This window comes from Ostrea edulis, chromosome 1, assembly GCF_947568905.1.
Source record: "Ostrea edulis chromosome 1, xbOstEdul1.1, whole genome shotgun sequence".
Classification (NCBI taxonomy): Eukaryota; Metazoa; Mollusca; class Bivalvia; order Ostreida; family Ostreidae; genus Ostrea; species Ostrea edulis.
In genome coordinates, this window is record NC_079164.1 from 104,147,350 (window position 1) to 104,219,438 (window position 72,089).

A 72,089-nucleotide genomic window follows, 5' to 3' on the forward strand; every position below is an offset into this window, starting at 1 on the left:
CACCTCAACCCCCTGTATACATGCCTAAAACAACATATCAATTCGTGTTGAAAGAAAGGTGCATATCTGCATTTCATTAAATTCGAAAGGAGCTCGAATTTATGTGTTCTCCTATTAATTATTTTTTATGCAAGATTCGTTCCCGAATTTAGAATCATGCTTTCAGTCAGAGCAGAAATGAATTCATTTTGAAGTACGTCTAGTTTGAATGCAAATGTGGGGTTCCTTCTTTTAATTTCATCAGACTCAATAGAACCCCCCCCCTCCAACCCCCTCCCCCCCAAAAAAAAAACCCCAACTATGCAGCTTTGTTTTTATTGATATCTAAATCGGTATATGAATCCGGATATAAATTATATAATGATTTTCCGTGATCATATAGATATTGATACTAATAATGAAAAAAGAAAAGGTTTATACTTTTGCCTTTTGTAAATCCTACTTATGCATTATAATATATTGACATTGTATCGTATCAAATAAAACCTCAACACGAATTTTACTGATTTATGAATACTAACATCTTATCGCATACATTTGAATTTGAAATTTCGACGTACAGCGGTATGTCTATTTTCAATATATATCCATTGCGCCAGATCTTCGAAATGAAAATATTTATGAATAAATTACAATGAAGCCTGAAAGTAATCATTATGGCACGTTAAAACGTTAAAACACACATGTGCTATAGTCCTGCAATGCATGCATGCGATCTTTCTGAATACATGTATTTATGTATTCATGAATGAAGTTCCTACGCTTGAAAATATCTTGGTCTTTATGCATTTTGTTTTGTGGTTTTGGTTTACCATTCCTTACACTGTGTAAATGAAGGAAAACTTGGTAAAGGGTGCAATTCTACACCATACAATTAGTATACATGCATGTGTTACAAAGCAAAATGTACACGTAATAACCAGACATGTATCGTCATTTTTCATTGGGGGGGGGGGTACAACAGGAAGAAAAAAATGGAACATTGGATTCTTCAAAATTTCTTGCCATTCAAAATAATAATTAAAAAAGATGAACGAAAACAGGAATAAAATAAAACAAAAAACCCAAACAAATCAAGATGTTTTGTCCGATGTTCAAAGTCCTAATGTGGGGGTGAAGGGTTAAAGAGTCTTTTACTTCGATTGCCTCAATAATCCCCCCCCCTTACACTTCATTTTCTTCAATCGTTGGGGGTGGGATGGGGTGGTTAGAGTCCTCTACTATGAGCGCCTCATAATATCTTCATTTTCTTAATTGGTGGTGGTTTGTGTCTTCTACTATTATATCAGAACTTTCAAGCTGGGGTCAATTGGGGGGGGGGGGTGTCACCCAAAATATCTTTTATTTGCATTACAAAAAAAGAAATGGATATTGTTATTATAGGTGGGGGACAGACACTCTTGTCCCCTCCCCTTGACTATATGTGCTTGATAACGACGCATAATATGATGAACTCAATTACATTTTGCATTAGTACAATTTGCGTCGAGTTCAACGCAGAATGTAATAACGCAAAATGGCATAGATATATAAGATCTATTGAGCGTCAAAGTAGCATAAAATGAAGTAATTGAAAATAACATTATTTAAAGATATGTTTAAGTTTCAATTATTGTGTGCTTTAAATGAATCAAATAAATCTGTATTATCAATTAATGAGAGCAATATTGAGTTGCTGTTCTCTTTTATTGAATTAACGATATCATTTGTCTTAATAAGAGCGCGATTATTACAAAATCATCGGTTGAATCTCTCTCTCTCTCTCCCTCTCTCTCTCTCTCTCTCTCTCTCTCTCTCTCTCTCTCTCATCCCATACACTCGTACAGTGTTGTAAATGTATATGCAAATTATATATGCATAAACAATTTACGTACCTAAATGATTTCCTGATTTATAAATCTGCAAAACTCTGACCAGTAAATCATACGGTATAAGGATTCATGTAAAATACAGGGTAAATATCATACTCTGATACTTCCCCTGATTGAAGATATCTGATCGGCACGGGCTACATGTAGGTGTGTCGCAGTCTGTACAATGGACAATGGTATTTACTGTTGGAATACAAGTAGAGTTTATCGTTTTGTTTCATGGATTATTCAAATAAAGGGAGTTTTACTACTACTTAAAGTATTTTCAACAGGTGTACACGTACATCTGCGGTCCTTTATAGATATTACGAGTAGACCCAGGTAAATAGTCGTCCGCATTCGATGCTTTTTCATGGCGAGCATACATGGCCATGTCATGTTTATAAGTACAGTAGCAATTATGTATTTGCATTTTGCTTGAAGTAAGTGTGAATGGTATAGATTTTATACCCTTTGCTTATTCCATTTTATCAATAGATAATAGATGAAATATCTCTGCGCGTTTTTTGTATAGTTTTGACATATTTACTGCAAATGTACGCACATTCACGTAAAGAAAAGGCATTCTACATTTATTTATCCAAAGCTTTTATAATGATTTACTTCTGTGCGATATTTTTATTGTAATTTTGAGCAAAACGTGATTTCATTTCATCTTGATGTCCTATAAATTAGTATCGGAGATGTACGTGTTACCTGTCGAAGCTACCCGCACAGGTAAATCGAAGACACTGATGTGAAGTGAAGCGTAGCAAAACTCGTCCCCTTATATACCATGCAAACCCTGATACATATAACAATAGAATATCCAACTAATATGGCGGATTAGCAAAGAAATATGGCGGACATATAGAATTATACCATATTTATTAATTCATGTTAGCTTTAAGGTAAGGTCAATATTGAACGCTCATACTCGGAATGTTTCGAGCGCACACAATTTACGCAATGTAAAGTTAGCGTTCAATAAATTCTCAGGATATTGAACGCTAACATTCTCTAGATTTTACGTGGATTTTATAATAGACTATTTATTAGGTATATAATAAATATATTTGATTAATTGTTTGATTGCCTTTGTTAGTAAATTCTGCTGCAGGATCATCAATGATCCCTAACAAAAAATACATTATTGCTGCTTTCGATAGGATTTCTCAGCGACGTGCAGATGTTTTTTTTCTCTTTTAGAATGTCACCGGCTGAATTGCACACCTTGTTAATCTATTATGATCGGTGGTATGACATTTTAAAAACGATTTCTATGCAAAATTTGTGTATTCCATTTAAATAAAAACACTCTGAAATTTAATGTTTTACATGTATCAAAAATACACATGAAAAACCATTCAAAAATACACATGAAATACCATTCAAAAATACACATGAAATACCATTCAAAAATACACATGAAAAACTATTCAAAAATACACATGAAAAACCATTCAAAAATACACATGAAATACCATTCAAAAATACACATGAAATACCATTCAAAAATACATGGTGGGAGAAGGGGACCTGAAGTCCTGTACACAAGCACCTGTGCGTCTAATTGATCAAGATATAAGGTTCACGGCGGGTGTGACCGGTCAACAGGGGATACTTACTCCTCCTAGACGCCTTCTCCCACCTCTGATATGTACAGGACTCCGTGTTTGTCCACCTCTTAATTTTGTATTCCTTTTAGGAGTTATAAGATCGATCAGTGTTCGTTATCTTTACCTTTTCACAGGTGCAAAATTAAGACCATATGGCTATTTTTGTAGATTGAATAAATTGTAGATATTTTATTGTCAATTGTTGATGCCTGCGAAGTTACGTACGTGGAGATTTTCCTAGATAATTTGCATAGAGTTCTAGGAAATAAATTTCAAATTTTAAGTAAGATTATAGACAATATAAAGGGTAAGTAAATGTCTGAGGTTTAAGTACATGTTCTTGCACTTTAGGCAATGAGGAAATGTTTAGTTGTGAAAGTCATGCCAATCCTTCCCACCATTTTGTTTAAAGGAGTTTTAAAAATTCAAAAAATCAGCATAAACCCAAGAATAATGTGTGGAGTTTTTCATATTCTACAAACACTAGCAAGTAAATCTAATGCGGCTGAGACAACCAATCCCGAGTGTGCGGAAGAGAATTAGAATGTCTTCACACAATCTTGCCATTGAACGACATATGTTAATGTAGCAAAAAAAACAAAACAACAAAAAAAACCCGCTATTGTAAATTGTGTCACTTAGATATTGAGGATGAATTTCATTTTGTTTCGAAATGTCCTTACTTCAGCGAATTTAGATATATCAAGGTGTATTACTGGGAAAACATACAGTAGTATGGTTTTAAACTTATACAATTGTTAAGTGTAAAACAAATTCAAATTGTTGTTTAATTTGGGAAAATATCTTCACCGTGTCTTTACTTTACGTAAATCTATTCTTATATAGCATTCTCTGTCTATATAATCACCAATGTTATTTTGTTTACCTGTACTTTAATTGTATACATGTATGCTAGAAGACGTAATTGAGCAATAACAGATAATATCAGGTTTATTTTATTTCACAGGGATGGGAGGTCTATTTTTATTTCACGTGGGAAGGGGGATGGGGCATACGATCTAATATGCTATCCACATTGTATCTTTACGGTAATTCTCATCTTATTAAATACTCCAACACATCTAGCGAACTACCTTGGTCAAATATGTTAAACATTTTATGAAGATCAGCAGGCATGTTCACGAAACTTACCTAAGATATGTTGTAAGATATGTCCCAAGATACAACTTAGGAAAACAATTTAGGAACATCCTAAGATCAACTTGGGACACACCTTAGGATGTGTTTTGACGATATCTTAAATTAGGACGTCCTAACTACTTAGAAACATTCTTATTCCCTTACCTGTATTAATACACATGATATTCGTGACATATTTCCACGTAAACAATTAAAATCTAGACACATAGAGCTGAAGAGAAGAACGACATTATTCATCTATATAATTATTCTTGATATATATATCGTATATTTAATATAATTATGTTATAAACTAAGAAATTATAAGATTATTTACTACATTAAATAAAATAGAATAATGATAAACAAACGGATATTGTTATACACGAACCCATGCATGTGTGTTTCATACACTAGTATATTCATTTGCTACTTCGTAATAAAATACTGCAGTTACATACAGTTGAGACGCTTCTCAGATTGGAACGATGACACCAATTCCTAAATGGACGGTTGTTTGGGAAATATACGTAACGGTCCCCGTTAAAATTAACACTAGTTCTGATTGGATACTGCTTAAACGTCTAAAATATCTTGCTTTTTATTGAATTAGTTTGAAAAATGATACTGTGGATATGTATTGAGACCATTCACGGATTGGAATGGTCAAAATTACTGACCAGCAAGTGCATGGCTTTCAGTTGATTTTGATTGGATGATGTTTTAACTAATATAACTTTCTTATGACGTAAGAAAATAACTTTGTGAAAGTTATACCGTTCTTGATTAAAGTGAATATTGAAAGATTCATTGAACAGAACTTAAAATGGCATTCTTATAGAACTAACTTTTTAAAAAAAAATAATCACTTGATTGAACATAGTTATCAATAGTTTATAGAAATTAGGTCCATGCACTATACAATAACTATAAATTTATACAGAACACTCTTTTCAAATGTACATGACATACTTGCCAGGTCAGCGGTTAACTTTAAAGACATTCGCAAAACACCACACAAATAAGAAATACAAAACTGAGGGTTTTTTTTTATATAAAGTTCCAAAACGTATAAAGATATTAAGTTATGTCTATTCTTTAAAACAAGAACAATTCAAAGAACTAAAGGCAAAGGAAGAAGGAAAAAATGACAAAAAATTTAACCTTTTGTACTACCTTCAAGAAATGGTAGAATCAGACCAAACACATAATAATAATAATAATAAAAATAAATAAAAAAAAACCAAAAACACCATAAATTTGGTTTCAGAGAAGACTTCCAACCCTTCCCTGTATTTTTTAAATGTTAAATTAATTAAGTACTAAGTGTATATTTCTCACAAAATATTCAAATAGCTATTGATTTACCTCCCTTGAGCTCGCTGAAAGATCTTTCAGCTCAAGTGAGCTATCAAAGCTTATCATATGTTGTCCAGCATCACTCTGTAAACTTTTTTTCTACGCATTTTCATCCCCAGAACCACTGCAACAATTTCAATCAAACTTGGCAATCCTCGTTTAAAGAGGATACCGGTTTGTTCAAAGACATGTGATGTCCCTTCAAAGGGGAGATAACCAAGCAAATGCATAAATAGGGTGGCGTCATTTAAAAATCTTATCAAGAACCACTGGGTCAGAAAAGTGAAAATTCTCTAGAGCAGCATGTCATGTTAGTCATATGGGATTGAGGCTTACCATGTTGTGTGAATTCACGTTCGGTTATGTCATGACCTTTTAGGGCTACGTTGGGGCCACAATGGGGTCAATTCTTTATGGGAATAAACATTGAAAAAACCTGTCTATTATTTGTGCTTTAATGGCAAAATTTTAAAGACATCTTCCAACATAATCCTATGTACAAAAAACAAAACCAAAAACAAAATTGTTTTCTTGTTTCCACTTTTATGTTTGCAATGCCTGAAGAGCCTGGATATGGTCATGCTCACGCGAGAGTTGACACATCGTGCAATGGTAACACCAACTGGCCTTAGAGGAATCGTCCATAATGTCCCCCTGCAATGAACAGTCAACAGTTACTCTACAGTCAAGAAACAACGTATTCACAAAAAAGTTTGAATTAAGGAATTAAAAATTATCAAATGCCACAGGAAAGTCATATCCGTAAATCAAAATGCCTGCTTAAGATAGCTAAAATTAATTCATAGATAAAATTTACCATAATATTATGCTCAGTTCGTAGTTTGACCCGAAGAGCTATAAGCCAGGTACTTCCACATACACAAATCGGCAGGCAGCAGGACTCTCCGAGTTTGTTAGACAAATAGCAGGGGTAACCAATCGTTCCACACCAGAATCCGAGGCAACCTGTAATGTTACATACAACTTTATATAAATACAAGTAGTCTGGCGAGAAGACACTGCTTGCAAGATGGTGAGATTTGTGTTCATGCAGAAAAACCAAAGCACAAAGTTCATATATATCCTACTGCTGAGAAAAATCTAGGCATTTGATTGGACGACAAGCTGGGCATATGTGGCCATGCACCCTGCCAAGAAGAAATGGGATACAAAATAGCTTTGATAGATCTATATACTTAATACAATAAACATTATTTGATCGCTCTGCAGTAGGACGTATTCGTTATATGGACTCGCATTCCCTGTCCAAGTTTATAGTCTCCCGTGCCATTAATTCATGTACATATCTAGCCTTAAAGTATGCAAGACGTATTACACACTTTTATGCTAGTAGACTGAACGTATTCAACATGGTTTTAAAACAATGTGTTTCATTTCCCCAATTGCAGCAGAAAATATTCTACAACTACTGGCGTGCTTGTCATTTCAATTATAGAAAGTTGTGTTTTGGTTTTTTAGTTAGATGTCAGTCATTTTTATGTCGACTTGTCAGATAATGAACTTAATGACGTAGAAATTATAGGCACTTTCATATTTCTGCATGTATTTATGTCCCATCGAGAATTTTTCACTCACACTGGGACGTCATCAATTGCAGTTGCAGTACCGTAACTTTAAACCTATGCTGAACGCTTACGAGGGTTCTTTAACGACCAACGCCTGTTGAGACACGGGACCTCCGTTTTAAGGCCATATTTGAAAGACCTGTGATTCTCACTTACAAAAGCCCAGCGGTTGGCGAAGGAGCAATCACTACCTACATCTGTATGTTCACATCTTAGGTTTGACGGCAAATACAGATACATGTATACGAACAAGTGTCATCTTCTTGTCTATCTATCTATCTATTTATCTATCTGTTTCTAGACGTACCGTCCCATAATCAATCCGTCCCTTAGTCGATTCGTCCTATTACCGATCCGTCCCTAGACTATCCGTCCCCTAGTTAATACGTCCCCTAGTCGATCCGGCCCAAAAAAAAAAAAAAAAAAAAACAATTTCAAGTGCTATTTAGAGTACTGAATTGGTTTAATTCATCTGCGAGTAGTATAACCCCTCCCGATAGGGGGTTCAACTGAGTGCACTTTTTATGCAAATGAGGTCAAGCAAGGGCGTCTTTTGATTGGTCAAGCGGTGTTGGGGTCAACGGAGTGCACTAGGACGGGGTCAACCCCAGCAGGGGTTGTAGGCCGGGTGTCCAGTGAATAGGCTGGCCTATTGCCGCTGGTCTAATTTTAGCATGCGGTACTTTCGCTTTGAGTTCCTGGAAAAGGAACCTGGAGGTATTTTTCTGAAAATCGGTATAAAATCCTGTGAAATCCTGTGTATTAAATCTAAAAGAATAACACAAGGTTTTAAGTTGACATGTTTATTAAAGAACAATGGTGGAAGCATAGAACAATGCAAAACAGTTCAATAAGCATAAAAACAGTTCAATAAGCATAACAGTTCAAGCACAGTCCATTACTTTCTGCTGAGTTTCTTCTTCTTTTTTGGCCGTTCTTCAGTAGGTGCGGGGGGATTCCACATCTCTAACGGTGTGTATTCTCTCTTCACAGGGGATTTTGAGCCAGGTACGGGCCCAATCATCGCATCTATTTCCAGTTGTTCTTCTGGACACTCACTAATCCAGTGTCCTATTTTTCCGCATTTGTAGCAAGGATCCTTTTGTTTGGTTTTCTTGCTGGTCTGTTGAGAATCTGCTGACCTCGATTTCTTACTGGTCTGCGGATAATCTGTTTTCTGTGGGCAATTCGGTGACCAATGTCCTGTTTCTCCACACGTGTAGCACGGGTTAGCAGTGTAATCTGGAGTGTATTCCTTCCTAGGTTTTTTAGAAGTCAGCTCTTCCAGCTTCTTCAGTAGGACTGTGGTATGATTTCCAATCTCATTACTCAGCACATTAATGCGGTTAACGATCCCGTCTAGTGTCGTGGTAATGATCGCAAAGTCTTCTTTGTTCATGGTCGGAGGGTCATTCTGAGCGTTGTAGAGGCCCAGTTCCAGTCCCGTAGCGTCCTGTGAATCGGGAAAATAGAAGCCTAATCCCGGGTCTGTCGGATTCTGGCTAGGGAGGTAATCCGAGGTCTGGGCCATCTTCTCTTGTCGAGCAACGTAGTCTGGAGACGTGAGCAACAAGTTCGAGGTCTTTCCCAGTTCAATCTTCTGATCGTCAGTCTTAGCTTTCTTCAGTTCAATGTAGTCTTTCTGTGGTCCCATCTGCTTCTGTACCAGCTGATCTATTTTCTTCTGAGCTTTGTCCACAAATTCTAGTTGTTTCTGAGCCATGTCTTCTGGAAGGTGATTGAAGATCGAATGAGGACTGACAGTGGGGCTCCGCTTTTATAGCCAGCAAAATGTCTAGACTATTCTGTCTCGTGGGGGGCACGTGGGGAGCACGTGGTTGCATCATCTTTTTCTGGAAAAACCGGTTTCAGCTAGAACATCGCGCGACCAGCGCGTGCTAGTGCACTAATTGAACTTGAAAAGCCGGTTTCTCGCGACCAGCGCGTGCTAGTGCACATTGGTACACATTGACTTTTAGTGGAATGGAACTTATATTGGTGTTTAAAGTAGCCCTAAAAAGGGCTGTGCATGAAGTTTTTATTTTTAAAAATGGCCGGCTTCATACGCAGGTTCTTCTATATACACGTGTAAGTCATGATCTTCGGATATAATGTGTTGTACTAATTGTCGAGCTCTTCTCCCCGGGAAACGTATCTCTTCGACGGTTTCCCACATCCAGTGTGCATCCCAAAACAATACCCATACACTTCTTCGGTGACGTGGTTTCTCCAGTCGAATAAATCCCGATACTTTTTGAGTGCCGTTCAATAACGTGTAAAACTGGTAAATCATGTACTGTATGAGGGGGGAATTTTTCAGGTACATGTCACTTAATCGTAGGCAAATATCCTCCACTGTTTCATGTGACCGCAATACATAGTCAAAACACCAATTTTTAGATCGGCCCCAGCGTAATCGATGGCGACATCTCTGTACTAAATTGTCCCAGATCTCCATCTCGTCTACATAATCTTCCACTATGGTTAAATTCTCCACTGGTTGTATTCCCTGGCGGCGGCGTCTCGCTCTTAAAATTCTCCGTGTATCCATGACTGAAGGTCAGACAAGAATGACTGTAGAAAAACCAGCTGACGTACAGGTGTTTGATCACGTGGTGCAGGTGTTTGATCACGTGATGCATAACCTTTACCTATAAATACAGGTGTTTTCTGAACGTTCGTTATTTACTATGGGCGGCAGTGCTACTACGAGAATAAATGGATATAGGTATGTACTACAATGTATGAACGTGGCCTTACATGACCCTGTCATTCAAAATGCTCGTCAATTTGTACAACAGATGTCACCGGAGGTCAGAAATGTACATAGTTTTCAACGGATTGCTGATTCATTAGCGGAGAATACCAATACGGGCCGTTTACTCATGATTTATTTGTATGCTGAGGAATTGAAACAGAATCTTCCAGACCAGATGAGTGACATTGATCGGATCTTACGCGATTGTTTACAAAAAGGATTCGTGGAACTGATTCGTATGAAAGGAATGGCTGCCCTGTTATAAAACAAGAACGTTTTGGAATTTTTTCATTTTGATCATCATGGCTGAATTGACCAACAACGTTCTTACCGCTGTATTACAGCATTTCAAGGACTACAAAGAATCGGTGAACAACGCTCGTAGCGCTGCATTACAGTGTATCAAGGACTGGAAAGAAAAACAGCCGTTGAGATATAAATTTGCCATGAAGTTGTTGATCTTTTGGGAATTTCCTATGACCTTATATGAATATTCCGGCGTTTGCAAGCATATAGCCGACAACCTGAACAGAGAGTCTGGATTGATCATGATTTATACCATGGAGCAAGAATTTAGACGACGGGAACCTGAGAAGACTGGGGCGATTGTAGCGATTACCGATCACTGGTTGGAAAAGGTGTATAAAAAAACCTAACCGTTTTTCTTTTCCTTTATTCCTGGAGGATGGCCAGCAGTGACAACATCGCAGAAAAAGCGCATAACCATGCATTAGAATGGGTCGAGAAAATGCAAGACGATACGGTGTTTCAATTCGTTAAAAATTTTCTGATAGCGGGGGTGTTTCCAATGACTCTGGACGAATATACAGATCTACGGAACCATGTGTACATCAATCTCTATAACGATGCGGGATTGATGTTAATTTATGTCCTGGGGGAGGAATTCAAGAAACGCATGCCTGAAAAAACCGCCGAGATTGAAAGTATCACCAAGGACTGGCTTCGAGAAGTATACATAAAGTGTGAAGAACTTAATTCATTTCATTTATTCCCGGAGGATGGCCAGCAGTGACCACATCACAGAGAAAGCGATAACTTATGTATTGGATTATCTCACAGACATTCATTCTTGGCAGATTGAATTTGTGTTACACTATATGCGAGAAGAATTATTTCCCATCAGCTTAAAGGACTATCCATGTCTCTGTCAGTATTTGATCGAGAACCGGATCACCCCGCAAGCCTTAGTACTGATTCATTTAATGGGCCAGGAATTGAAACGAATTCGACCCACAGACAGAGCAGAAATCGAGAAAATCAGACTACGATGTCTTCGAGAGTTGTACGTCAAGTTAAACGTGTGACTTTTAATCTGGACAATAATGAAGTGTATCTGTTACCCGAAGAAGACCGGACAAGTATCTGGATGACTGTAGCCGCTGATCGATATCGATTTCAACGCAGGATTCGAGAAATGGAAAAAATGTTGGACCCTATTTTAAAAAGACATGTGCATTGGTGTTGTGTGTGGGAGTTATGTATTTGAAATATGTGACATGAATAAAATTGTTTACACGAAAGCTGTGTTTGGTTGAGTCTCTCAGAGAAGGGTTTATTTGTTGAGGAATCCAGAAAATCCTAAAGGTAGAGTGAAAATCGAATCAAATAAGGTGTTTTCTATCGAATAGACCTTATGAGATGTTTTTAGGGCTGTACATGGTCGAGAAATAAATTTTTAAAGAGGTGGTGAAGAAACATTGAATCTCGACTCGACCTCTTTAACCGCTGTTTCTTTGAAAACTATGCGACGTAGCAAAATAAAAATAAGTTTAACGCATTCGCCGTCTCAGAATCTATCAGATTAAATCTACCATACACAGATATCGAATGTCTAGAAAAAGACAATGAGAAAAAACTCTCTACTCGAAAGCACAAATCCGCCATTTTGACGGCCGCCATCTTGGCTTCGTCTCCGAAGCGAGGGATGTTTTCGAGGAGGTCCGCGCTTTCCTGATATATACCGGCGCACTCGCCAGTTTGCTTCACTGGTGATCCAGCACAGTTGTAGAAGATTTTTGAAGGATTTTAAAGAAGAAAGAAGAATGGCTGCAAGAAGAGACCCGCTCTACAATTTCCAGACCTTGCCTGGATTCCGGTACCGGCTGGTAGTGGTGGCTGAGGAACGGGTAGGGGAGAATTGGGTCGTGCGTTCTGAGAACGACCTGAGCACCTTCTCCCCTTTCGACCAGAGTGGGGTCCGTGAGATCATCTGCCGGGTGCGGGCCGAGTATGAAGGGAGGGCACCCCGCCGCCGCACCGCTCGAATCTCCACGGCCACGAGACCGCGCCGACGGGCCCCACAGCCACCCTCACCACCACCACCTTACTCCCCGGCGACGCCTACAACACCACCACCAGCGATCCCATCGGCACCGGAGGAATACAGCCCGGTGCCGATGAGCGACTCACCAGCGTCACCGGTGGAGTATTCACCGAGGTCACCGTCCCCCGCACCACCTCCCAGTCCAGCCCAGAGTCCGTCGCTGTTGGTGGCAGACACGTCATCACCACCGAGACCGGCAGCCCCTGCAAGACCCCCACCACCTACCATCCGGTTTGCAGGGAGGACTCCACCACCGAGACCAACCCACGCACCGGTGGCAACTCATCCCCCGAGGAACCACCCTATGACTGTCCCTGGCTGGGCAGATAGGGCGGTTCCCATTTGGTTTAAGTGCCCTGTCTGCTGGCAAGACAGGGTACACTCTGGTATCACGTGCAGGGGATGTGGGCAGCGCCCAGCTTGCTGCTCGTGCGTGGAAGAGTTACAGGAGCGGCGACACACCCGGGGACGGTGCCCGTTATGCCGGTTTACCGGAGCCAGGGAATGAAAGTCGGTCCTTAGGACCAAACGGCCCTTTTCAGGGCCACCAACTTTTTTGAAAAGACACTTTTTATGGCAAAAATCAAGAAACACACAAGTTTGTTTTAAAAAAGTTTTATTAACACAAGTAATAGTTAGAATAAAGCTATAATAAAGTTACATTTTCTTGACAATGTACACATGTTTATGATACTGATAAGCAAAGTCACAAATCCATTGTCTATAATGAGTCCAATTGCCTCCGGCTAATCCACAGCCAATACGATAAGGAAACGCTAAAGTCTGGTAAGACAAAGTGCCTAATTCCTGTAAACATTGTTGAAACCAAAGTTCACGTTGTTCGGGGGTATCGGCATACAGGGGTAAGCGTTGAGTGCCTCTCCCGTAATCCCATTGCGCTAACAAACAGATCACATCAGGATGAGTAGAATGAGGCATAATACACACAGTACCCGGTATTCCTCGATCCGGTGCTATAGCTAAATTTCTCCGTCCTAAAGGTTGTCGGGTCGCATACAGATTAGCCCAAGGAAATCGGTCGGCAATACGTTGACTTAATCCATGAGGTTTCACCGTTAAACAGTTACATTGTTGTACAATACCATCCACCCAAGGTAGAGATAATACATCTCCTCGTAGATCCGTCACCGACATGCTGGTTGACAGGTCTCACAGGTACACGTTGACCGGGGTTCTTGACTGTAAGGACAATGTTGAAACAGGTGGGGCTTAAACTTTCTCTGAGTCCAGCGCTCTCTAAACTCCTGACAGATCTCACAGGTACAGTCCTTATGTGCTATTTCATCTTCAGGGGTGATGGTACAATGCTGTGGACACTTACACGCTAGCCAGGGTTCTCTAGTGTGACCACAACATTTATAGACAAAGGGACAATAATTCAGCTCTGCCATATACTCTATCCACTTATGTTTGGCCAGGATGTTTTCTTTTTTATAATGAAAACAGCCACAAGTTCTCCAAGGTCCTCGGCAATACCCACACACTAGTACATCTTTCTCATCTTGCACGTACCGTTCAAACGACATGATTGAGAAAAAATGGTAACAAGTGACCTATTTATTTAGTGTTTTTTGATGAGTCATCAACATGACGTCAGCCATCTGAGGTAGGGGATGTTTTCGAGGACGTCCGCGCTCTCGCCTTTTTAAACCGAGCGCAACGTCAAAATCAGGCATTCCGATTTTTTAAAGGAACCAGAACCATGAGTCGCAGAGTAGGACCAGACCCTACAGTGAATGATTATTTTTACAAATGCGAGGAGGATTGGGACGAAGAGATTGCCCCGCCGGCCTCACGGGAGCCTCTTCCCCCACCACCCATGAGCCAGGATCTGCCCCCGCCAGAAGAAAACTGGGACGCAGAGTTAGAAGTGGTGCAGCGGCCTCCGGGGAGAATGTTTTTTAAACACGGGTGGTTGCCTGTGTTTGTGTTTGACCACGAGCAACCCCCGGAGGAGCAGAAAAAGAAGAGAAGAAAGAAGAAGAAGAAGAACAGACAGTGAGAGGGGGACGGAGAAGAAGAGAAGAGAAGAGAGAAGAAGAAGAGAAAAGACCAAGAACAGAGAGAGAAAGAAAACAGCCCTTTTCAGGGCTACCCATTCTTTTTTTTTGAAAAGACATGGTTGATTACAATGACAAGAAAAACAAATTTTTTTTTTTCCCAACGTTTTATTAAACTCCAACTATGAACAATAACAATAACATAGTTTACAATACATTCAGTCTTTGACATTGACAAGTTTGTCCTTGATGGGTTCTCGGTTTTCGGAAGGTCTCTTTAAACCAATCAGCCACAAAACGATCGCGTTGTAAGGCCGTGCCTTTCCAGGGAAGTAACCATTCTTGTACGGTGCTTCTATGTCGATGGCGTTGATGTAAAAAATACACACAGTATTGTCCACAGACATCCGTATTCAAATCTTGATAACAATGGGTGTTATGAATCCAAGTCTCTCCGTGGCGTTGAATAAAGTCTTGGATGTCTTTATGGCTGGGAGGTAATCCGTAAGAATCAAAATATTCGACGGTAGGGCTACTCAAATACAAACAGACCCAATGCGCTCCAGGGCGATCGTGAGGGTCTGTATTCACCACGATGGCTTTGTGATGAGGTAACAGCTCAGGTATGACATCTCGAGGATACACACCTGCAAACGCCGGTCCTAAATCTCGTTGTAAAACATCTCTCAATTGCTGAGTATCCATCTCTCTCTCTTAGTAATCGATACTGACTTCTCGTTGTTTGTTGATTTCTAGCAGATTGTCGAACACGGCATACACCACACAGTTTAAGGTCCTGGCCACGTTGGCAGCAAATTGCACTTCCACTCTCAAGTTCCCCGTCTGTATGAGATGAAATTTATCCGTCTGGGCTTCTTGATCTTTCGTGAAATCCACACACCAGAGGGTGTAACCGTTTTTATACTCTTCCAGGGTAATGTCCGGAGCCCAGTCCTGGCCTAATTTTCCCAAGCCTTTGTACAGACTCAAATACGATCTCAGGTACTGATCGTCGGTGAAATTAGGTTCCAAAGGGCGGGTTTCCATCATTTCTCCATTGATACTGATTTCTAATTTCTTGACTCTCTCATTTTGGAAATGAAAGGGGTTTCGGGTATTATCCCCATTAAAAGCCGCATTGTCCACAAAGCCCAACACGATCAGTTTAGGCATCTGTCCTTGAAACAGATGATCGGTGATTTTAGATTGGGTGCCACTAGGAATGGTGAAGGTTTTCACTTCCACACGTCTCAATGGATATTTCGCCGTTTGAGTACTCAGTTGCTGATTGATGAGATTAATGATACTCGGCACAGGTTTGACTTTTCTCACCCACAAGATCATACTTTGAATGACCACTTTCCCACTACTCCCGGCATCGGTCATCATGTAGAACTGGGGTCGAGCGCGATTGAATCTGAGACGGACATCCACGCCATTAGGGAGACATTTCTCTTGCTCAAACAAATCCAGATGTAATCGATCCATCAACACGATCTCCTTACTGTCTGTAATCTTCTCGTGACGTTTTCTCAACCCTACATTCTTGGAATCATCCGGATACTCGGGAGTCGGGATGACGGCCGCGATGTTGACTTTGTTATTCACTACTGCAAATTCGATAGGAGTTTGAGCCAGAGCTTCTAATTTGACCTCATCCATATGTCCTGCCGTATCTTTTTCCCACAAGCTACAGGCTCTCATCTGGGTTTCCAGAGTCTTGGGTGCATAAGACAACAATTTCTCCAGATACGCTTTGTAGGGATAAGTATCCGTCCCCGGGGTAATGACTTTTCCATTGAGACTGACATCGATTTCACTGAACAAGGAATGGAGAATGTTATTCACAGAGGTCGAGGTCGAATGGCCTCCTGTGAGATTCGTTCCATTGGCTTTCGTGAATTTACAGACCATCTGGAGATACGATTGAGATAAATCCAGATATTCATCTCCTTGTCCTTTGATTTCAAATTCAATCGGAGCCGTATCCGAGTTGAGGGTACTGGAAATGGGGTAATATTCCATCCATTTCGAATCTTCTAAAGTGACGTTGGTCGGGGGCACTTTAAACAGTTCTAAACTATCGGTGCCACAAGCGCAAGATTCTCGGTGCATCATATTGGAACGATGTGTTACTCAGCGTGAACTGGGATCAAATGTGTTCTGGTCTCCTTCTCACTCCCTTTTTATAGGGTTCTCAGTCGAAAATATCCAGAGAGCGTTTTGGCTTACCCCTTTTCACTAGCTTCCTACCTCCCTTCCTAGATCGCTTCCTAGGTTGCTTCCTAGGTCTCTTATGAGGCCCTCCCCGAGCTAAGATACGTTGTTTTCTTTTAACAAATCCTTTTCCTTCCTGTATTCCCAACTGTTTTCCCACCTGTTTTCTTTTGAGGGTCGTGGTTCCAGGCTTCCTGAGTATTCCTGTGCGTGCTTTTCTTCCTCGTTTGGATGGGTTTTTTCGAGATCTTCGCCTACGGGCATACCCGGCTGTCTCTTTCAGGGCTTGGGCACCGTGTGTCTTGAGAGCGTCTTTGAGGGATCGTTTATTATCTAACACATCCATCCCTGTTTTAGCAGCAGCCTTTAAGGCACTTTTAGCCCCCGATTTGAGTAAATCGGTGAAAAATCCTTTTCCCTTCTGCTTTTCAGATTCTGGATCATATTCTTCTGTTGGATGGCTTCTACGTCGTCTCCTCTGATAAGAGCGATAAGGGCGATAAGGGCGGTCGTAATCATAATATCTCTCTTGATAGACAGGACGCTGTTGTTGTTGTTGTGCGGGGGCTCCACCTAATAATCCGCTGATCAGGGGACCCGCCACTTTGCTAGCTATTCCCAACAGGGCTCCAAGCCCGTGACCCTGCTGCCGTATTAAACCTTTATGGTAGTGCATCTTGATGTAAATGAACTTCGTTAGGGGTTACACCCGCTTTTTATACTTTTTACGCCGTCTCTTTCTCTTCTTTCCTTGACCCGCTTGACCCACAATGGCATTGGCAATCCATGGAATGAGAAACCAGATTCCGTGTCCTTTCTGGCGTCTGACTCCTCGATGGTACTTCATCTTTCAATACACTTTGCGGAAATGAAGTTTGACTAAGGAGCGCCCATTTAAAAAGCCCATAGGACGCCCTAAAGAATTCATGATGTGTACCTCAATGGTATCGAAATATTTCTTACTCAGTTTCAAATATTCGGCTCGAATCGGTTCCCAACGGGCTTGTTGTCGATCGTCGTATTGACCCGTACAGGGGACGACTCTCAATAATTTCAATTTGTTGGTGCCCACCACTTGAGGATCCACAATGTCACAATACACATACATGGCTTTCAGATTGTCGTAGACATCCATGGTCGTGTTCCCCAAGTAATTCACGTTGATCCATTTCGTCATGGTTTCATCGCCCAGGATCATTTTGTCACTATCCAGACCTAGCTTGTACGCTAAGGGCGTAGGGAAACGAATGCACATGGGGGTGGATCTCAGTGCTTTCCCATTAAACTGATACTCGACACGATCGTACTCGGGGTGATACACTAAGAGCTGGTTGTTCCCCTCGTCGTTAGGATTCCCTAACTCCCTCCATACTTTCCACAGGGTTCTCCTTAAGGCTGCGTTGATTTCATTGATTAACGCCAAAGGTTGTGTATAAGCTCCGGGTCGGAAGTGAATGCGAATGATATCGAAGGGAAATAAACTATCCCCTCCCGCAAAGAGATGGGACCATGGCGTCAGATCCCAGGGGACCACCACCTTACACCCGGCCATCGTGACTTTGCCCATATTCTCTGTCTTAAATCTTTCCCATTTATAAGTGTTGGGATCTTGGACATATTGCGTATACGGATCTGGAATGAGAACGTCCACATAAGCCTCGCTATCCGATACGTTTTGTAAGTTGGCCGAGTACATCATTTCGGTCAATCCGACTTCCCATTCTCCATCCGTTAAGTCCATGGTGTGTGGCAATAACGTTTTAAATTGAGCCGTCGTATTCGTCGGAAACGATTCCATCGACCCATCACTCAACAGAGTCATGTAAAACCCTTCTCCTCCAGCCATGATGTCTCAAATGAGACCCTGTCTCTGTTTCCTTCTCTATTTATACTCATAACACAATGAACATTTTCATATTTTATTGAACATACAACATAATGTTAATACACAATTTTACATGTCATTCTTCTTGATCGCGACCACCACCGCAAGTCAACGATTGTAGAAAAGAGTCTTCCAACTCTAGTGTTCGTCTCGGGACTAAGCGTCGTCGCATCACCAGATAGTGTCGGGTTCCCCAGCAATCGGCTACATCATAACCTTCATTGATCATGTCTTTAAAATGTCGGAGACAGTCCTCGGAATTGTCAAACCAAGGACTATCATTTAAGGTCCAATCGGATTCGTCTTGTCGTCCCATCAATCCCCAGAAGGCTTTCACTTTCCAACGAAACTCTTGATATTTAGTCTTCATGATAAAGGCTGACCATCCGTGAGGTATCAGTATACGTTTGTACAAGTACACCGGTTGATCTAACACTTTGTGTTGTTTACAATGCATCAAACACATCTGCTTATCCGCAAACCATGCCGTTTTCTTTCCCTCTTGTTTCCATGCGTACTGTGTGTTAGCCATGGTGAACTGATCTCTCAGGTGAAGGGGACTCCTGTTTTATACTCGGGCTCGCTAACGTCATTTGTGGACTAGGCATGACGTAGCCTACGAGAGAACTTAAGGTGACCATCCAAAAATCGCGATTGGGATCGCCTAAGGCTAACATGACGACCGAGGTGATAATGATGGTTAAACACAGGAATAATTGTGCAAAATACACAATTTCTGCTCGGGGGACTTTTTCACCCAAGAAAGTCCACTGGTTGGTCATGGCCGAATGAGATCCGCTTGCGGAATCCATGAATCAAAACTGGGAGGATATCCTTTCCAACGCACTTTGACTTCTGAAATGACTTTTTTTCCCACACGCCGCTTTTTATACCCTAAGATTTCCTCCACTTCATAGACATCATCGTCTTTAATCACTTGTTGTAATTCCTTCTCGTAAAAGGTTCCTTCTAATTCTTCCCCGTGATCATCTTGAATGCGATAGACGTTGCGTCCTGGCACTTTTCTAGAGATGGTAAACAGTTCTTTGGTCCAATTCGGTAAATATCCTTTTTCAAACGTACGTTTGGCTTTACTAATGCGTACACGATCCCCCACTTGCAAGCGACTCGTGGTATCGGCACTCTGTTTTCCATACAAGGTTTTCCATACGGTCAAGACATTCTTGGCATTGACTTGAGCAGGAGCTCGCTGGATACTGCGATGATAGGTATGATTGTAACCATACACCAGATCGGCCAAGACATCCACATACCGTCGTGTTTTATGACGTGTAAAATACCGCCACATACGTGCTTTCAGCGTGCGTTGAAAACGTTCCACAATACTGGCTTTGGTTTCAGCATTACGGGTCGTAAAGAAATGAATGGATTTGAAGGCTTGACGAAATTCTTTATTGGTAAATTCTTTTCCTTGATCGGACTGAATGCGCACGGGGCGACGTCCCTCTCGAAAAATCCGTCGTAAGCCTCGTATCATTTCTTTCCCCGTTTTCTGTTTTAAAGGCACGACCCAGGAATATTTAGACAGCACGTCAATGGCACATAATAAAAACGTATACCCATTATTGTCTTGTTTCAAGCTGGAGACATCGGCTAAATCTAATTGCCATTGTTCATCCATATCCGTCACTCGTGTTTGTCGTCGCTTGAATTTCCGCCGTATCGGTTTATGCAAGGTATAGGTATCTTGAGCTTTCACCCATTCTCGAATTTGAGACAGAGTAATCTTGTGTCCTAACTGACGCACTTGACGATACAACGCCTGGACTCCCCCATAACCTGTCTTGGGATCGTAATACAGTCGCTGTAAGATCTGTTCTGGTTTCATGGTAGATTTAACCATTTTCCAATTTCACGTGATGTCTTTTTACCAGCCTCCCTGATATTTTTAGGGGTCATCATTCGTCTGGGAGTTTCATAGAAAGATTGGTCAAAACCCGAGATTTCTTGAAATCCGCTCTCATCTTCTTCTTCTATAGGTTTAGGAGTACTGATTTTTCCGGGCTTGTCCATGGCTTTTATAACATCACGATTGGTCAAATATCCTTTGGGAGCATGAGTCTCTTTTAACGCTTGAGCAAATTCCTCTAATCCCGCGGGGGGATCACGATGTCTTAAGGGTCTTTGTCGCTGGGTTTCGGTCATTAAATCCACAATATTGGAATCGGGAACCCTGCGTCCTCTATAGCTGATTTCTCCTTCTTTATTCCAAGTCACCACTTTGGATTTCTTGAGATGATCGAGTAATAAACCTGCTTTCTTTTGACCCGGTTTATTGACGCTTTTGATAATCTGTTCCTCCAAGTCATCGGCTGCTGAGTCGGTTGTGGGTGGTGAGGCGGCACTGGCTGCACTGGTTGGGGAGGGCAGACTCGCTGGGGTGGGGTGTCGAGCTTGTTGTAAATATTGACGATAGCGATGAAGTTGATGCCCGTACAACCCCACTTTTTCTTTCTCGGTTAAATCATCTCGATGTTCAATCTCATCCAAATCACTGCGTAAACCAATAGTCGAGGTAAATTCGGGAGGTTTAGGTAATTTGCCTTTTAATTCGTTGAGCATCGCTTCCGGTACCAACACCATTTTTCGACTCATGATTTCTTACAAATCTTGCCACACACAAACGAACCCAATCCTTTTTGGTGAATGAGTATACCTCGTCGTTTTTTCACGGGTTGAGGCTGGACTAAGCGTCTTAAGATGTGTTTCTTTCGACCCAGTTGTCGCTTCTGAGTAGGGGTGAGAGGAATCACCCCTTTTAATAGATTGTACACAATCTCACAAATCTTTAAAATGCAGTCATTGGAACAATGTTTCAACACCTCTGTCTTTAATTTGCTGGAATAGTGAGGAGCCGCTAACGTCTGCAAGAGCGGTAAATGAGGTCGTAATCGACATTCACACTTCTTCGTATGAGCCATGGTAATGAAGGGTGGGGCACCTTCCCCCTCCTTTTTATACCTAGTCCAGGACAATGGCACTCGGATGTTTAGGATCAAAACGCTTGTGATGGACGGTCTCTTCGTGACGATTGCGGTTCTCTCTCGCATTGAAGATCAGAGGGCAAAATTTACATTTATATTTCTTTTGCACCTGAACCGGTGTTGAGGTGGTTAAGGGTTGAAATTTCATGCTTCCAAAGGTATGAGCAAAACTCGGTAGAGCAGTATCACTGGTTCTGGAACTTCCTATAGGCCCATGCATGGGTCGTTCCATTTTCTTTTGAGCTAATCCGGCTTTCAGATTGGCTAACGTTTTAGTGACCTTGGGGGGAGTGGCCTTGGGAAACGGCATCTTCACAATGAGAGGGGTTTTCTTTGGAGCCCAATTGGGAAACGGATTCTTCATCCTGAGAGGTGTCTTCTTAGGTGTCTTCTTAGGGGACTTCTTAGGGGACTTCTTAGGTGTCTTCTTAGGTAAGCGAATAATGAGTTTAGGAATTCTCTGAGGTGATTTTTTAGCTTTCTTAGCTCGTGGTTTCTTGGTTTTCTTGGGTTGTCCCCCACGGGGCTTACGGCCTGTTTCCCATTTGAATAAATGACGGATAATGGTCCCTCCTAAGAATCCGGCGCCTCCTCGTTTCAAAATGGCTTTTTTACGCTCTTCTTCATTGGACTTCTTATCGGCAATGACACTCAAGTCTTGGCGATGGGATTGAATGAACCGCTGAGTGATTTTATTGCCTGGTAAGACGCCTCGCAATAAATTTCGAGCGCCCATCGCAAACCAGTTGAGTAAGGCTCTACGTCCTAATTCAATGAGATGGCTCCGTTGAACGGGATCCCGTTCCCGTTGTAAACGGCGTAACGTTTTGACTAATTTACTCTTCGCGGAAGGTCTACCCATGGTGAAGACTGTCTTTCAAATGATACACCTGCCCATGATGTGACATTATTTATACTCTCGGGGGCATGTGCACAGCCAAGTTGGTAAAGAGTTGACTTCTTAATCTTAAATCGTCCGACGTCTGAGGACTCAAGTCCACTAGTAAATACCCGTGAGGTACACGGGTGGCGTCCTCATAGGCTGGAAGTAAATGCGGCATTTGTAATTGCCGACTTAACACCCCAATCTGAGATTTATCTCGAGGATTTTTAAACAGCACAAGATAGTGAGCATTCAGACTGATGGTACGATGTTGTACTGCTCGATCAAACAGATTTTGTGTGATATAAATGACACTGGTATTTCGATGATGCGCTTTGCGCGTAAACCAGTCGACAATCGATTCGATGGCTTTACCTCCCATCATATCATCAAAAATGAGTAGATGGCGCGTACTGAGATCCGCCACTATCTGCTCATCGTCTTGAGGTATATTGCGGATAAAAGTGACCTTGTCCTGTAAGGATTCGTACGCGGACTGCCATTCTCGATAACACCATACTATCTTTTCGGGAGGCGGTGCAATCCACTGCGTATTTTGTACCAGCTGTTTGACAAATTCTGTTTTACCCGATTTAGAGGGTCCGGCCACCACCATGGTAAATTCATGTTTCAACTGAAAAGGCTCAAGTGTCTCGTAGGTATACATCTTGATAAATGACACAAGTTCATGGGATCATACATATTTATTAACAAATAAAAATACGTACAGCTTGCTCAACACCATGTCTACAAATAGGACATTGTTTCAGTCCCGTAGCACATATAGCACAAGTACATAAATGACCACAAGGTAAAAAAGCTATTCTCAAGTCTCTTTCTAAACACAGATGACATTTCTCCGTCGTCGTAGCCGGATTCTCCACACTGTCTACAGACAAGTCTCCCCAAGCCTTCCCCGTGTCTCGCATTCGGCTAACGGCGTTGAACATTTGGCGTACCCATTGTTTACCCTTATTACACTTCAGGTAAGGACAGTGAGGATACCAATAAGCATGTTGTATCCAAGGATTGTCGACAGCTCCCCAATGGTGAAGTCCAAAGTTGCAATAAAAACAGCACGTGTTATCCCCGTACCCTTTGTAAAAGTATCCCGCTTCTGCAATGGTAGGTAATAGCTTCTGCAAGTGTTCGGGAGCATTTTCAAACGACGCTACTCGATCTGACAGTAGAGCATAACGTGGTGTACCCGGGTTATGTAGTGATTCGTAGTCCGTCATTTTGCCGACTGATGGTTTTCTCTAGCATATCCTTTTTAATACCCGTAAGGCAGCGTGTCATAGTCATGAATACGTTGACGTTTATCATACACCATGCGGTATTTCTTCACCAGAGGAATGGTTCGCACATCATGTTGGCGGGTTCGTTGAATAAAGTGCGGATAGCGGACATGGACTTCTTCTTCTTCTCCTTTCAACATTTTTTCCAACGTATCGAGAGACACGACTCTAGAGGCACGATAATTGAGTGTCAATCCTTTGACTTTGCAGACAGATTTTCCATTCTGGGTCTCGTATGCATAATTTTTGGGCCCGCCCGACATGTACTTGATGATACGATCTCCACCCAATTCATCGGTCCAGCCGCCTAAACTGTTGATAATGGTCGGGTTGAACTGGCTCTCGTCGTGCTGATAGATGATACTATCCGTGTCAAAGTATAAGACACGCTCTCCCAAAGGCTGTAACGTCTCGTACAAATGTAAACGAGCATGAGCTGTTGTAAAACACGCCAGCACCACGTTTCCAAAGGGACAGTCTTCTAAAAATTCTTCTTTCTCCTGATAATTGATCAGTATCATATCACATTCGGGGCGTTCACGATTTTCTAAGAGTTCGATGCCTTTGACTTCTAAAGTGGCATCTTGTAATTTCTGTTGTAATTCTTCTTCTTCCGTGAGATACAGGGATTTGGGTAATTGTAATCGTTGAGCAAATTTTCCCCACAAGCAATTTAAAAAGAGTTTGGCAATGGTTCTTCGGACAGGATTTTTCTGGATGTCTGCCGGGTTCATGGCAATGCCTTCTCGTTGCTGAATTTCCTCAATGTAATGTTGCTGCTGTTGGGCTGTTTGACAATCCTCGGGGAATCCGGAAGCTTCTTGTTTAATTTTCAAAAAGGTGTTGATATACGATCGAAATAAGTGGTCACTGGTTTTCTCAAAATGCCAAACTTCGTAAATGCGGTCGAGACGACAGCCTAGATCTAATGCTTTGTGAAGTTCGGTGGTCACCCAGGTGCCAGTGAGACTGCGTTCAGAATCGGTGTGCTGGCACCGCTCGTCGGGTCCTAAGTTGCGCTGTTCCGCACAGGTGCGGCATAAGGGAAAGAGTAATTTGCCCCCGGTCTTGTAAGGTAATACGGGGTGATACAGCTCTCGGGGTGGGAGGACACGACAACGAATGAGCCCGAAATAGTCTCTGACATCGGTGAAATGGCTGGTGATGACTTGGGGATGTTGGACGGGAAATGGCTTGTATTTCAACACGTACGGGTACAGGGAACAGACATCCACGTATCGCATATCCCCTTCCTCACAATACAGTCGTGTAGCATTGGTCCGCCCTCCGTACAAAGCGTCACGGGGATTCAAAGGATCTTGTATATCGACTCCTTGTAAAAATTCCTGTAAGTCGGGATTGGTCTGGGTCTGACGATCAAACTCGTGTTCCCATATGCTCACGACTGTATAGCCTTGGTCTTCTAAAGCACTGGCTCGTTTTAAGGTGTCCAGGTAGAGGTCTTGATACGTATGCTGAACACGATGAGGATGCATGTCAGTCAACAGATTCGGGTAACAGGTGGGACAGCCGTGCCAGTAACAGCCATAGAATTCGTACACGATACGGGATTCCTCGTCATACCCATCTACTGTATAGGGTCCAAGCGTGACTTCGCCCCCATTTCTAGCATGTCGTATGCAGTGATGTTGATGTTCTAGCCAGGCGAGCCATCGACAAGCTTTAGCTGAATATCGTCGTGCTGGCCGGTAGCCCATATTAGGAATGATGGCGATGGTATTTTCAACCATGAATCCTCGTCGGTAGGCTAAATTAGCCGTGCTGGCAAACGTGATGGATTCTTGAAAGGGGTCTACTTCCACCAGATCAAACAGGGTGGACTTGAAATGGGCACAACACCGGCGTAAAATATCCACGTCCGAGATGCAGTAAGCTAAGAATTCTTTCTGGAAATCAAAGACTTTCCCCTCTTGTTGATGGTACCAAGTATAGAAGGCTTCACGATTGGCGGTGGACATATCGTCAGGATTGTAGAAATGAGCGGCCGGGTAAGGACCCACATACTGCTGGTTCTCTGTCGTGTTGAAAAAGTGCGGGAAATATCCTTTCTTCAATTCCGTTAATCCGAAAGCAGAGGGCATCTTGGCAAGAGCAAAGGGTAAAAAGTTGTAAGAATCGATGAATCTCAACCCCAAGACTTGCATGGATAAGATTTTACTGCCGTTCAGGATGACGGTGGGTTTGATACACGCCGTGTGAACCAGGTAATTCAAAATAAACTGCCCATCGTATCCTTTGAAATTGTGGGCAATGATGGTGGCTTCATCGTGTTTGAGTTCCACATGGCCTTGCTCATCGGTCTCGCTCTGTAAGAGCCATTCCATAAACTGTTTTAACGTGTCGGGTCCTTGAAATAGGAAGCGGCGTTGTGATCCGAATCCTTCACAATGAGAACAGGCCTTGTCGATATCCACACTGTCGCAATGTTGACACACACGTTCTGCCACGCATAAATTGGGTATGTGAATACCGTTTTCCTGACTGCATTCGAAATCGTAATAAATGTACATTTTCAACTCCTCTTCTTCTTCTTTTTCTTTCTTAGGTTTGGGTTTCGTCTGTACAAAGCAGTGATGAGGCATGGTGACGACTTTGTGACAGATGCGGCATTCGGTTTTTCCCCCGCACGCGTGGCGTTTTAATAAATGCTTGGACATCCATTTCTGACACTGGTTACAGCGCCCCATTAAACTGCAGACCGTGGTCTTTGTATTACTGCTGTAAGGTTTCAAGTGGGTCTGGTAACAAGCTGCATTTCTGAAAAATCCCTTACAATGAGGGCAATTCGTCTGAGTCCCGTCCGGGATACAGGGGGTATCGGCTAAACAAAATGAGCATCGATGAGGACAGACGGTCCGATGTTCTTCAATGTGACTGTAGCCAACATCGCAATAATCGCAATAGTATTTGTTTTCCGTCACTCCAGGCATAGACACAATGGCATCGTAATGCTCGTTATCCAGCAGGATATTCAAACAAGTCCCGTGCCCCGGTCCTTTGTAAATAGGTTCCAGTCGTAAACGAGTTGTATTCGTTTTGAATTGAAATATTTTCAATCGATACTGCGGGGCGAGCGCGTGCTGTAATTGCTCCCATTCACGTGGCCCACACGGCTGGTTCATAACACACCCAGCTTGTTCCATCAAGGCTTTCGCTTCTCGTTTCTGATCGAGAGAATCTTTATCCCCTTTTCTCATGCGTAACCATTTCGTTTCCCATGCCGGGTCGTTTGATTTCTGGCTGTGTAGACGTGCTACCACAATAGCCCGGGACAAGCAGAGAGAATCCTCAGGATTTTGAATGCGAACGATCGCTCTCTTGGAGGTTTTGAATTTCTCCTTATCCACGTGTAGATGTTTTTTCTTAGTGCACCCGCTGCCTTGTGGATATTTGACATGGAAAAAATCCATCTGCACTGCCCCGTCGGTGATTAGGAATTCCTTTTTAGATTGCTGCACGGATTCTATTTTGTTCAGAATTTTGTCCTCGTTGAGCTGATTGGACTGCGTAAATTCGTACCAAATAGCTGAATCCAGAGACGGGTGCCGAATATTTAAACGTAGATAATCATTAGGATTGCACTGCATTTCCTGTTTCACATTTTTTAACATATCCCGGAAGAGCCTACGAATGAAGGTTGTATTTTCTTTCTCTGGAATAGGTTTGAAGGCAACATTGTAGACATTTTCCTTGACTTTAAATTTCCGTGATTGACGTCCTCGTTCCAGTTGAATTTTGTAATAATCCGAAATGAGTTTCTTTTTCCCTCCTCCCCGCTGTAAATACTGTAATCGCCGTTGATTCTCTCTGCGGAGATGTAATTCACGCTGCCGTTGTCTGTTCAGCTGATCATTCAAAAATCTCAATCGCTGTTCAATATAACTCCGTGGAAGTCCACTAGGTAACTTGTCTGACATGATGTCGAAAGTGATAACGCGAATTGTGTATTGCGTTTATATACTTATTGTGACGTCATAGAAAAGCAGGTTTTTTCACAACGTCAATAACACTCTAAATTAATTAAATTGTTCTTTAATAAACATGTCAACTTAAAACCTTGTGTTATTCATTAGATTTAATACACAGGATTTAATACACAGGAATACATAGAAATACACAGGATTTCACTGGATTTTCAGAAAAATAGCTTTTCCAGGAACTCAAAGCGAAAGTACCGCATGCTAAAATTAGACCAGCGGCCATAGCCCAACCTATTCACCGGACACCCGGCCTACAACCCCTGCTAGGGTTGACCCCGTCCTAGTGCACTCCGTTGACCCCAACACCGCTTGACCAATCAAAAGACGCCCTTGCTTGACCTCATTTGCATAAAAAGTGCACTCAGTTGAACCCCCTATCGGGAGGGGTTATACTACTTCTGCGTATTTCATCTTCATGGTGTGTGCGCCGCTGATATCTTCTGTCATCAGGTAGTCATCCTTTAATATGCTCTATGGTATTCATGGTTTGATTGCAGACTAATTATCACGCGTAATGTATATTAATCTTCTTGAGACTGTTTATTGTAACAAATGTCTCTTATTTTAAAAGCAAGAAAAACATACTTTGCCAAAGCATTTAAGGTATTTGTTCCTCCATATTGAAATAAGCTTTCAGTATTTCCCAAAAAGAAGAGATGTTTTGATATTCGACAGCTTTTTATGCACATCACAATATTCGATAAAGTGGACTTCATTTTCCATACAAAGAATACCTTTTGTTTATAGACAAAATTTACATACTCTGTCATTTCTTGGAATATTTCTATATCTGCCACATTCTATTTCCAAATCATGAGCAATGCTTTGAACTTCTGGAGTTTAAAAAAAAAACCACCACTTCTAATAGTTAGGCTACTGTAAGCTCGTAATTAATGATCAAAGGTTTGCAAAACAATGCAGCTATAAAAACTGTTTTCACTAGGGTATTTTCACAATGATCAGTGGACATGGGGCATACATTTACATTGATTGCTATACATAGTCGAATAACGATGTTTTTACAATAATTAATGAGCACACATTTTCATAACCATCGCACTTCAAACAAAACTATAAATCCTAGTTAAGGGTTGAATAAACAATTTTATTTACACGTCTAACTTCAGCAGTAATCTAATTTTGATAACTATAATTGCAATATATGTGCAAAAACTTCCCTTTTTCCTAAGTAATAAGCATTTATTATATCTTTAATAAAAAAAAAAATGGAGGGGCCGGATCGACTAAGCAAAATGAGTATTCTAAATTTTGTGATGGTGTCGATTGTATATTGATGGAGCACCCTACAACTATTGATAATGACATTTGGAAAAGAATGACTCGCACGAAAGCTTATAACAGGCTTCTACAGAAGAAACATCCCTTTTCAAAGTATTTATTAGAGGTTTAATACAAAGAGAGCCTGCAGATATACCACTTAAGTCATCAACACAGTTATTGTCAATTTACAGTTAGTGTGAACGACTCAATATTTAATTTCAATACAAATCTATCAATGATGAAAGAAAAGAACAATCACTGCGATTGGACCAATATTTAAAGGGGCGGGAATAAAATATGCTGATGAACACGTGCGTGTCGTAACATAATCTGTTAGCACGATGGAAGAAAGTCAACAAGGAAGACTACGCAAAGGGAAACCGATATCAACTGAAAAAGAGGACGTTGATTCTAAAATTACACGCCGAGGGATTATCTTATGGTAAAATCAGTAAGAAGAAATATTTGTACCCTGACAATGTACTATCAGTGTCTTTAATTTGTAGAGCTGCGGGAATTTTTTCAATGATTTTCGAGAAACTACAAAAATATCCGGGAAGCAATTTTTGCTACTTCGCGATTTCGGTCGAGTCAGTTACATTTTTTAACGAAGCGATTGTCATTTGTACACACAACCAACTCAAATGCAGGGGGAAATGAAAAAAAAACCTGAAACAGTGTCAACTGTCTCAAGTCTTGTGGAATATAATTATTTGAAAAGATTAATACGAGAGGTTTATTATGTTTATCGTTCTCAATTTTCTTTAACATCAAAGGAAACTTATCTCCATGAGCTCTTTTTAAACATTGTTTATTTTTCTGTGACTAAAGGGCTATGAAATCCTTGTTACCAATATACCCAGGACTTACAAATGCTACAAAGAGACATATATAGTAACTGGGCTTAATATATTCTATTTGGTAAGTGAGTTACATAAATTGGCTGCACCCTAGAGTAAGACTTCTACAGATACTTCAGATTATTTAATTTCTACTGGCAATTGAAATAAAATAGCCACGAAATCAAAATTCAACTGATATAAGCATACTCCTAAGAAACATGTTATATTTAATATATAGTCAAAGTTTTGCCTAAATTTTATTCATTTACACAACGCCAAAAAGAAACCCACCGTGTCAACGAAATAAAACACATTGATGAATAGAGACCTATACCAACAATTTGACCGACCATTCGAAAGCGCTTTTATGAAATCCTTCGGGAACGTTCCTATGAACTGTTTTGAGCAATAGGATTCGTTCACACTGCCTGTAACTCGACAGCAACCATATCTAAGGAGAGGTGATCGTCTTTACACGTGTACCCGGTAATATATGTCTCGGTTCCAATGATACGGATTGACAGGACTACATTTGGCAAGGATAAGGGATATATCTTCATTTGTTCTTGTGTGTGTATCTGGAAGTGCTGACGTAAAAGGGTGATATTTCTCCATATCCAAGCGTAATGAACTATTTCTGTGTTTTACTATGGGTGGTGAAGAACAAATAGGATTTGGGAAGTCCATCTTGCACTTTTTATAGGATTTTATTTCGAAGAACTCATACAGCAGTCGGAGCAGCGATGAGAATTCCAAAAGATTTTCTTGAGTAAGACTGACAGACATTTATGTAAAGGGTCATTTTCTATTGGAGGAGAGGGACCAGAACCTTCTTGTGGGAGCCATAATGTTCGTTTTGGATTACCTAACTCATCTTTACCAACAGGGCAAGAAGCTGGAAGACCCAAGTTCTGGGCAGCTCAAACGAGAGCAGATTCACTCCTTCATTACTCTTAAACTGCATTAGAGCCTTTCCCATCAAGCATTCCCAGACATAATCAGACAACATAGTTAGATTTCCATTAAAATCCACTGATATCAACAGTTCCATGTCCGAGAGACTGTAACATTGAAAAAGCAATGAAAAGATCTAAGACGGATACATCAACGTTTAGTGCCAGTGCTGACCCTGACATCGCCGGACTTGTGTAATTCTGGACAATGCAGTTGCAAGGGAAAATGCTCTACTGAAAGTTACTAATGCTATTGTTAATAATGTAGCTGTATGAAACACCATTTCCAAAACTCTTATCCCTGAATTCAATCTACGTATTATTATTATTTTTTTTACTTCATACATATTATCATATTCGTTGTAATCGCTCAGTTTATCATTATGTGGACATTGCACGTACCTTTAAAGGAACCGATTCACGATTTTCCACAAAATTTTCTTTTTCACTGTAAATGATCAACATCTACTGTCTAATGTGTTCAAAAGATTTCACTTAAAAATTATGGTTATACATCATTTTAGAGGGTTTATTATTTGTTTTGTAAACAAAGATTGCGGTTTGTTATTGTTTACGAAATTTTCAAAGAAATGGATATCGATCTAAGTTTATCATCATCTTTCACATTTCAAGCATTTTTGGGGTAAAATATGCCATCTAAAAATTAATATTTGTGACTATGCAAAATTAAGATGCTTTATATTACAAAATCAATATTTCACTTGTTTGTATACATAAAAAGACTCGAGTGTTAAAATATTGCTTTTATTCTTGCATTCAGAAGGTCAACATTTTGGCTGTCAACATTAAATGAGTTATATTTTTAATGTTTAACATCGAAAATGAAAATTCTTTTTATCAAAAATCGTGAACCAGTCCCTTTGCAGAAGGCTTATATAGGGTCTGCCTGCTGCCTAATCCTAATATGTTATAGATAATATAATACTGTTTTAAAAAATCATGCTATGGAAATAAGTTAGGGGTGATTGTTTTTCAAGCTCGATGTTGTCATTAAAATACGTCCAGTTTATTAGTATGTAACCGAATGTTTTACCAAATATTTTCTAAACCAGTTAATTACTACTTACAGTATAAACACACCTCTTATAGCAGAAATGATACTTTGCAATCCTGACTGTGCTACTCTGTGCTTGCAAGCAGGCTGATAAGATGTGTTAGGCCTATTATACTTTCATGTAAAATACTCGAATCTGATTGGTCGAGAAGCATTTGAAAAAAACATATTGTTACCCTCTGAGAATAGAAAGCACGCGCTCTAGGGTGATAGTATCAAGCAACGGGTAACATTACTTGACAACGGGTGATATGAAAAAAAAAAATCACTTGCGTCATATTTATGTACGTACGGTTTGCCGTAACTTGTTAAACGACGTCGTTTGAGCGTTTGTAATAAACCCGAATACCCGCATTAAATTGATATACAAAACATCGCATGATAGTGATTTATCAAATGTCAACAGACGTAAGATTTTCTGCTTTGTTGTTTATAACACTCAGTATGATAAAACAAATATTTCGACAGTTGACTCGTTTACAGGACTACGCTCTATATGTACAACATGTATTCATTGTGTACGGCTTATAGTTCGCAAATGTTTTATTTGTATCATCCGTTGTAAGATGATAATCTGTGCGGCTCAAGGCAATAAAGAAATTAAACTTAACCAGGATTGCGAGAAAGGACGTGCGTCAAATAATCACGTTGCCTTGTCAGATGCCATGCCGACTTGTCCGATAATTGTGTCAACAAGGCAGATGTCGACTTTTTAGAAAATTATGTGAACAAGTTGATGAAAATTGATAGCATTAAGAACTTTTTGATGAGATATTAAGTTGCTGGTTATCAAGATTATCATTTGACAATCTGACATAGAAATCTGATATACCAACGTAATGATCTGTCACGATATTAAAGCTTCAAGAACCACAGGCAGATTACTTGTCGTAAACTTCGGATAAGACCGCAAAAACCGAGGCCTTGTGTCATAGCAGGTGGGTCACGATAAAGACCCCTCTCTTTACCGGCAATGGTAACGTACCCATATGAGTGAAAAATACAACCAAAATATTAACTCATACATGTATCTATCTATATACTTTTCTACTTGTCTTTCCATTTATCTATCCACCCACCTATCTACTAGTATATGTCTGTATACATGCGTGCAAATGAATATAAATATATAACATGATAACGTACAGGACGGCATGTCTTCGAAACAACCAAAGATTCCAGTGCTCCATTCACGTAGTGGGGGTCGCGAGTACACAGGTGGTTGAGTCACCACCACAGGAGCGCTCAGTTGGAGTACTTGCTGAAAAAAAAAAGTATCTTGTTTAATTTCATCACTAGCTAGACCTGATTAGTGGTAGTGTATTGTATTATTATGTATAAACGATACCCATCCTATGTCTGTCAGTACTTTATAGAACATTCTAACTCGGTTATTGAAAAGGTTAAAGAAAGGTCACGGTAATTATTCTGCGATATACATTCATACGTACTAACCGATTATGAGAAAATTGATACACATCTCGCTTGCACTAAAAATGTGTGTGTGCATTGACGTGTTTGTTTAATGTGTATCGATTTCGGAATGCAGACGATTGATTTATAATGTTCTTCGGTCATTTATAAATTTGTTTTGCAGAATATATCGATTTAGTTTTATCATTATAAAATTGAATTCTTTTTACGTTGTAAACTTTTGTCGAAGTGACAATAAAGTTATTCAACAAAAGCAGATTACCTCTACATTTGCAACAATATACAAAATACTTTAAATGATAATTAATTGAATTTATAATTTCCTTTTCTGAACAACCCAACTAAAACTTTTTTATCAACAATATTTACTAAAAAAAAAAAAAAAAGATAACACCCGTAAACCAGAACTGTTCATTGTTGAAAAATGATTTCATCTTTAAACTTTGATCATGATATGAACTGTCCATTCTTTGAAGAGAAAAAATGCTTAAGGACCATCAAATATATGTAAATTCATATAGAATTGATTAATAACATTGTCCAAAATTTATAACAATGAAAAATATCATATATGACTGCATTTAAATGAACCAAATCAAATTTAATTTCAAACAGCAGAAGGTGTAACCTTTCCTGAAAAATCCTTGGATACTACCTATGGCAGTATCTCCTGCCAATTACTAAAATCACCTTCTCATATAATTTTTTTTTTATATATATATAGTTAACTTACCCCTTGACCAGCGTTCATCGTTGTTATGTCTTTATGACCTGGCTTTTGATTGAAATTTATACTGCAAATAAGAGCATATTTAATTCTGCTTTTAATCCGTAATTTGATTGGCTGACATGAGCACACCGGAAAAAAATTACTTATTCTGGTTGGCTTTGCGTGCCAAATATAGTCACAAAAATATATCTAAAGTTCGTACGAACGTGCTTTAATTTGCCGGAAGTAAAATATCATCAGTTTTTCTCCCACGTCCTGTCTTGCTAAAAATGGCTGACAAAGTTCTGCACAGGAAGAGATTAGTTTTGAAGAATTTATAACAGAAATTACAAAGAGATACTTTTTAAAAAAATTATCTACGCAAAATACTAGTCGACTACCTTTGATTGACGATTAACTCTTGCCCACAGCGTATAAAAGTTTCAAAATAATGAAAAACAAAGACGCGTTTTACAAAAGAATTCACGACTAACGACCAATTTTACACCCTGGAATATTCTCGTTTATTGTAAGATTATTAACTCCAATGCAAAATAGTAAACAACAAGAGTACGGCAAACGGTACATAATACGCCCGTGAATTGCTTACATAGGGTGTTTTTCTTGTGCTATAATTTGAATAACTTTGCTTCAGGTATTATCAGCCATCATGAGGCTGTGACAAACTTTCATATGAACAAAGGGTCTTAGCTTAAAAATCTAGATTTCCTCAAAATAGACCAAGTTCAACAACCTGTAATTTTTTCAAAAATGGAAGAAAATCAAAATCCTTCTCCAGATGCACATCTTCAATACCCATACAAACACCCCACAAAATAAGATGGTCCTCGCTTGAAAACTGAGAGGAGTTTGGCGGACAAATTATGTACCCTGCATAGAATATTAATTTCAAAATAGACCAAGTTCAACAACCTGTAATTTTCTAAAAAATTGTAGAAAATCAAAATCCATCCTAAATGCACATCTTCAGTACCTATACAAACACTCCACAAAATAAGAAAGTCCCTGAAGCCTTCTGAATTGCATGTAATACCACATAACCTGCCAGTGCCACCCCTGAGAAATAACAACACTTTATTTAAGCGGAGGAGACGTGGTTAGCGTTTATTATTATTCGTGTTCTATACAACTGTCTGACCTCAACCTTTGTAGGCCAAAATAACAAAAGAAGATAATGTAGAAATAAATAATTCTCTCATTCTGGTATAAGACAAAGACATTCTGAACAAATTCAGTTCAGAATACTGAATATTAATGTTGGCATAAGAAAATAATTTGTCTAAATTCATAACTGGGATAAGTTTGGATCCAGTTCGTGATATAACTGAAAAGTCCCCATCGCGGTGAATATCTGTTTGACTCTTTTCAATGAAAATTGACCAAGATGATTCAAGAAAAAATATGCCGCAAATATCATGGCTTAGTAACACGGATACCACGAGAAATCCTGAAAGAAGGCTATATATAACGTTAAACTATATATATATACACACCACAGCGCCAATTATTGACCTCTTATTGATTTCATATTGTTAAAGAAAATATAATCCGTCGAGAGAATCGGAATGGGGCGGGGGGGGGGTCCATAAAATTTTCAAAGCATGGGTGGGGGTTGCGACCTAAGTTTGTATCCTTTTCGCTCCTAAATAGGGGGAGGGCTGAAGGTTTCAGGCATAAAATGATATGTTTTTGTTAAAAATGCCCAACGGAGGTGTGTGTGTGTGTTAAAACCCTCACAAATCCTTCTAAATTCGCCATTGAGAATAAATCAAGGGGAGAAAATGGAAAGGAGGGATACATCTCGCTCACGTGGCCCCAATAAAATAAAATTTTGGTTATGTGAAGAAAAAAAAACCATAATCGAGTTTGTGCATTATGTGCGAATTCCAAATCATTCAAATAGCGTGTAGTCTCTTCGAGTTTGGCCAAAGTAATTTATTACACACTACTGAGGAGTACGAGTAATACACGACACTGTCATTACGTAAGATCCACTGACACCCCATATCATAGCAGGGAATTCTATGTGGAAGAATCATTAATACTATCAAAATGCTTTGAAAAGATTCCTATTTTTTTTTTTTTTTTTTTTTTTAAGAATTAGCGAAGTTTATTCATACTTCAAAGTGCCCTTACAATGTTCAAGACATTCGGGCGCATGTCTTGATAACAAGAAAACATTGATATATATATATACATGTATATATAATCGCATCACAATATATTACAAATTTTTTCAAACATATCATTGAAATCTATATGTAGCTTTTTGTATACATGAGAGTACATCTTTAAAGAAGCTTTAACATGCATGTATATATTTTCGGTACTTTCTTCAATTTCTTTGATTCTTCAGTACATCTTGTATTTGTAAATAACAGTTGCTATATTAGAAATTACGTTATTCAAAATGACAATTCTGTGGTTGTTTTCAAAATAAAATCCAATAAGAATGTGTTTCCATTTGATGTCAAATTTGATAACCTTTGACGTTATTTCCCATATATGCTTTACATTTTCACAAAAATAAATCAAGTGTTCATTGGCTTCAACATTTTCTTTACAAAATTCACACATGTTTGACTCGGTTTTCTTTATTTTCATGAGAAAAGATTTGTTACATAGAAGATTATTGAGAAGTTTAAAATTAAATTCTGCTACCTTTTTTTCATACATATATACGATTTTGTTTTTGTAAATGAGACTCCAGGAGGGTTTATTAATATTTAAAGTATTAATAAACCTGTTTTATTTTTTAATATGCCAGTAATAAGCTCGCTCAAAGTTCTTTTTTGTTTAAATCCACCATACTGCGAAAACCTTTAACTGATAATTGGGGAATGTCGAGTATATGCACGGAAGGAAATAAAGTCCGAGATAAACACTATTTTGGTTACATAATAAAGATAATTTTGTAAAGAAAATTATCTACAGGATACCAGCTAGCGCCCATACAGTCGTTGATTTATATTTGCTCGGAACTAGCCATTGAAGCATCGTTGGGACAAGGAGGATACAAATTGTAAATTTCAGAACTCCAGCACCCTTGGGGCCTTAGGGGCGGGGCAAAAACTGTCCAAAATTGACCAGTTTTCAAAAATCTTCTTCTCAAGAACCGCACGCGTGTAAGAAAAACTAAATGCATGGTGATAGCAGGAAGACCTCTACCAAAATTGAAAATTTTATGATCCCCAGGGTAGGGGTTCTGACCCCAGGGCTGGCCAAACTTACTATATAGTGTTTTTGTGTAAAACATTTAAATACCATCTTCTTTAGTACTATTGATACTAAATTGAAAGTAAACAGATATTTAGAAAGAACAGGTAGTCCTTTACCAAAATTGTAAATTTGATGATCTCAGGGGTAGGGGTTTTGGTATCAAGGTGGGGCTAAAATAGTAAGTTATTAAATGTGTGAACAATGCACATTTTTAACTTCTTCTTGATCACTGCTATACCAATTCTTTTCAAATTTGGAACAAGGGGGACATAAATTGTAAATTTCAGGATCCCTGCACCCCTGGAACCTTAGAGACGGGGCAAAAACTGCCCAAAATTGACCAATTTTCAAAAGTCGTCTAAAAAAATCGCACATGTTTAAGAAAAACTAAATGCATAAAGATGTAAAGCAGGAAGACTTCTACCAAATTTGTAAATTTCATGATCCCCGGGGTAGGAGTTCTGACCCCAGGGTTGGACCAAACTTAGTATATAATGTTTATGTGTAAGGTTGCTGATACTGTATCAAATCTAAATGCATACTAAGGAATAGCAGTAAAAGATGTACAGGAAATGGTGAATTTCACAACCCAGGGTTTTGTTTTGTTTTATACTTTTGCTGAATGTTAAACTTTAGCTTAAATATTTAGAACAGAAATTTTTTTTTCAATGATCAATCTCATAACCCCCATAAGCAATACAAAATAGATAGTTGGGCAAACACGGACCCCTGGACACACCAGAGGTGCGATCAGGTGCCTAGGAGGAGTAAACATCCCCTGGCGACCGGTCACACCTGCCGTGAGCCCTATATCCTGATCCGGTTAAAGGAGTTATCAATAGTCGAAATCAGTGTGCCAAGAACGGTCTAACAATCGGTATGAAATACGTCAGATAGCATTTGACTATCTAACGTATGAGAGGTCTGCTCAGCTGACATTAGATACTCACCAGTGAAAATGGTTCAGGCCATGCATTGCCCTGTCAGAAATCTATTTATTCCCCGAACTAGCCTGAGGAGAGAGCTAGGAATACCCTCAAGACCCAAAGAAAAGAAAAAGTTTTTCATTATCTATATCACCTCAGTATTGGGAACAGAATCATTGAATTGAACAGAAGGTCACCAAGCACATGGCTATCCTTGAAAAAAAAAAGGTGGAGGAACTAGATCCAACCAAACTCGCAGCATCGAAAAATAACAACCTCTGGTACATCTGTAGTGAAATGGAGCATTGATCGTTAGATTTCCCCATGTACCCTGTTACAAATGCGGACAGTTAGGACCCTGGATAAGTGACTGACAGCCACTAAAAATCGAAGTAATGACTTTTGCAACGAGGTGAACGAGCCATCAAAACCCTGGAACCCCTAAAAAGAAGAGAGAACTTGTGCGATTGCGTTCAAACTGTATGACTTGTGTCCATGTGTTCTTATAATGGTTTTAAAAATTGCATGTTCAATAAAATGTAAAATATACAAATTGGTTTATCTTTGACTAATTCCGAGAAATTGTTTCTCATTGAATTCAGGCGTCCCCATACAAAAATAATGCATAGCAGTTGCCACCACTCATATTTACTTTAACATGGATCCGTGTTTACCCTACTCTCATTTGTGTAATCATTATAAGATTGTTAATTATCTTCACTTTTTCATGAACAATTGTGAGACTTCCTATAGTTGATATAGTAAAAACCCAGATCTATAGAGAGACCAAGTGCTCCGATAAAGGGAAATTTAAAATGCATCTAATGCAGGATACTCTTTTTTTATTTTCAAGAGTATGCCAGACATAATCAAATGCGGAAAGGGGGGTTTCTTTATGTGTCAGAAGTGTGTCCTAACTTTTCCTTTGGTAACAGGAATATAAATATATATACACTTTATACACCACCATACACCGTATATTGTCACTCCTTTACACACTGCTCGCAATCATTATGTAAATTAGATTTTCTTACATAACGTAGTGATGATCGGGATCGGGAGAAAATAGAGGGGCGATTTCAAGGTCACAATGTGAATAATGACCTTCGCACAAATATAAAAATGTTGAGTGATTTTATACGAAATTGAAATAATATATTATTTGACAAGAATTTTTTTCACGTGTACGGCTTATCACTTGATAACGCCTATCAATAGAACGACACCATATAGACATGAATTGTAAGATGTACGTCGTGACGTACTTTTTCGTTGTGATCTCATAGGGTGCGAAGTGCACAGATAGCTGTTTTTATATACTATAAAACTGTTCTGCTATATCCATACTAGAGTTTAGGTCCAAAGTACTTTTAGAGTAAAATGAATTATTTTTAAATATACTGCGTAAAACTATATGGGATCCGGGTTAGAATAAGTCCTCACTTCCCCTTGCTTGTCATCAGATGCGACTATATGGGGCGGTCTTTCGGATGAGATCGCAAAAACCGAGGTCTCGTGTCACGGCAGGTGTGGCACGATAAAGATCCCTCCCTGCTCAAAGGCCGTAAGCGCCGAGCATAGGCCTAAATTTTGCACTCCTTCACGGGCAGTAATGACGTCTCCTGCAGAAAGATCTGACTCAAACCACACAATATAGTGAACATATGATGAAACTCTTTGCATGTTAACCGAATTCAGTTTTATAGAACTACTGAATGACTGAGCTCATTGTTTACAAAACAAAGTCATAGCGATTTTCAGAAATAGCCGCGTTTCTGAGAAATGAAAACGAAACCTCTCGCCTATCTATTTTTCTAGACATGATGCAATACTACGGACCAGTAAATTATCTGTGTGTAAATTGTTCATTGAATAAATGTGTAAACTTTCAACCATTGTTCTTAGTAAATTATCTGCGTGTAAATTGTTCATTGAATAAATGTGTAAACTTTCAACCATTGTTCTTTAATTCTTTTTATTTGAAAATTTAACATAAAGGAATACACCAGGAATACAAAACGCTCACACGCTATCCCCCCACACCTCGCCTGCTACACATCCCCACCTCCCCAGCTTGACCGCGCCAACCCCGCTTGACCGCGCCAGGTGGCCCCGGCCATCTGGCCAACTGCTTGACCCGTCTATAAAACCCCGCACTCTAAACTACACTCAAAACTGCACTCAGTTGAACTCCCTATCGGCCCGCACTCAAAACTGCACTCTGTTGAACTCCCTATCTAGCTGCGTTATACTACTTTTTCAAATCAATAATCAGGGTGATGCGTGACGTAACTCGACAGTCCATCAGCGCGAAACATTTTGACAGACCTAATCAGAATATGAATCCACAACTGCACTTTTTTTTTTTTTTTTTTTAGAGGCGCATTGATATTGTTATTAATTGAGCAGTTATTTAATGACGAGTGTGTGAAGAAAAATTCCAAGTGGTTTTTGTTGGTGAATATGGGCATGGCTAGACTTTCGTTTTTCACGCGTGCAAGGACTCGAGTCTCATGGACATTGAAGGCACTTATTTCACCTGAGACACGGACAGTAGACGTTGACAGAGTGAATGTGGAGGTAGGCCTAGAAGTAATAGACCGTGTGGGCTGGGTTTCTGTGAACTGGCATAATGCACCGGATGACATAGCGTAGGCGTATGAGGAATTTGTGACTGTTGTTGAGTGTGACATTCACACCTGATGGCGAGCATTGGAAACGTCAGTATCTAAAAGACCCGTGTTTTTCACTTCTAGTTGCGGAGCATTTTCGTCTTAGATTTGACGCGGACATGACACGCGCTGGGCTCGAACTCACGACCACTCGGTTACAAAGTGAACGTTCTATCACTGGAATTAAACGGCTGATTTATGACAACTTATTCTTGCGCATGAAAGGTGAAGATAACAGTGATCAATCTCATAACTTCTATAAGCAATATAAATTAGAAAGTTGGGCAAATACGGACCCCTGGACACACCAGAGGTGGGATCAAGTGTCTTGGAGAAGTAAGCATTCCCTGTCGACCGGTCACACCAGCCGTGAGCCTCTTGATCAGGAAAACAGAGTTATCCATAGTCAAAATCATTGTGCCAAGAACGGCTTAACAATCGGTATGAAACAAGTCACCAATGATAAGTTGTATTGGCAAACTAGATCGTTATAACAACCATAGAATTTGCGAAAGCTGATTTTAGACGAGACTGTTGAAATCCCTGCACCATCAACTTGTTTGTCAGTAGCCTGTCTCGATTTAAAAACTGACCATACGCAGAACAAGCTCTTGCGTATCGAATCAGTTGAGAGATATAAACACCTTAATATGCAAGTGCTAATGGAATATTGCTTAGTTTAGTGCACGGAAAATTTCGCAGAGAAAAACTGGGGGAGGATCATGTCACGCACCCATGTCGTCAGTCTGCGAAAAAATTGTAGACCTTTACAAAGACTCGCCAACTTTTAACGGGATCATAGGTGGAGTTGAGACCCAAGCACCTGGTAGATTATATCTCTTGAGTTTTAAAATAAAAATATTACCTGTAAATGAGTATTACGTAACGAATAATGATATACTTATAGCAGTGACGGTATATGGGTCGAAATAGGTCTAATAGAAACAATATAAAGGAATCAATAATGAGTTTAACTACTTAATTTGTACTTTTTAAAATACTCTTGGTCTTATCTTGAGGGGGTAGCAATTATCTCCCTTTGGTCGATTCACAGTCAATTCCCATGTCGATATAAATACAGTAAGCTCGTCAATGATCAGTACTTTTTAGCTTGTAAAGTTATTGTATGTTAACTAAAATTCATGAAACTGGCGTCCTTCCTACAGTACATTCATCAATTATAACTAGCTCAGCCGTGTTAAACTCATTCGTCTGTATTGAATGAACACATGACGTCACTTTTCGTATGAAGTAAACAGCGGCAGATAGTAAGGAACGTTTTGAGCTATACAACAATATATATCTTAAGTTATGTCAGAGAAACGTACGATGTTGATGAATTTTACATTCCACTCGGATTACACGTCAATTCTTATAACAGGGTTGAATTTACTTGTGATAGATAAACTAAAAGTTATTTTAATGGAGAGTTCACTTGACTATGCCAGTCATTGATATTTTAATTGAACAGATGAAAATAATATCCAGTTAATTGGGTTACCTCAGACGGTTTCAATACTGTCTGATTTATTGTTTAAAAAAAAAAAACCCACAAGAGATGTTTGTAAAACATATTTACCCCTATGGTGCAAAATTGAAAAGGGTTATACACATGCTCATTTAATTGATAGTAGTATCACCAATTCAAAATATTGAGCAGACAATATCTTCCTATGTCAAGAGTGGATTGACCATGTGACCTAAAATCAATAGGGGTCATCTACTCCTTATATATGCTGTACCAGTGTACCAAGTTTGGTGCCAATCAAACAATTCTTAAAATATAGGAAACAATATACTACTATGTCCAGTTTGACCATGTGACCCCAAAATAAATAGGGGTCATATTCTCATGAAAGTGTACCAAGTTTGATATCCGTCAAGCAAAGGGTTCTCAAGCTATTTTAAAAATATACAGCATATTCCAATGTCCAGTGTGACCTTTGACCATGTGATCTCAAAATCAAGAGGGGTCATCTTCTGAAGATGTACCAGTGTACCAAGTTTGATGTCTGTCAAGCAAAGGGTTCTGAAAATATTGAATGGACAGTATATTCCTATGTCCAGTTTAACCTTTGACCATTTCACCTCAAAATCAATAGGAGTCATCTTCTCCTAAAGATGTACCAGTGTACCAATTTTAATGTCTGTCAAGCAAAGGGTTCTCAAGATATTGAGCGGACAATATATTCCTATGTGTAGTTTGACCTTTGACAATGTGACCTCAAAATCAATAGGGTCATCTTCTCCTAAAGATGTACCAGTGTACCAAGTTTGATGTCTGTCAAGGAAGGGGTTCTCAAGATATTGGTATATCCCTATGTCCAGTTTGACCTTTGGCCATGTGATCTCAAAATCAATAGAGGGTTTTCAAGATATTGAGCGGACAATGTCTTCCTTTGTCCAGAATAGATTGACCATTGACCTGAAAAACAATAGGGGTTCTCTTCTACTTATAACCGGCAATGGTGACGTCTCCATATGAGTGAAATATTCTGGAGTGCCAGTGGGACGTTAAGCAATATAAAATCTACTCATAACCAACTCGCATATGAAATATTACCATCAAGTGAATTGTTCTAAAGATATTGAACGGACAACATGAGGTCTACCGACAGACAGGACTGTGAAAAGCATTATGCCCCACTTCTTTGGAGAAGGACATAAAAAGGAAGAGGTTCAACTGGAGGAGGTTTCAAATATTGACGAAATTACAATTGATTCATCAGCGGCAACATACGTCCCAGAAGTTCAGTCCTCCAACTCAAAAAGTTTGGAAGAAACAGCAACCACAAGCCAGTAATAAAACTTAAATATACATTTTATCAAACATTACATCGGTAATTTATATACACTGTAATAATTGGTTCACGAATTATTCATTTATAACTGTTACAGTGTCAAGCAAACTTATGAGAATATAATATGTGCACATTTTGTAACGATTGTACATCATTATCATATAGGGCTCGCGGCGGGTGTGACCGGTCGACAGGGGATGCTTACTCCTCCTAGGCCTCTGATCCCACCTCTGGTATATCCAGGAGTCCGTGTTTGTCCAACTCTCTGTTTTGTGTTGCTTAAAGGAGTATGCAATACGAAGTGCTGATCGAGCAAAAGAACAAACTATCTATTACCAATTAATGACCAAAAACCTAAGAATAGAATTGAACATGACACAACTTTGAGCCAAGTTTTCCTCAGTTTTGATGGAATACCCCCCCCCCCCTAACTATCATGATTAAAAAGAAAAATATGTTACAATGAATTATTGCAGAGAGATATCTTATTCATAATAAGGATTTTTTTATTTTAAAAAAAGACTTATATTAAGAATAAGTGCTCTCAAATTAAACTTCGTGTTAGAATTGGCGTATCTTTGCAATGGATTATATAGAATTAATATGAAATTATTAGATAATCAGATCAGTAGTTTGTGAAGTGGCTTGTATTTTTAGATATTCAGTATTTCATTACTTCGCGTCCACATATTTCTAAGAGAGCGGCAGACAATATAATTAAATGTGAGAATATGTAATTACACCCAGTAGTATTCTACTATACTACAAAAAATCGAGTTGTTTTACGAATTATCATGAAGGAAAAATAATTGAATCGATCAACTATAGAGCAAGTTTGTAAAATATATATTTATAAGCGAAATATTTGCAATATTGTTCGATAAATCAAAGTTTTTAGAAATCCTATTTTGGTTTTTCAAACACACATATCAGCCTGATTTATCATTCAATCTACTATTCTGAACACGTGTGTCGCCTTTTACGTTTAAAATGGATGCCCTTCTTACAATTCATGCACACGGTACGACTTCGCTTTCGTATTCCCTGGAAACGATTTGAGCCCACAACACAATCTTTTTCTAAATGACCTGTAACAAACATTCAAATACATAAGACTTGAATGGTAGCAAAAACTTTGAAATGAAATATAATTTCTATTCAAAGACAGAAAAGGGCGCATCCAGATTTTGTTTTTTTAAGTGGCGGAGTTACTATCTGAGATTAACAAAGAAAACATCAAGTTAGATTGCAATCAACAATGGACAGGTATACAATTTTACCCCTTATGTATACGTATATTATGTCGTGTAAAAAGTTGTGGAATTGAAATTACCTGGAAGGTTTACAAGATTCATTCGTTGGGATTTACTTCCAAATTACTACCAGGTACATGTAAGACTGCAAAGTGTCTGGAGGCCAGATCCTCAATAACTGCCTGACAAAATTGCAATCAGTTTTTCATTTTCTCTGAAGTATTTTGAGCACACAGCATATATGCATTTTTAAAGCATCCTTTGTATGATATGAAACACTATTTTCCCCTACACCTTTACGCTTTTCCGGTTGTTGCTATAGTACGATATAAACATGTCTGCTCCATCTACACCACCCATATTGTTGTTTTATTTCTTCACGATTTCTGGGACATCCCTGCAAGTATCATCTGAAATGGCTGTAGATATCAATCTTCCCGGACACCTGCTTCTCTCACCTCTAGAGGCAGTCAATAACACGTAACGGTTGCCGTTCCAGGATCCACTGTGGCGTTTTTGATGGTCTGTGGAAGGCGTCGGTTGGAACGAATGGTTCCCATGAAATACGTGCCCTTGTTGATGAGTTTCGTTGGTAGATCAATCGACGAAAAGAGGTTATCACAGTATACGTGGTAGCCATTGTTGAGAAGCGAACTTTCACGTAACAAATTCATCACGACAGTGGTACCAGCTGCCACAGGTTGGAATTTCTTACCAGGGTAACATGATATTCTAACAATATATCCGTTGGCACTTTCTGCCAGTACCCAGAACTTAACTCCGAATTTCGGGTGCTTTGAAGGAATATACTGGAGCATAGACGCCCTCCCCCTGGTTATCACAAGTGTTTCATCCACACAGACGTCTTGTTTCGGACGGTAAGTACAAACGAGGTTTGAACTGGCTGTCTGGTCTATAAAGAAAACACCATTTTCTATGAGGAATTGGAAGACTGCTAATTCACAAGTATCGCTGTACTTTGCAGACAATACAGAAAAGATTTTATTAGGAAGCACTCCAATATAAAACTTTGATCCCCTATTGTGTCCCCACCGTTCCCCGGGTGTCATGATTTGAACAAACTTGAATCTACAATATATCAGGAAGCTTTCATGTAACTTACAACTTTTTTTGGCCCATGTAGTGGTGTCTGGATTTTTGAATTACTCCACCTTATTTTTTGCATTTTCATGATTGTCTCCCCTTTGATGGGAGTATTGCACTTCCTTTGATCAAACCTCAATCTCCTTTACTCAAGGATTGATTGATTGGTTGGGGTTTTACGCCGTTTTTGGCAATATTTCAGCCATTTTACGGCGGTTAACTAATTCAATTGTGTTTGGTTGTGAGTGTTTGAGTTTCCCTGACGGTCCCCTGTGAGCCTACTCTTTTTCGAACATCAGGGAAACGATCTTTTGCTTGCCAAGGGGGTTGTGATCCTTGACACGGGACACCCTTTAACGTCCCATCCGACGGACATAAAAGTTAAAAATACATATATATAAACAGGTTAAAAAACAAAATATAATTCATGTATATAAAAGTTGCATTATAAAAGTTTTCAAATTTTTCTGTAAACGTCGCATTCTTGTAAATATTGTATAATATAATGATGATTTGTGTCAAGTTTGATTGAAATTGGTCCAGTGGTTCTGGAGAAGTCGAAAATGTTAAACGTTAAACGGATGGACGGACGGACGTTTCGAATCAAACCCATGTTCAGCAATAGGGAGATAAACCCCATTATCACTGTTATGGTTACAGGTTTCCATTTCTTTAGCCGGGAATTACGTGATGGAATATTTCTCAAAAATTGTTTTGCATACCTTTACATGAAAAGGTGAAGGTAACAAATAGTGATCAATTTCTTAACTCCTAGATAAATTTTATTATCATTGCTCAAGTTTTTTTTTATATTTATCATATAGTACGAGTTTTCTACTGTATCTCTAATACACCAAGAAACAAGTATTCTAAATGAGTGTTCTAATATATAGAGCACTCTCAAGGAGCCGCATCGATGTCATGCAAGGTGACAGAAAGGGCGCAAATTTACCATAGATTGATTTCGGTAATTATCCCAATCTTTTCACAGGGGGGGGGGGGGGGGGGGGGGGGGGGAGTAGTTGAGCACTAAAACCCTATCCTCGATGTTTATTCACTAAGAATAATATATGAGTAAAACTTGAAGGGGCAAATCTCCAATTTTCACGGTGGTGGTAGTTTATAATTTTTTTTATACATATACTATATGTAAATTTAATTATAGAATGTAATTCGATTTTGAAATCGAATAGTTATCTGCAAACTGCCGATGGTGAAGGTGTTCGACAACCAGCTTCTAAAACAAGCTGACGCAGATTGATACATTGATTTATTGGTATTTGTTCATTTTCTTCAGGATAAATTTCAAATCAGCGTAACAAAACGTTAGAAACATACCCCGGTATGAAAGGTGAAAATAATGAACAGTACGCAATCTTTGAACTTCTATAAGAATTATCTCGTGGGGGTCCGGGTTAGAACAGGTCCTCAGTACCCCTTGCTTCAAGTTGCTTGTCGTAAGAGGCGAATAAATGGGGGCGGCCTTTCGGATAAGACCGCAAAAATCGAGGTCCCGTGTCGCAGCAGGTGTGGCACGATAAAGACCCCTCCCTGCTCAATGGCCGTAAGCGCCGAGCATAGGCCGAAATTTTGCAACCCTTCACCGGCAGTGGTGACGTCTCCATATGAGTGAAATATTCTCGAGAGGGACGTTAAATCAATCTATAAGGAATGTTAAATAAAGATTGGGCAAAGACGGACCCCTGGACATAGGTGGGATTAGGTGCCTATGAGGAGTAAGCATCCCCTTTCGATGCTGTGGGGATCCGGGTTAGAATAGGTCCTCAGTACCCCTTGTTTATCGTAGAAGGCGACTAAATGGGGCTGTCCTTCGGACGAGACAGCAAAAACCGAGGTCCCGTGTCACAACAGGTGTGGCACGATAAAGATCCCTCCTTGTTCAAAGGCCGTAAGCCCCGAGCATAGGCCAAAATTTTACAGACCTTCACCGGCAGTGGTGACGTCTCCATATAAGTGAAATATTCTCGAGAGGGAAGTTAAACAATATTCAATCAATCGACCAGTCATTGCTCATTTTCAGACCTGAGGGAAATTCTTATTAATTACCACACATTTTTTAGATTTATATCTATATACATGTGTGTACCAGACCGAAGCAAATTTTACCAGATTTGTCTGGTGACATCATTTCCCACATTAAAATAAGTAAACACTGTCTAAGGGCCTCCGTGGCCAGAGCATCGCACTCAAAACCACACGGCCTCTCACCTCTGTCGGCGCGGATTCGAATCCCGCTCGCGCCAGAAAGTTAGAAAGTTTCCCCAGTTTACTTTCGGAAGGTCGGTGGTCTCTTCCCAGGTATATTTTATCCGGGTTCTCTCTTCCACCAATAAAAACTGGACGCCACCATATAACTGAACAAGATCTGTTTGTGAAACACAAATGCCCCCGATAATGGCCAATTCCGAAGATGGCCAAGGTCAAATATCTTGGTACCAGTAGAAAGATCTTGTCACAAGAAATGCTCATGTACAATATGAAAGCTCTAATATTTACCATTTAGAAGTTATGACCTATGTAAAAATAAAAGTAGGTCAAATGTCAAGGTCAAAAGGTTTAGTACCCACGGAAAAGTCTTGTCACAAGAAATTTTCATGTGAAATATCAAAGCTCTATCTCTTACTGTTCAAAAGTTATTAGCAAGGTTAAAGTTTATGACAGACAGGACAAAAACATTATGCCCTTCGATCTCGGGGGCATAAAAATTGTTGAGTGTGGCGGAAAACATCAATCAATACACTTGGTTTAAGATATAACCAAATTATGAATTTGTCTCTTTTCCCGGTCTAGTCTCTTCTTGAATAGTAGTTGATTTCCAACCATTCCTATCCTGGTTCCACAATTTACCTACATAATAAACTTTGAATATTGTTGTGGTACAGTAATTTTTGCAATCGGTAGGGGACTATGTACTTGTATTATCATGCAATACTCTAAGAATACTTGTTTTCTTTGATTTTGGACAGCGATATCTTTTGAAATGTTTTAGAGGTTCAGAAACCTCTTCCTTCCAATGTGTGATGGTTGCTGTCTATGTACCACAGAAAATCTCAATGTTTTTACTAACGATTTGCCTAAGGTGTCAACATTCACACTTAAAGCTGTATGACCTGATGTTCATGTATTATTTTTGTACATAATTACTTTAAAGCAGATTAATTACTTTATAAAGTTATTAACTTTCCCTTAATTATATGCTTGAAAACATCTGCATGTAAAAGAAAACAGTGCAAATATTATTTAGAAAGTAAATATAGTGGCTACATATATAAATCATCCCATAATAGACGTCTATAAATAGACCCACGCGCGTCAGGGGAGTCCCAACATGATGTATTAACTCATACGCAACTGTCTAGTTTTAAGGCTGAAAGAGCGTAAAACAAAAAAATTACTAAGAGGTATTTGATATTTTTATTTCTATTAAACTTATGGTATGGCACTGTTATAACAAAATACACAGCTTTACACAGATAAGACCACCGATGATCTGAAAGTTTGAACTGGTCACGTGACTGTCACTTGTGACGCAGTTATTTGTAAACATCGATTTAAAATAAAATTATTTGGGTTAAAAGAGGTGAAATAATTTATGATATGCCGTACAGTCTCATAACTACATACGTGCAATGATTTAATAGCGTTTTTACGAGATGGAATTTTTTTTTGTAATTTGGACCATGCAGCTTTAAGAAACCAATGTTTTGCTCTTTCACCCAGTCAATAACGTCATTTTGCAGTTTAAACTTGTCAGTTGGTGGGTTGTCATGCTTTGGAGGCAGATGACTCGCTTTTTGGTACTGCCGACATCAGAATACTGAATGTATCATTGATAGGACTCGAGTAGACAACACAATTAAATGTAATGTCCTAAAAAAACAAGTAATGTCACCAACCGTACACTGGGTCACAGGATACGAAATTTCCATCCTTTCATTTTCCTGCTGCTACCGTATTTATTTGTACCGATATGCTATTGTTATTGTCATCAATCGGAAACGAGTTATCAATTTTTCCAGAATTAAAGTCATTGTGCAGTTCTAATAGGGTGTATGTATCTCTAACTACACAGCCATACCAGTCCTTCACGAATCATGGCTCTTTATGCACAAAACTAAATACCATTCTGTATGTGTTGCGTCCACTTCGAAGATCACGTTGACAGAAAATAACAATCGCGGGAACAAAACCGGAAGTTGAATACCGATCCCGATTATATTGGGGCCGTAGTGTAGTTTTAAACCAAAGAACTGCAAAATATCCGATTTTTTCCCCGTATTTTTTTTAATCGGGGCGGGCAGATATGAGAATCTAGGATATTTTTTAAGATGGCCTTATTTTTTCAATTAGTACTTGGGCTATTGTTTTGTCCTTTTCATTCTTGATAGGAAAAACTGCCATCCATTTAATGAAATAGTCACCCACTACGAAGATATAATTATTTTCCTTTTTGAAGGGAAGTGGTCCCATGATATATAAAGCCATTCTTCCCATGGGTGCTCCTACTATATTTTTTTTTTAAAAGAGGGCATTGAGTAATTTGTTGGATGGTTTTCTCGACTCACAAATGTCACATTGCTTACATAATGTTTTCTCTACATCTTCTGACATGTGATGTCTCTGAGTTTGGATAGAGTCTTTCGGATACCTAGATGACCAACAGCTACATGTATGCTGTCATGGAGTTGGGAGAAAACTATTGGCTTAAGGAAATTGGGAAGGAGTATTTGAAGTTTTGATTGGGCGTCTTCCCATTTGTGTGGAGGATAATGTACATTATCCGTAGAGAATCATCGGATCCAACAGTATTTATGGGCTTCACTGAAACTGGAAATTTGTTCTCATTTAGGTCTTTTTTCTCGGACTGATATTTGGTCTCCACTTGCTGAAATAAGCGCGACTGAAACGGATAATTTAGGCAATTGTTGATATGAGAATAAACATTAACGGAAAACTAACAACTCAACTTTATGACAAACGGGATGATTCCAGCTTCTTCAACTTCCCGTAATGATGAAGTAATATTCCATTATTACCCATGGTGTTTATATCTCTCAACAGATTCGATACGAAAGGGCTTGTTCTGTGTATGATCAGTTTTTAAATCGATTGATTGATTGTATCTTGCTTAACGTCTCGCTCGAGAATTTTTCACTCATATGGAGACGTCACCAAGACCGGTGAAGGGCTTCAAATTTCGGCCTATGCTCGGCGCTTACGGCCATTGAGCAGTGAGGGTTCTGTAGCGTGCCACATCTACTGTGACACGGGACATCCGTTTTTAAGGTTATCTCCGAGGACCCGTGACATCCACACCTGATGCCGAGCGTTTGGCGATGGAACTGTCACCACTTAGGTCTGTCGCGGCCGGGATTCGAACCGCGGCCTTCCACATGCGGGGCGAACGCTCTAACTTCTCGGCCACCGCGAGACAGGCTACTGAAGAACAAGTTGATGTTGCAGGAGTTTCAACAGTCTTGTTTATTAAAGTCAGCATTTTGCAAGTTCTATGGTCGTTAAGACGATCTAGTTTGTCAATGGGTCAACTGCTGTCTGACGTGTTTCCTGCTGATTGTAAGCGGATTCCTGGCACACTGATTTTAACTACGGATAACTCCGTTTACCTTATCAAGATATAGGGCTCACGACAGGTGTGACCGGTCGACAGAAGATGCGTAGTCCTCCCAGGCACCTGATCCCACGTTTGGTATATGCGGGGGTCCGAGTTTGCCCAACTCTCTATTTTGTATTGCTTATAGGAGTACGAGATTAATCACTGTTCCTAATTTTCACCTTTCATCTATCTTGAATTTATATTTCAAGATAAGGCCAATTCAACTTAATTGATAGATTATCATCCCCGCCCGCCCCTCAAAAATCGGCCCGCCCGGAATTTTTTTATTTTGCGGAGCTTGCTATTTCCGGAAAATTTTCATGTCCGACTCCGGTATTTACACTTCTGGTTTACATTTCCGGTATAGCAAACGTAAAAAATCCACGTGAAGAAAATAGATCATATTATGGTTTTCTTAATTTCTCACCTTCTTACGGGAAGGAAAGGATTAATGTGCTTCATATCTTGAATAAGTTTGGTGTCTTTCTGTGTTTGAAATTAAAGCTTAACTTGGAATTTGTCTGTGAAATAAGCATAGATCCATCTGGCATTAAAGGATGCACTACTCGTTTGTCTTAATATTTTTCTCAGAAAATGAAAATTAAAAAATAAAATCCTCCCACCCGCGCCATACTTTTTGGTGACCCTGGATGATAATCTACTAATTAAGTTGAATTGGCTTAAACACGGGATGGACTTTTTGTAAATTTATTAAAAGAATAAATTATGATATAAATCATAAAATATGTGATACCCGAGACAGCAGTAATGGTATAGTCGGGTCAAAAACTACCAATTATAAAAAGAAGGCACTAAATCCTAGCCGAGTAATGTTATTTTAATAATTGCGAATATTTGTCAGTTCTTTCCCCTATTTCAAACATAGGTGGCGCAAGACTCGTTTACGTCCTTGTTGAATTCCGGTGTACATAAGATTTATGAGAGTGTAAGGTTTTTGTTGTGCAAACAGGGAGCGGAGGTAGAATTCCCGAGAAATGAAGCTTTTAAAAAACCAATTGGTTCATTGGCATCAAATGTGACAGCGACAACGATCGTTTTAAGTTCCACTCAGCGTTGTGCGCTAGAAACACCAGTCTTCAGTTCAGTCCGACTTCACAGATGCAAGGTGAAGATAACGAACAGTGATCAATCTCATAACTCCTACAGGCAATACAAAATAGATAGTTGGGCAAACACGGACCCCTGGACACACCAGAGGTGGGATCAGGTGCCTAGGAGGAGTAAGCATCCCCTGTTGACCGGTCACACCCGCCGTGAGCCCCATATCCTGATCAGGTAAACGGAGTTATCCGCAGTCAAAATCAGTGTGCCAAGAAGGGCTTAACAATCGGTTTGAAACACGTCAGACAGCATTTGACCCAATGCGAGGTTGTATTGACGAACTAGATCGTTATAACGACCATAGAATTTGCGAAATGCTGACTTCAATCGAGACTGTTGAAATCCCTGTACCATCAACTTGTTTGTCAGTAGCTTACCTCGATTTAAAAACTGACCATACCCAGAACAAGCTCTTGCATATCGAATCAGTTGAGATATATAAACACCATATGCAGGTGATAATGGAATATTGCTACATAAATGTGGGAAGTTGACGATGGAGAAGCTGAAATCATCCCGTTTGTCATACAGTTGAGTTGTTAGTTTGCCGTTAATGTCTACTTTCAATAAAATATCTAAGTATGAAGCAGAAGTGGACGACTCTGTGGTGTCCTTTATTTCGAGCTCACAGGGATATATCAAATCGACATATGAATGAAAGCTATCATTGTTAATAGACAAAACGTCATCGATATATCTAAAAGTCGAATTGAAGGTCACAGCGAGAGATTTTTTCTTCTCACGTAGAAGTTTATGAATAAATTCTGCTTCATATGAATATAAAAACAGGTCAGCTAACAAAGGAGCACAATTCGTGCCCATGGGAATTCCAACAGACTGTTGGAAGACCTGATCACCAAAGACCACGAAGATATTGTCAATGAGGAACTCTATCATATTTTTTATTTCAACTTCAGAGTACTTGTGCGTGGAATCAGAGTGGTATTTAACAAAGTAAGTTTTTGAATGACTGATCACTAGATATGAATATTTCCGTTTTCCGTTTTTGTTGAAGAAGCAACTGTCTATGATGTCAAAAAGTCTAGTCTTTAATTTATCGTGAGGAATGGTCGTGTATAGTGTTGAAAAGTCATAGGTTTTAATGCTATTGATTTGGGAAAAATTCTGTGATTTCAAGTTTACTAAAAGTTCTTTAGAATTTTTTAGAATCCACATTTGATTAACACCACTTCTGGCATATGTAGTCGCACAGTAAGTTTGAAGTTTCTCCTTCACAGCTGTTAACATTTTCGTGAGGAGCAAAGATAGGGGCTTGGTAAAGCACTTACTGGATCCAGCAATGTATCTTTGTTTGTAAGGGTTTTTATGTAGTTTAGGAATCCAGTATAGGTACGGTAACTCATATTCATTCGACCCATTGACTGGAATATTAAATGTGTCTAAAACTGAAGCATGGTTTTGAAGAATTTCGTCTTTTGAAAGGGCAGTTGGAGTATAAGTATGATTACCAAAAGTGGAATTAATGCCAAGTTCGTTTAAAATACAGTTGTAATAATGAGCCTTACAAACAAAGACAATGTTGTTACTAGCTTTGTCAGCTGGAACCAAAATATATTCCTCATGTAACCTATCTAATTCTTTTATCACTTCTGGTTTACTAAACACAGACGGATAGATGGTACGTACTTTTGTTTTCATGTGTCTAATGCGGGATTTTAATATCCCTCTTATGCTTTTAACCCATTCTGACAATGTATCAAGTTCTTCTTTTTCATATTTAGCCCATCGTTCGACAGATATCAGATGACGACTTTGTTGCAGAAAGTATTTACGGTGGGTTAAACATTTGCTCTGTAGATCGTAATATTCTGCATTAATGTTTTATGCTGAAATTTTATCTATCCATAGTGATACAGTCATCAAGGGTCTTTAAAGTTGAGGTTAGAAACGCCTTGGACGTCAACGGATCGTGCGCCACCTGTAATGAAGGGCGAGTAATTTGAAGTTTTATTTGCCATTACCACCCTCTTCAGTTGTCGTGATTTTTCAAATGATTTTTTTATTAATCTTTATTCCCATGAAAATGTTGACCCCATACTGTGGCCTCAACCTAACCTCGAAGGATTACAACATAATTGAAAATGAATTTACTCAACAAGAGATGACTCAGCACTAATATATGACTAACATGATTTTGGTGTTCTAGGTAAAACCAAGGTCGTAGATCATGGTATGATATCTTACCACGAGAAATCTATATACAAAATATAAAAGCCCCATCTTAAATAGTTCAAGAGATATTGAATAGGTCAGATTTTTAGCTCACCTCAACCGAAGGTTCAAGTGAGCTTTTCTGATCGCTTTTTGTCCGTCGTCTGTCTGTCCGTCTGTCTGTTAAACTTTTCACATTTTCGACTTCTTCTCCAGAACCACTGGGCCAATTTCAACCAAACATGGCCAAAAGCATCCTTGGGTGAAGGGCTTTCAAGTTTGTTCAAATGAAGGGCCATGTCCCTTTCAAAGGGGAGATAATCACAAAAATGCAAAAATAGGGTGGGGTCATTTAAAAATCTTCTTCTCAAGAACCACTGGGCCAGAAGAGCTGAAATTTACCTGAAAGCTTCCTGACATATTGCAGATTCAAGTTTGTTCAAATCATGTCCCCCGGGGGTAGGATGGGGCCACAAGCGGGGGTCAAAGTTTTACATACAAATATATAGGAAAAATCTTCTTCTCAAGAACCACTGAGCCAGAAAAGCTGATTTTTACATGAAAACTTTCTGACATAATGCAGATTCAAGTTTGTTCAAATCATGGGCCCCTGGGGTTGGATGGGGCCACAATAGGGGATCAAAGTTTTACATACAAATATATAGGAAAAATCTTTTAAAATCTTCTCAAGAACCAATGAGCCAAAAGAGCTGAGATTTACATGAAAGCTTTCTGACACAGTGTTGATTCAAATTTGTTCAAATCATGTCCCCTAGGGTTAGGTTGGGGCCACAATAGGGGATCAAAGTTTTACATAGAAATATATAGGAAAAATCTTTAAAAATCTTCTTCTCAAGAACCACTGAGCCAGAAAAGCTGATTTTTACATGAAAACTTTCTGACATAGTGCAGATTCAAGTTTGTTCAAATCATGCCCCCCGGGGGTAGGATGGGGCCACAATAGGGGATCAAAGTTTTACATACAAATATATAGGGAAAAACTTTAAAAATCTTCTTCTCAAGAACCACTAAGCCAGAAAAGCTGAGATTTACATGAAAGCTTCCTGACATAATGCAGATTCAAGTTTGTTCAAATCATGGGCTCCGGGGGTTGGATGCCCGGGGCCACAAGGGGGATCAAAGTTTTACATACAAATATATAGTTAAAATCTTTTTCTCAAGAACCACTGAGCCAGAAAAGCTGATTTTTACATGAAAACTTTCTGACATAGTGCAGATTCAAGTTTGTTCAAATCATGCCCCCCGGGGGTAGGATGGGGCCACAAGGGGGGATCAAAGTTTTACATACAAATATATAGGGAAAAACTTTTAAAATCTTCTTCTCAAGAACCACTAAGCCAGAAAAGCTGAGATTTACATGAAAGCTTCCTGACATAATGCAGATTCAAGTTTGTTCATATCATGGGCTCCGGGAGTTGGATGGGGCCACAATAGGGGATCAAAGTTTTACATACAAATATATAGGAAAAATCTTCTTCTCCAGAACTACTGAGCCAGAAAAGCTGATTTTTACATGAAAACTTTCTGACATAGTGCAGATTCAAGTTTGTTCAAATCATGGCTCCCGGGGGTAGGATGGGGTCACAAGTGGGGGGGGGGGTCAAAGTTTTACATACAAATATAGGAAAGAGCTTTAAAAATCTTCTTCTCAAGAACCATTGGGCCAAAGAAGTTGACATTTACATGAAAGCTTTCTGACATAGTGTAGATTCAAGTTTGCAAAGGGTAGTTTGGGCCATAATAGGGACTAAGGTTTTACATGCAAATATATATGGAAAGTCTTCAGATATGGGCCAAGGTGACTCAGGTGAGCGATGAGGCCCATGGGCCTCTTGTTTTAATATCAAAAGTAAGTCAAACTTCCAGATCAAGGTTACAAGGTGAAACACCAAAGTATAGCAATATTGCTATAAGGAATGTATGTCAAAAATATGAATTCCTTACCTTAAATAGTTCAGGAGATATCGATTAGGTCAGGTTTTAAGATCAAATACGATTGAATCACAAAGTCTTGTCATAAAGAATCTATATACAAAATATGAAAGCCCAACCTTGAATAGTTCGGAAGATATTTAACAGGTTACGTAATCTTAATTAAGTTAACTTTCAAGGTCATAGTATTGATAAAAGGGTTGATAGATTGAATATTGTTTTACGTCCCTCTTGAGAATATTACACTCACATGGAGACGTCACCACTGCCGGTGAATATCTCCTCGTTGATAGTGAAATGATCGTTCATTTGAACACACTTGAATTCCCTTTACCCATGGATGATTTCATTTATTTGTACCAAGTTTGATTGAAATTCTGGAGAAGGAAATGAAAAATTTACAGACAGACACACATCAGAATAGCTCATACAATTGAGCTTTCAGCTCAGGTGAGCTAATAAATTCTTGGAACACGTATCGATCTATTTACCTAAAGGTAACTTTCGTTTTCCTTTTCTGAGAACTACCAGCCAAGCTTTTTTAGAAAATACCGAATGATTGAAGACTTTAAATTTTCCAAAAATACATTAATTTATTGATCGGGTATAGGCATTTACTTCGTGACGTCGCTGTATCAGGTACGGACTGACAGCGGAAAATAATGAATTTAAAAAGCAATAATAGAAGGTTCTCGTGCATGCTTTCATGATCTGTGCTATTCTGTTGTCTTGCATACTTCGATTGTAAACAATTTATCATTCGAAATAGGACTATTTCACGTTAACCATGCAAAGATAAATCTATACCTGGCTAAGATACTACAAGAATTCCAGGAAGGAAATTTCGATTATTGCTAACAAAATACTATAATATCGTGACATTTTGCTTGATCGAGCATGTAAATATCACTAGTTGATTAGCAGTATGGTTTCAGTAAAAGTGAGTTTGAATGACCCTACTATGCCATTCTCTCGGTGTGATTTGTCACTGAGAACAAATGTAAAACGTATTTCATCAACATCTATGAGAGGCCTCACCCAAATATTTGCACTCTCGATCAGGCTATTAGAGGTGGGTATTGTGGAAACGAATATTAAACACGGTGCAAACCTCCGTGTGTAGAGATATAGAGGGTCACGGGTAGTATGAAACACGGTATTCAATTTTGAAATGGGAAGATAACTTACTGCACAAATTTACATTGAAAAGAAAACACGATTTTCATACTTTAGAACGGTGAATGTAAATTTATTCATTGACTACATGCATGTATATATGAGAAACGGGCCCTATATATATATATATATATATATATATATATATATATATACATGTATAATCCAGAAAGCGCTACTGGTTTGAATATATTTTGGAACTGCATATTTTCCTGCTTTTTATTTAATTATTTTGACTGTGATATCAATTCTTTCTATTTGGATTATATATACTACATGTGTATGTATATATATATATATATATATATATATATATATATATATATATATATATATGTATCGTCATGTTACCATAACATGTTACATAGAAAACCAAAATGTGGTAAAAAGAACTACACGCTAGCACTAAAACTAAACTACAAAGGCTAGGAAAATACTGGGCGTCTACATATTGAAATCGTAAGGTTTTTCGCGGAGCTATAAACTCAATGATATTCTAGTTCATCGTTTTCTGTGTAAACATTTTACAGTCTTAAGACGAATTTTTATAGCTCCGTGAAAAACCTGACAAATTTCAGTAACTTGGGGCTATTACGAACTTCAGCTAATGAATTTGGGCAAGAAATTCAACCCAATGTCGCACATTTTATGCAATTGCTTGTTGCAATACACAAACATTCTGTTTAGTGATGCATTACACAAACTATATGGAATTGTAAAATTTTCAGGTCGAGACTGAAGAATATTTACACAGAAACGATGAACTAGTCTCTCGCTGAGAACAGACGTGTTTTTATAGCTCCGAGAAAAACCCTTTGAAGTTTAGTTTTAGTGCTAGCATGTCTTGGTTTTTATTATATTAATTCGGCTTTCAATTCAATGTAAATATTCTGTTGTTCTGAAGAGGGGTCGTCCCGAAAACTTGACAACGCTATATAGTATGTGTCATGCATTATGTGTATTGCAAACAAGCAATTACATAAAGTACATTAAATATCATTTCAAATCAGAATTTTAACTCCAGTTCATAAACTGGAATCCGTAATACAAGTAACGGAACGCTGTGTAACACTGCCTATCATCACGCCCAATGTGACCGGCGCCATTAAATACACACCATGGTAAAATAGCATAAGTCATGACATTAATCTTCAGTCGAACTCCATTGTTATGTGAACAATTCCTAATTTCGTCACATTTCTTTTAACTAGAATGACTAAATTCAACGTTAAGATTTAAAACTTACACGATTAGATTAATAGTTATTGAGTAAATACAAACAGAGATCGCCATACTACATGAAAGCTAAACAGTGATCAATGAAAGGTGAAGATAACGATGAACAGTTATTAATCTCATAAATCCTATAAGGAATACAAAATAGAGAGTTGGGCAAACACTGGATATCCCAGAGGTGGGATCAGGTGCCGAGGAGGAATAAACATCCCCTGTCGACCGGTCACATCCGCCGTGAGCCCTATATCATGATAAAGTAAACGGAGATATCCGTAGTCAAAATCAGTGTGGCAAGAATCCCTGTAACATCACCTTGTTTGTCAGTAGCCTTCCTAGATTTAAAAACCGATCGCCATATCGGTCATACGATGTTATAACCCGATGTGAGTTTCATTTCTGTTAGGCGGACAGAAAGTCACAAAACACAAAGCCACAGGACAAGTCACAAGAATGACTTTGTTTATGCTACATTTAGCACTTTCAATTCATTATTAAATATAGAAAAACACCAACCTAATTCATATTTTACAATAAATATTATATAAGTAATAAAGATTTGATTATAATTACATGTAAAAGTTTAATAATTCTCATAGAAAATATATCATTTTACATATGTATTTTCTTGAACTTTACAAAAAAGAACATATATTATTTTCCAATTTATATAAAAATCTATATTTTCTTATCAACTTTGACTTCTTTGTCCTGTGACATTATGTCCCACTTTCATAAAATTTCTAATTGTGACTTTTTTGTCCATGGTCATTTTGTCTGTGACTTTCTGTCCTACATTCGAGGATTTATTACAGTGTACCTCCATCTTAGGGCTATCTATGTCATTCAACTTTATACAACCCATTTGCATTCTCTGTATTGTTTTTTTTTTTTATTTTTTATCAGATTGCATTTACGCTCTTATTTGTGCATAGAGGACCACACACACCTCGTTGTCTCTAATTTAGGCAAGCATACATGTAGGTTTGTTTTCTGGCATGACATAGGTTACACTGTAAAATTGTACTAAATAGAAAATTCAAGGTTTTGTAGGGCCTAGTTGAAATTGAATGCGTTGATAATTAGCAATTTGTAAATATGATACAAAACGTACATTACATGTATGTATATACATTATTTAACTGTATAAATTTCGGGGTAGGGTTTTTGTTAGAAATCGTTTGCCCTGCCCCGTTATCAATATACATGTACCAACTAAAATTAAATTCAGTGCATACTGTACTTTCTTTTTCATTTACGATTTCCAAGAATTGTCAGCTACGTTATCGAGTGATTGCAGACTATCGATTGCGGTCATGTCGCGAGGACGATATTAGGCCGCATAAAGAATACATTCACTACACTGTCACGTTTTACAAAAGTGCAATTGTTTGCTTTGTTTGTATAGAAGGCAGTACTCTCTTTTGGATCATTAAAGCTTCAACGTTTTAAACTTCATAAGCAACAAAGGAACTACGTGGGGAAAATAGTTTTTATGACCCTGAAATTTTAGCATTTTTATATTGTTTTTGTCCTGTCTGTCATTCTGTAATTGTCATTCTGTCTGAAACTTTAACCTTGCTAATAACTTTGAACAGTAAGTGATAGAGCATCGATATTTCACATGAGTGTTCCTTGTGACAAGATCTTTCCGTACTAAACCTCTTGACCTACTTCTAAAAAAAATGACATTGATCATAATTTCTAAATAAATATTAGAGCTTTAATATTACACATGAGCATTTCTTGTAACAAGATCTTTCTACTGGTACCAAGATATTTGTCCTTGTGACCTTGGCCATCTTCGGAATTGGCCATTATCGGGGGCATTTGCGTTTCATAACACATCTTGTTGATTTCTCTGAAATCCATTTACATATTGTGGTCAATATTCTTCGTGAAAATATTTATTTTAGTTTGGATCATGAAGAGAAATGACCGTGGGGGATTAATAATCGTAAATCCATGATTCATTATCATATCAAAATTATAATACTAGTTTCGTATATATCACCTAATGAACAACAAATCTTTATGAAACACAAAATAAGTTATTTAAATGCTATTCTAAATTAGGACCAAACCATACTATTTTATTTGCAATAATATTAATAGATATTTTATAATTTTACTGTTAGTTTATTTAAAACGTAGACATAAACCCAGGCAAACAATTAAATAATTTTCTAGTATCTATAACAAACCAATTTATATAAAATTTATTTCCACTTTTTTTTGTGCGCTATGCTCGACCAGACTTGATATTTTCGTGTTCACGCGAGAGTTGACACATCATGCACGGGGCACAGCAACAGACCATGGAGGAATCATCCATAATACTCCCCTACAACGAACAGTCAACAGTTACTCTACAGTCAAGAAACAACGTATTCACAAAAAAGTTTGAATTAAGGAATTAAAAATTCAATTATTATATGCCCCACGAAAAAGTATCCGTAAATTCAAGAAAAGTAAATTCAAAATGCCTGCTTAAGAATAGCAAAGAGTAATTCATGACTAAGATTTACCATGATATTATTCTCAGCTCGCATCTTGACCCGAAGAGCTAAAAGCCAGGTATTTCCCGGTAAACAGATCGGCAGGCAGCAGGACTCGCCGAGTTTGTCTGACAAATAGCAGGGGTAGCAACACCCTCCACAAAGACACACGCCACAACCTGTTACATATAACATCCGGGGAGTTACGATGAGAGGACACTACTGGCAAGAAGGCGAGAGATGTGTGTAGATGCAGGGAAACCTATGCCCTTACAGTACGCATGACGTTTTACATACATATATGTATAATAATACTCAATATACCTGTAGATGGTAGGTATAAGACATGTATTTAAAACAATGTGTCTCCCTTTCATTTTTACATCCGATTTTCGCTAATTCTCCCTTAATTCAATTTATATGATCTTCGTCAAATTTTCAATTAAGTTTTGATTTAGATAGAAGTTTTTTCTACCCCAAAAATTGGATTGCATTGCATAGACCCTTTAAATTATTACAACTAATAGGATATATGGAACGTTGGGTACTTTAGGGTATGATTTGCACCGAGAGCCTGTTCTTGGTTCTGTCTTCCACTCGTCAGATCTCGGGTAATGATCTTGACAGACAGCAGATTTCTGGATTTCGGTTGATTCAGAATTGAACAGGGCAGATATACTGCTTTATATAGAAAAAGAACTTTATTTCATTTTGTACTTGTATAACCTTATTACTTCACGACAAAAAATAAAATCTAAAGTTACCTTTTTTCATGAGATCAATCGTATTTAAACTTATTCAACTTTTTAGTTTACAAAATGTAAGAGATATGTGTAATTTAGAAAAATGTTGTAAGTTGGCATGTAAAATGAGAAACGATTCTTCACTGTGAGTTATATTAATTAGTTGATAAACTTATTATTTAATCCATATTTATTATTCATTGCACTTATAAACGTGTAGATCTATATACAAACGCTTATACATACTTTCAAGTAGTGATAGCAATATTATACATCTGGTAATGATCTTAACGTTATGACGAAATATCTTATAGTATGCGATATATCTGTATGTAAATGTGTACACTATTTAGTTTGTTGGTGTTCTATGTGCATTATCTGTTGTATCTGATGAACGACTTAATGCAATAACTTTAACTTAACCTGTTGCCTTGTCAGGTGTCGACTTGTCCGATAATTATGTAGACTTGTTAGTTGTATATATAGACTTGTTAGAAAATTATGTTGACAAGTCGATGGCAATGGATATTATTTTGAAATAACTTGGCCTTTTTGGTTCCAAGTTATCTAGATTGTCATTTAATAAGACGACACGAAAATCTGACATATTAACAAATATTATCGTTCCGGTAACAGCGAGTCACGTCGCTTGATCAAGCATGCAAATTTGGGCGAGACTTCTCATACGTTTCGTAGATTTCAATTTTGTTCTCAGTGACCAGTCACATTGAAAGAAATGGTATAGTGTGGTCATCCAAACTCAATTTTATGGAAACCATACGACCAGTCAGTGGATGAATCAAGCTCTATCAAGTGAAATGACAGCTGTTGTTAGAACGATAGTAGGAAGCAATAAAATATCACATTAAATCTTCAAGAACCGACAGACATATTAGCAGGCTTGAATTTCTTTAGAAAATCTTCAACTTAAGTTTAAAAGTTTCTTTTATTTGAACGGTCAAATTTTTTTGTAAAATTTCAGACAAAAGTCCAAAAGACTAAGATACTCTGTACAAATGAATGTATGTATATGATATATAAATGAAAGAACGTACAGGATGACATGTCAGAGAAACAGCCAAAGGCTCCAGTACTCCATGTACGTGCCGGGGGTCGAACAAAGCGCTCTATTTGTTGGTTTACCACCACAGTAGTGTTCGATTGGTGTGCTTGCTGAAAAAAAAATGTATCTTGTTTGATTTCATCACTAGCTAGACCTGATTAGTGGTACTGTGTTGCATCATCATGCATTAATGATATCAATCCCACGCCTGTCAGTGCTTTATAGACTATTTTCTTGTGTTAATTGTCAGGAGACTTCATTTAAGTTACTGTTAAACATGTATACATCTGTCGCGGTAGCTCAGTGGTAGAGCCGTTGAGGTCGTGAATTCGAGTCCCGCTCATGGCATGGCAGCGTCAAACTTAAGATTAAACAATATGTAAGCAATATGTTCCTTCTCTAAACGCTCGGCATTTAAAAGTGAGAATCATCGGTCTTTTGGATATGTCATTACAAAAAGAGGTCCAGTGTCGCGACAGGCGTTGATACGTGAAAGAACCTGAGTGTTAAGTATAGGTTTGCATTTGTAGCTGGTGATGTTTTGATATGAGTGAAAAATTCTCCAAGAGACATAAAACAAACAAAAACAAACGGCATGCACATTATCATATCAAATGTGGAAATTATTCGGAACATATTTGTTTTTACGGTGGAATATATAAGTACTTCGTTACTAGCTTGAAAATACGGATGTATATTTAATTGCTGTTATAAAATTTAGAAATTCCTTTCAAAATTAAGGATTATCTCCCTCATGCATAGCTCTTATCCTTGGACGAATTTGGTTCCACTTGTTTGGCACGCTGTTTTTTGCTATATTTAGATCTAAAACTTCATAGTTATTTCGGATTTCAAACATTTCGGTTGAGCATCACTGAAGAGACATTATTTGTCGAAATGCGCATCTGGTGCATCAAAATTGGTACCTTATAAGTTTTACATGTATGTGAATTATTAATAAAAGTAAACGAAGACAATTTTATCTGCTTTTCTTTGGTAAAAATGTTTTCATAATGAACATTGCAGGGAATTTTTCTTAGAAATCAAATGTCATAGACTTTGTACCCACCTGCAATTTTTTACGTAAGAATAATTCTGAAATGGAAAATCACGATTGATTACAATAAGATACATTATAGACTTTCGGCAGACAAACCTGTAAAGGTGGAGGTTGGCCCATTGGCTGCTGAGAAACCGGAGCAACGTGGTTGTACCCGTGTGCTGGAGGGGGATTCGGCTGCTGAGAAACCGGAGCAATCTGGTTGTACTGGAATGCTGAAGGGGGATTCAGCTGCTGACTGTTGGGTTCTGCCGAAAATAATTTAATCTTGGATCTTTTATAATCATATAAATTTATTTCTTTACGTTTTACATTTCGTCAATTTTCGTTATTTTCCGTAAATACATTTCGGGGGTTTCCGAGCTAATGCACGAGCGCTTTTGAGCTTAGTATATATACTACTACTGGTCAGTTTTCGGGCAGTGCGAAGTTCGATACAAGCAACAAAGGTCGCTTTTGTATTTCTGTGCCGTAGCCTTCCCTCCCACTCAGTTCATTTTCAGTTTTGAATTTCAAATGCTTTCATTTGTGCATTTTCAGCTTTGTCGATTTGATGTATGCTTATTAAAAGCGATCTTGTAACGAACGCAACCAACCTATTCACTTTTTCTGTTTTGTTTTGTTATCAAATAGTAAAGAAAAAATTTATTTTCGGACGAGAAAATAACTTGCATTTTTGTTGTTGAGATATTTATCTTGAAACAAATAAAAATTCAGATTAAAAATTTCCACTTCTAAAATGTTTGCAACTATCTTTATGTCATTTTTCTCAAATTATAGAGTTGACTAAAAAAAAATGCTCTTACCAAATTTGTCATCTCCGTCCATTTTCACAAAAAGTTTTAAAGGAAGATCGTCGTGTAAATTTTTTCAATTGAAATTATACTTGCCAATTTTCTTCTAAATATATTCTTTGAATCTTTATGAATATATATAAAGTACAACTGCTATAGAAATAACTATGCAAACCAGAAAATCTCTTTTGTCAATTACAATGAGGATTTTAAATCAACCAATGCGAAGTGGGTGTCTCGAATTTTGGTTGCCTATACTTTGGTAGCATTTAACATGTTTAAACACATTTTAAAGGTTTGAATGCATGCACTTCAAAGGTCCGAGAGTTTTAAATTACACTGGAATACGGAGTGCTCAAAAATGCTTGATTTATGTATGCTACAACAAAATCTGTGTAATCGCGACAGCAAGACAGAGAGAGGTGGATTATTTCTGGGGTCCTGTTCGTTAACCTTAATTTTGGAAATTGTTCATCATTAATAAACATTCAAGAAATTGTTAAAATGTCTTGTCATATTTCTGCCACCACTTAACACATGCTTAATCCGACTTATTTATGATTGGTAACGTGGGAAGGCGGGCAGAATGGCTGTGTTTTAGCTTTCATATTTAATACGACCATTTCTTAAGACACGATCTTTCTACTGGTACCAATATATTTGTCATTGTGACTTTGGCCATCTTTGGACTTGGCCATTATCGGGGGCATTTGTTTTTCACAAACACATCTTGTTTGCGAAGTGTTCATTTATTTTCACATAGGCTATTTTAAGGAGTAGTGTACATCCCGTGGGGATCCAGGTTAGAATAGGTCCTCAGTACTCCATGCTTGTTGAAAGATGCGACTAATTGGGGCGGTCCTTTGGATGAGACCGCAAAAACCGAGGCCCCGCGCCACAGAAGGTGTCACACGATAAAGATCCCTCCCCGCTAAAAGGCCATAAGCGCTGACCATATGCCTAAATTTTGCAGCCCTTCACCGGCAATGGTGACGTCTCCGTATCATGGGAAAATTATCTAGAGGGACGTTAAAAATATACAACCAATCAACCAACCAACCACATTCATTTCCGCATAGGCTGTGTAAACAGTTGTGCGGAAATATAGTTCGTTGATCAGATATACAATTTAGTAATACGGGGTTTTCACTTACGCAAAAATCTGTGTCCTAGACGCTGAAAATTCATTTAGGACGTAAGAATGTCTCAGATGAGAGTAAAAATAAGGATAAAATCCATTTTCCTCCAAGCCCTCTTATTTGTGTATGAATTCTATCTATGAGACACGATCTTTCTACTATGATCTATGACTGTAACTTACTGTCTTGAAGGTAGTATTAATTTGTATGGATCTTATAACTTGGAGACAATGCTGGTTAATGATCAAACTTATGATCTGTAAGGATATTTATGAGAGATATTGAAAAAATAAATGACTTGGAGATACAGAAACAAAAACATGGAACATTTTTGTACTATATTACTTTTGAAGATCTCAAATTTGAACTTGGAGATTGATAAAATATATAAATATACAATACATTTACTAAATTAATCACTTGAGATATATATTTTTGTTTATAAATGACTTTGGAGATGTGTATAAATGAATTGATTCTTATTCAATTAGTGATAAGTGGGATAAAGATTATATACATGGAAACCTTAAATGGGGGTCTATTTACTTTATAAGATAGTAAATAGGTCCCCGGGTGATATATTTCATAAGCAAGTTATCAACGCGGAAACCGACTACCTGTACTTTTAGTACTTTGATTTAGATATATAGGATTGCGAATCTGTATGTTTGAAGGGCAATTTCAACGCTAGAGTGAGTATGTTACCCGACCGGTTTTCTGTTGATGAACTTAATACAATGAATACATAAATGTGAGAATATTTTTCAAACAGATATTGAGACCAGAACAGTCATATTTAATAATTTGCATATTCACTTCAACAAGAAAGGAAAGGAAGTTCATCTGAATAATTTTGGGTGCAAGTTGATTGATTTATGCAAAATAAATGATATTTGTATTGTAAATGGGCATTGATAAATCCGTTTGGAGTTTAACATGTAAAACTGTCGCACAGTGGCTAAGCGTCTATCCTCGCTAGGACACATAATTATGTTTGAGGTTATGAAAAATTTTGCTATCGTTGATTTTTGTAACATGTATACTTTAAGAAACTTTCTATACAACCTATCTTTGATAGAGTACACGGATACCATTGAAACGCAGTCGAACCAAGCAAAAGACTCTCCAAAAATATAACACACACTGTATCTAATTTAAGGACCTGTAGAAAACGAATTGAATATTTTGACCAACACTGTATAAATTGGAAGCATTTGTAAAACGACTGCTAATGACGTTACTTAATTGTTATGATGTATTTTTAAGTATAGCTGAATCTAAATTTGGTTTGAGTAGAAAGTAAAATAGTATCACAAACCCTGGTTCATTAGAGTGTAGAGGAAGAATTTTCATTTAGCAAGAAATTACACAATAAACAAGGTATTTTATGAAAATAGAATAAATCTTAATTCTAGAAATATTAGGTTTAAAATAAAATACAGAAAAGAAATTGCCCAGAAGTAAAAATCCCAACGCTCTACAAACTGATGGAAAATTTCAAATGGCCCAAATATGTTGGGAAATGCAGTTGATATTATTGATGTTTGATTTTCTTAAGTTCCACTAGCAGCATAGAAAATATTGATGTCTCGAGCATTTCCTTGGACAGTCACGTATATGATGAGTGTTTAAATATTAGAATTAGCCAAGAGAAGATTTAGCAGCGATTAATGATTTACAAATCAGTAAGGCTGCAGTTATGATCAGGTATTTAATGAATACATATCTTCAACTGTTTCTATATTTTTGCCAGTACTTGCAATATTCCATTTGATCTTTGACAGCGGAATCATACCTGATGAATGGTTTACAGGTACACGTATTATTACACCGATTTTCAAAAACAAAGGTGATCTAACGAAACCAGAAAACTACCGCCCCGTAGCTTAGTGGTCGTGGTAAAACATCGCACGTCCATTATGTTTAGATAGTTAGGGTTGTAAGTTGAGAAGTGAAAGTCAGACAGGGTTTAGGAAATCTACTCTAGATAATATATCAATTCTGCACTTGTTGACAAATATGGTGGTGCTTACCAAAAGGAAACTTTTGATTTTAAGCAGGGTTTCGACCCTGTGCGGAGAAATGGACTTTGGTACAAAATAATGATAAATGGTATTAATGGCAAATGTTTTACATTTATAAAGAATATCATGGAGTTAAATCTAAGGTAACTTTAAATAGTAATTCAATTGAGTGTTTTGATTGTAACATCAGTGTACGTCAAGGTGAAAATTTATCACCTATTTTGTTCTCATTGTATACCAATGATTTGGAATAGTTTCATGCTATTAACAATGCAAAGGGTCTTACAATTAATTCGGGTGTCTCAAATTCTATTTAAAAAAACCAAACAAACAGGTTTTACTTTATTTAAGACTTTATTCTATGGTGACGATACAGCTATTATTTTTTAAATTTAAGTCGTCTGAAGGTTTGCATTATGCTCTTAATTCTTAATGAGTTCCATTCTTACTGCATTCAATAGAAAGCGAATATCAGTGTACATGAAACTTACATTCTGATTTTCTCAATGGGCCCATGTGCAAAAGATAGTAGTTTTTTTTTTTACCTTAATAATCAAGTGATTGAAATTTAAAAATAATTTAAATACCTCGGCGTATCATTCTCCAAGTCAGGGTAATACGAAAATTGGACAATTTAATTTGCCGATAGAAGGTCAACCTGATTTGTACGATCAGGATGTACTTTAAGTTTATATGGTTTAGGGATATTTTAATTCGAAAAGTTGAGATGCAAGTTATGGAGAAACAGGTTCCCCTCTGTCATTTCAAGAATGATATAGCAGTGGGGTAGTTTCATTTATCATAGCAGTTTTGTACTAAAAATTGTAAAAATCTTTAGCGTTTATGTATCAAGAAAATTCTTTGCAGAAGTTATTGCGGATGTTGGGGGGGGGGGGTGTGTTAAAATGGGGATGTTTTGGCCAGCTCGACCTTGACGTCTGTCGACCCGCGATCGACAAATAATAGGCTGGATCAATGAATACAAAATACTCTGTCTGTTGTGCCGGTAAAATAAAATTAAGTTTGGTTAATAAAACACCCAATCTGATTAAAATAAGACCATTACTCCACTCTGACTCCAGTAATATTATAGGTATGTCTCTATAAGACTTTCGCCTATAATAGATCAAGTAAATGGAATAGATGATTTCATTTGAACATTACTTTAATAATGAGTTAGGTCAATATTCCCACCTTGTAGCCAATTATGGTCTGATGCTACTAGAATTTTTCCGTGTTTTGTAGTATTGCGGGAAAATATTGTATGTAAGTGGGCGGGGTCATAGCTAGGATGACCAATGGGATTGGAATATTTGTTTTGATTTGAGTTTTGGTTATTCTAAGCCTGCGCTTCGCACGAAACACACGAGTTTCAATTTTAGAAAAGGGAAATGGAGTCCCAGCAAAATGTGTAAATGGATATTCTATTTTCTACAGTTTCAGATCTAATGAACTCTAAATCACCTTCTCTAGAGGAGAACAAAGCACAGTTAAAATCTAACAAGCCAAACTTGCCATAAAGCATGCTTGGGTAAAGAGGATTCAAGTTTGTTCAAATGAAGTTTCACGCCCTTTTTATACGTCGTCCGTCTGTCCGTCCCCTGTAGGCCAAATACAAAATGAAACCAACTTGGTACATTTGATCACCATGATGAGAGAAAGATGCATACATTTTCTCAAGGTCAGAGATCAAAGGTCAATGAAAGGTAAAGATAACGAACAGTGATCAATCTCATAACTCCTATAAGCAATACAAAATAAAGAGTTGGGTAAACACGAACCCCTGGACACACCAGAGGTGGGATCAGGTGCCTACTCCTCCTAGACACCCCCTGTCAACCGGTCGCACAAGAACGGCCTAACAATTGGTATGAAACACGTCAGACAGCATTTAACCCAATCATAGGTTGTATTGGCAAACAAGATCGTTATGAAGACTGAAGAATTTGCGAGATGCTGACTTTAAACGAGACTGTTTGAACCCCTGCACCATCAACTTGTTTGTCAGTAGCCTGCCTCGATTCAAAAAGTGACCATACACAGAACAAGCTCTTGCATATCGAATCAATTGAGAAATATAAACACCATATACAGGTGATAATGGAATATTGCTACATAAATGTGGGAAGTTGACGATGGAGAAGCTGAAATCATCCCGTATGTCATCAAGTTGAGTTGTTAGTGTACAGTTAATATCTACTTTCGATAAAATATCTAAGTATGAAGCAGAAGTCAATGTAGTAATATCAATTAGTAGGAAAACTTTGTAGGCAGGATACAGACCGAACCGTAAACTTCAGGATCTTACATCTTGGTACATTAGATCACCATAGTGAGAGGAAGATGCCTATTATTTTGCAAGGTCAGAGATCAAAGATGAAGGCTGTAGTACATGTATCACATAATAGGAAAACTTTATAGGCAGGATACAGAACTGTAAGGTCCAGGATCATACAACTTGGTACATTTGATCCGCATGATAAGAGGAAAATGTCTATTGTTTCTCAAGGTCAGAGGTCAAGGTTGTAGTATCACTTAGTAGGGAAACTTTGTAGGCAGGATACAGTTTGAACTGTATGCCCTAGGATCTTACAACTTGGTACATTTGATAACCATGATAAGAGGAAGATGTTTTTCAAGGTCAAAGGTCAAGGTCGTAGTATCAGTTAGTAGGAAAACCTTGTAGGTAGAATACAGACGAAATTATTGGACCTTGGTTCGTCAAACTAAGTGCACATAGTTCTTATACCAAGTGGAGGATACCTACTGTGTCTCAAGGTCAAGGTCATATTATCACTTAGTAGAAAAACCTTGTTTATGTTACGGATACAGATATTGTCCTGAACTTCCTCTCAGAAGAATAGATGTTCAGTTTGCATTTCAGCAAAAAAATTCTTCTCAAGAATCACTGGACCAATTTCAAACAAACTTCTCACAAATCATCCTTACCGCGGTAGGTAAAGGGGATTGAAATTTGTTCAAGTGAAGATCCATGTTCTCTCCAAAGGGGGAAAAATCAAGACAATGCAAAAATAGGGTGGGGTCATTTAAATATTTTGGTCTCAAGAACCACTGCGCCAGAAAAGTTGAAACTTACAGGAAAGCTTCCTGACATAGTGTAGATTCCAGTGTGTTCAAATCGTGCCCCTGGGGTAGGATAGGGCCACATACTCAGAATAATATGCTAGCATTTCCAGGTAATACAGATTCAAGTTTGTTGT

General features: G+C 38.4%; 2 protein-coding genes and 1 pseudogene across 3 annotated transcripts in view; all 3 read right to left on the reverse strand.

Moving 5' to 3' along the window:
* Positions 1-6,409: 6,409 nt before the first annotated feature.
* On the reverse strand, positions 6,410-34,424 carry LOC130051239 (cornifelin homolog B-like). Its single transcript, XM_056152874.1, has 4 exons — positions 34,285-34,424; positions 33,264-33,378; positions 6,786-6,934; positions 6,410-6,622 (listed from the first exon to the last, which is right to left on the reverse strand). Exons 1-4 carry the CDS (start codon positions 34,300-34,302, stop codon positions 6,512-6,514), a joined length of 393 nt encoding a protein of 130 aa, XP_056008849.1. The 5' UTR covers positions 34,303-34,424; the 3' UTR covers positions 6,410-6,511.
* A 10,429-nt stretch (positions 34,425-44,853) lies between these two features.
* Positions 44,854-45,512, reverse strand: LOC125656727 (uncharacterized; annotated as a pseudogene).
* Positions 45,513-61,665: 16,153 nt separating this feature from the next.
* LOC130051237 (cornifelin homolog A-like) overlaps positions 61,666-72,089 on the reverse strand; it is a 17,812-nt gene continuing 7,388 nt past the window's right edge. Inside the window, exons 1-5 of one of the 2 annotated variants that reach the window (XM_056152871.1) lie at positions 65,718-65,930; positions 65,008-65,159; positions 63,844-63,961; positions 62,076-62,224; positions 61,666-61,891 (exon numbers count right to left, since the gene is read on the reverse strand). In XM_056152871.1, the coding sequence (XP_056008846.1) occupies positions 61,790-61,891; positions 62,076-62,224; positions 63,844-63,961; positions 65,008-65,159; positions 65,718-65,739 (543 nt within the window). In that variant the 5' untranslated portion in view covers positions 65,740-65,930 and the 3' untranslated portion in view covers positions 61,666-61,789. Of the gene's footprint in view, positions 61,892-62,075; positions 62,225-63,843; positions 63,962-65,007; positions 65,160-65,717; positions 65,931-72,089 lie in introns of those variants that run through there. The other variant, XM_056152872.1, reaches the window with a different exon arrangement.

Bases quoted from the DNA above. Each gene is read 5' to 3' on its own strand.
- LOC130051239 (XM_056152874.1), bottom strand. The intron at 6,935-33,263 runs GTACGTTATCAT...GTAACATTACAG, and splicing joins TTTCGAAGACATGCCGTCCT to GTTGCCTCGGATTCTGGTGT. The intron at 6,623-6,785 runs GTAAATTTTATC...TGTTCATTGCAG, and splicing joins GAACTGAGCATAATATTATG to GGGGACATTATGGACGATTC.